The 63138-nt window shown below is 31.8% G+C and overlaps 1 protein-coding gene across 1 annotated transcript; it reads left to right on the top strand.

The window, feature by feature from the left end:
* Positions 1–23883: 23883 nt before the first annotated feature.
* Positions 23884–43211, top strand: LOC127721943 (uncharacterized). The gene is made up of 5 exons (XM_052228790.1): positions 23884–24389; positions 25267–25366; positions 34575–34754; positions 36014–36193; positions 42971–43211. Exons 1-5 carry the CDS (start codon positions 24033–24035, stop codon positions 43177–43179), a joined length of 1026 nt encoding a protein of 341 aa, XP_052084750.1. The 5' UTR covers positions 23884–24032; the 3' UTR covers positions 43180–43211.
* Positions 43212–63138: the final 19927 nt, after the last annotated feature.

The raw sequence follows: 63138 nt of genomic DNA, 5'->3' as shown, positions 1-63138 counted from the left end.
GCCTTAATCGATATTTAGAAAATATCATTTCACGCATATAATTGGCAATCTATTAAAGTATTAAGTGGTTTTAATATATCATTTGAAACATACTAATGTCTTTTGATTATTAAAATGTACATTAGCATCTAAATTTTTTAAACTGTTGCATGTTTGTTTTGTGTCGATTGACAATGCCTTTTCAAAGTCAACGCTTATAGAAATAACAAATATATTCGATCATTGGAAACATATACATTGGCATAGATATTCGAAAACTTTGATATTTGTTTCAGTCGTTGGCTGGAAAATGTGCAGACTACAAATGTGTAAAAGGAAAAAAGTGTCAATTAAATGTCAAAGACAGCGAATTACAATGTGTTGATGCATGTAAGTTTTATTCTCATAATTAATGTGACATCAATATCTTCTGTAGATATGAATAAAAGTATACACAAGTAATACAGTCAATTAAGACAGCAAACTAAATAAGACTAAGAAGATCTATTATGATTGCCAATGAGACAAATTTCTACCAGAGACGAAATTACCTACATCATGTGGAAGTAACTTTACAATGCACGAATACGAGTTATGAGTTTTGCATGATGTCTACAAAGTAAAATTTCCGATAGAGCAAACAATATATGATACTTTCTTCAAATACCCAATTCGTGATTTTGGTATGATGCATTACCAATGTTTAAAGTCTTGCAGTGAAACACCACCGTTCGTAAGTCAAGTGCTACTAAAATTAACCACTGGTTTTCTGGAAATCTTGAATAAGTATACTTTTCAGCGCATAAATCCTCATGTTTTAATACAAAGTCTATGACAAGTAAATATTGGCTTAAAATGGTCATTTATATATTTCTCTTTCACCAAAAGTTTCATTTCTGCAAATTGTTTGTCACTTTGAGTAAACAATGACATCAACAAACAATATTTTTTGTCAGGGAAGGGCTACTGTTAGATATGTTCTAAATTGAAGTGGGTGAATTGGTAGCTCTACACCTGTATCTTTATACATAATTTCTCCTTGATATTTACTACTTCATAATTCTGTAGTTAAAATTCTTAATTAGAGTTCTTTCAAATTCTCTAATTTCAAAACCTACACTGATTTTTTTAAAGATTGATTGATTGATTGTTGGTCTTTAACGCCACTTTCAACACTATTACACTATTTCGTGGCGGCCAGTGTTCATTGGTTGAGGAAGCCAGAGTGCCCGGAGAGAACCACAGACTTTCGGTAGGATAACTGATATTCCTAGTCAATAAAGATTGGAGTCGTGCCCACCAACCACGTGTGAGATTCGAACTCACAACCTCAGTGTTGACAGTCTAGTGATACATTAGTTCGCCTACTTAGACCACTCCTCCACCGGGTCCCCGTTATTTTTGTAGAAGAATAAGTCCTTTTCAAAATATTTTTAAGTTCTTTAACTCTTTAAGATACCCTAGATTCGTCTTACATTATCGTGTATTTTACAGAAAAAGTGCTTTTAGTGTCGGTGACCTGATTGAAATTGATATTTTGTCGAAGCTGCACGCTTTAGTTTCGACAAATTTAAATTTAAAAGAAAGAGCAGCAATTATCAATTAAATTATATCTGTTTCAACATTCAATCACGTCTGATATGTATTAGAACGTTCAATCAATAGCAAATTTTCGTAGAATGCCCCGCAGCACTTAGGATTACAGTAAATAGGCTATGTCACAGATTTTGATTAAATTTTGCCACACAACTTTGGCTTGTTGAACTAAAACTGTAAAATGGAATTAAATAATGCATTTATTTCTTTTATTAGTTGAAATATTACTGATTGAACCATTCAAAATAGATGACCATTTGTATAGAAAGCACATACAATCGGCCAAAAATGTGTTTAAATTTGTCTTAAAATCATCAAATCTCAATTTTTTGTTATTGAAAGCACCGTTTTGTAGTTAATTATGTTGTACAATAATGAACGACCGCTTGTTTTGTGTTCGTAATTCTTACAAATGTGCTGAGATCAATTTGTTACCATCACAATGAACCATATAATTCTTAATAAAAATGTAATGTACATATTATAAAAAATATTTTCGCAACTTTCCCTAGACCGAAGCGCGTTGACGGCTATAACAAAACCCAAATGAAATCAACAAGAGAGCAATTACACAAAAATAAAATAGACGTTAAGAAATAGATTTTGTGTTTCAAATAAAGCATTTGAAGTAGTCAAAGTTTGTCCTGATAATATTGCTAACAAATTGTACCAATGACGGATACATTTATTATGTTAAAAAACCTCATCAACGTTAACAGGCTTATAATTTTGTACGTGAATTTCGTCAACACAAGACAAGTACCGCTCGAATTCAGAAAAGTTAGAAGATCAAAGAGAGAACGAAATTGAATAGCATTCTATTTCATGGGGTTTCATATCAGGCATAATAGATGTGTTTATGTTTGTAAAGTTGATATTTGTACATGTTGTTAAGAGATTGGGTCAGTTCCCCCGGAATTCATGTCATACCAAGGCATTTTTTAAGTAATAGATGTATATAAAACATAATTATAAAGATATGCATACGTATATGCCCATTGTCAGGATAAATCTGTTCAAATTCAGCAAAATTTAACACAATGAAGCATAATACACTATCGGATCAAAAGAAACATACATTTAAACCAAAACATTATTATAGAAAATTTTAACTAAAATTGATCATTAAATTAAAAGGGTAAGTATCAAAGTCCGAAATATAAAAGTCCATATATTTGAAATGCTTATCGTCATGAGCATATATATCTCTTCTTCACATGGCCATATATAAACACCGATGTAAAATGACAGATCATAAAACATTACCCTAAATTAATCTTCGATAATGTTTGTCTGATTTTGCTTGTTTTTTTTTTCTTTTTTTCTTTATTGTATTTCTGCAAATATTCATTGCTTTTTTTCTGAGATACAATAAAGTTGATTTGTTTTTATTGAAAAAGTGGCATACAGGTATCTGTTTACTCATTACTCAGTTTCCCACTGGTTATAATCTATTTGCATGTTACTTTCATCATTTATTTTTAAGCTTTTGCTAAATCTAAATATGTAACGTGTAAAAACGTAAAACTACTAGAGTATTTAACGTTAACGACATTAATGTCTCATGTGAGTTCGCATTGTCTCCTTTATTGTTAATTGATATTAAAATTTTCAATTAAACACAGAGCATGTATAAAGTGAAATCAGAAAAACTGGAAGAACAAATCATTTTATTTTTAACTTCCAACGCATTAACAATCTGTACCGTAAAACCCCATCAGCAAGTTGCGGTTTCTTAATTTCGCTGTCAGTCCATTGTTTGGCTCTTCAATAAATTATTATTTCCATAACAATTATAATATTTCAGTTTTGTTCAACTGATTTCAATCTAGTATTACATCACTTGAGATTTGTCTTATATATTATTCATATATATCTGTTTAACTTCTATTTCGTTTTTAAATTGGAAATGTATAGGATATTTTGAGTGACAATACCAATTTTATCTAGACAACATCACATATGTCTCTAAACTAAAAATCGGTAGGTACAGTTTCAACATGATGTGACAACTAACTTAAACAACAACAACAAAAAAACCAAGCATATAATGCAAATAATATTTGCAATGGAACGATAAGTGTCAATCAATCCTCATAACTTTCATCCCGTTCCTGTACTACTACATACATCAAATTAAATAAATTAGTTATAAAATGTACCTGTTCTTGGAGTAAATAAAAAGATAAACACATATGGCAGGTAAATTCTAACCCATCAATGAAAGAAGGCATAACAATTCCAACCAGATTACTATGCCGTAGTTAAATGTCCCCCACCGCTGTGTAAATGAGGAATAAAAATGTGTGTACAGTATTGAGTTGTACAACAGGAACATTAAATATATTAAACAGCTATTTACTTATTTCGAGCTTGGGTATTTGTTCCTTTTATCCAATAGAAAGAAGATGAGTCATTTTGTACCAAAAATAGAAAATATGGTGAAGTCTTATTTGTTCCATTAAATGGTAGAATCATAATGACTATACAATATGGTCAAAAACACATGAAAGGAAACAATTTTACTTATCATTATAGCTTTCTGTAAAACGGTCTCTTAGGAGTTGCGTTCAAAGGTGTCATTATTAAATACTAAGAAATATCCAAAATCCTATTACGCGTATAAAACGGATCAACACTAAATGACAGCAATTATGATCAAACGAATATAATGACAAATAATCCTACTAAGCAAGCTTTCTGTTGAACAGTCTCCGAGTATTGATTTGTTTCGGATGGGAGAACTGATAGACAGACGAAAAAAAGACCATTTCCATTAATCTAGCGGCTCGAGCGCGGCGACATTAACGGTAAATCAATGCATTGAAAGAATAAAAGACAAAGATAAATAGATATACGTATATTCACATATGATAAAATGAAGAAAAAAGACAAATTATAATCAACAGGGAATGATAAATTGAAGACGAAGCAAAGTTGCTCTATCGATATTTGTAAAAATGGTTCAGTAGATAAGGATGCTGACAGAAGAGGTATGATAAGAAACATAATTTTGTCCCTATAATAAAAAAAAACTGTCTAATTATTCAAACTTTCAAAACTATACTAATTGGGTTGAAAAATAAAAGTAGGGTAATATAATCTAGACACTTTAGTGAAGAAATGTCCCTTTGATTTCATAAAAATGAAGAAATTGACGTAATTTGTTTTTACTTCACAATGTTTTTAACAACAACAACGTCTTCTATTTACAAAATGTTTAATAAGGCATATCATAGCAAAATATCTTTTTAACTAAGGTCTTGGCTCAAATTTAGATATTAATAACATGCTCTGAAAGTCACGCTACCTTGGTAGATTCCGTAATCAAACATTAAATATAAGAGTGATGTCCTAATGAGAAACAAGTTAGACAGATTTTAAGGTGAACAATTTTATATATTACAGACTTATGTCAAATCTTCTCCTCCAAGGTGTTTTTCGATAGATTTATATCAATTTTTTATTACAATTTCCCATTGAGTGGGAATATCATACTTTCACAGATTTAAAAGACGTCTCTTTTTTTTGTGGTTCGTTTGTTTCAATTTTCGGGTCAAAAGTGTTTTTTTGTCTGAATATATTACATTAATAATCAATGTTATCATTCCCTAATATCTGGAAACACATGGAAAATTTTCAATTAGCTTAGGATGAAATGTAGCTGCGGAACAATTGACTTTTGGTCATGAGCTGATTTCTAATTTTGATGGACCCTACATCCATGGACAACCGTGAATATGGATTAAATAAATGATCTGCACTTTAAAAAGAATATCGAAAAAAGCATAAGAGCTACGGTTCCGCTGTTAAATCATATATGACCTCTCATTTGTTAGACGTTGACGTATACATTTATCTTTACTCATTATTGCAGATTGTAAAGATTTACCACCTACGTCGAACGCCGCAATTGATGAACCATTCGGACTGCGACGGAATTTAGATACTGGAAATAAATATAAATGTAACAATGATTACAAGATGGAGGGCAAACCGTTTGCCGTGTGTAATAGTCCTGGTCATTGGAAAGTATTGTTTACATGCACCAAAGGTAAAATATAGTTTAAAAATGAAAACAACACGTTATAAGTTTAATGCGTCCGAAGCGTTTCTGGATTTACCTTCACTAGGATCGCTCAAAGATGAATATTTGAAAGTCAATGATGTATAAGAACCGAAACAGTTGAAGAGCTATATTATCAAGAAAGGGCATAAAAATAGCCAAATCCATCTAAGGTCAACTTTGCCTGAGGGAGTTGAAACCTCAGTTTCAATATTATTTCAAAATTTCTGTAAACGGATAATTTTAGAAAGGTTTGTTATAAATCATGTCAATACCGCAGTTCTGACTACTGAGCTTATGATACCCTCGGGTACTGATACTCTACACGCAGACGTTGACCCAGTGCTGTAAAAATGGCAAACACGTTATTAATTTCATGCGTCTGATAAGACGTCAATACTCTTTCCGAATGGATTAAGGCTGTGAGGTCATTCATATAATTTTGGGTCTATGAATACACATGCTATAGCAATCTTTAAAGAACAAAATGTTGCAAAGCACCTGTCCTACCTTCATAACAAATATGTTGTTTTCTTCGCAGATAAAGCCCCAAACAATATCGTTTTTGTGTGTAAATCATGTTACATAATCTGTTTTATAAATGAGTTAGGTATTGATAATTCGCCTAGAACTCAACATACAGCCCAACGACACTTACCAAGGAGGAAATCCCGGATAATCATAGGTCTGTTCTATGTTGTTTTGGACCAAAGATGAAGAACTGGATTTTTTTTCACTGTATTGGAAAAACTTGATTACATAAGTGTCCTTACAAACAACGTTATATTGCTTGGTCTTTCAAGTGCTAAAAACCGCCTCGGTGGTTTCGTGATAGCGTGTTCGTTTAGAGTGCGGGAGGTCGTTGGTTCGAACCCCTGCCAGGTCAAACCAAAGACTCTAAAATTGGTATTTGCTGCTTCTCAGCTACGCTCGCGGCATTAGGAGTAAGAGCAAAGACTGGTTGACCATTGTCGACTCGGTGTCAGAATAATGTGTTTGGGTAAGGTGACATGTCTTCCTGCGTGTTACCTTGTGAACTAGCACGTTAAAAATCCGGCTCAGCGTGTCGGTCAAGAACAAAGTAGGGTTTGTATTCATATGAAATAAATATGTTCTCGTCCTGAATATGCATATTAATTTGCCGCTTGACGTTAAGCAGCCATCCATCATCATCATCCAAGTGCGAAACGAAACCTATTTCTAAACTATTAACATCATTTTGATCAGCAATCAAAGCCGGGCTTCAAATTTATGGTAAACTACCTATTCTAGATGTGACGTAAATGAAATGTAGATACTAAAAAATTTCAAGATCTGTTAAAGTACATACAATCTAAGACTCTTTCATCTTGCAAAAGTACTAAAACATTTGACTTTTCTACACTTTACACACGTGTTCCCTATTATAAACTTAAAGACAAATTGAAAGATTTGGTCCTGCTTTGTTTAAAAAAAAAGAATGACCAACGTAGATACAAGTATCTTGTCTTAGGGAGGGATAAGTCCTACTTTGTAAAAATCACTATGATTCAAACAAATATTTCTCTGAAACTGACATTATCAAGATGATTGATTACTTGATTTACAACATATTTGTTACGTTTGGAAGAACTAACTGTGCTCCTCTTCTTGTCGACTTGTTCCTTTATTCCAGGGATGGCAACGAGTATTTTAGTACTCGGATACTCGTTTGCCTTTTAAAAATCTTGAGAAATTTCGCCTCACATTTCCCCTCACTCTAGTTCCATTTGAAATATCCCCTTCGTAATACTAATTAATATATATTAACAACGTAATTACAGTTTACCTCAAATCTGACGTCTTACATTTAAATTCAGTACGATAAAAATGCCTCCACCGAAATCAGCAGTATGGACTACAGAGACTTGGTTAGCAGATTTAAAATGTTTTTTTTTTAATATATTAGTTATTTCCTGTCTATTTGTATTAGTTTATTAACGTATTTAACGTTACCATCAATATTTCTTTGTTTTCTAGCAATATGCAGTTTACTATCCATATCCGTATACTGAAAACCCTAAAAGGATCTAGGTTACCATTTTGAATTGCACAACATTCTTAAAAAAACAAATATTGAAATTATTTCTATCATATTATAAACCTTACAAAGACACCAATGTTCATCCTAAATGATTTTTCTATCGGATTCATGTATAAGTTTGATACAGATTGTCTATCAAGTTGGACTTAACATATTGATGGTTTTATTGGCATATTTGTGATTTGTTACATGAACTAACAAACAATAATTGCTATCATGATAAGTTATTTTTAGAAACGGTGGTCAGTTATTCATTGTTCAATTGACACAAAAAAAGTAGGAGCGATACACATAACCAAAGATCAAGTTATATTTTGTAGTCATACAGTTTGGGTTCTGTAATAAAACTTATGTCTTTCGTTAAGATGTCAAGCGATGTCATCATATAATAATTTGGTTTATGAAAGGTAATAACGAAAATATCGCATCCCAACAAAAATCAATACTTTTCACCAGACATTTATCCGAGTACTCAAGTATCATGACCGAATACTCGAGTATCAAAATTTCAAATCTCTCGACATCCCTACTTTATTCATATGAGGCTGACTTCACACAGGAGCTTCTAAAAAAGAATGAGAAGAAGCTAACATTATCCTTTAACGTCACTTTCCGCTATATAGATTATACTCTCTCACTAAATAAAAGTCAAAAATGACTATGTTGAACGCATCTGTCTCATCGAACTTGAAATAAAGGATACAACAGATACAGTTAAGTTTGCCTCATATCTTGAATTATCTAGAAATTGACAATGAAGGTTTGTTGAGAACAAACCTTTACGACAAAAGAGATTATTTCAGCTTTACAATAGTGAAGTTTCCGTTTCTAAGTAGCAACATTCTAGCAGCCCCTGTATATGGAGTATATATCTTCCAGTTGATACGATATTCCAGGGATTGCCTTTCCTATCATGATTTCCTTGATTGAGGGTTGCTGCTCACAAGGAAGCTATTAAACCAAGAGTCCCAAGTGGTGAAGTTGAAGTCATCCCTTCGAAAAATTCACGGATGGCGTCACGATTTGGTTGACCGTTATGAAATCTCTGTAGATAACGACGGATATGTTCTAATCTTCATAAACAAACCCGTTCTCCTCTTCCCCGAATATGACCTACCTAATTATCACCACGTTTGTACTTACATGAGCAACACGACGGTTGCTACAGGTGTAGCAGGATCAGTTTACCCTTCTGGATCACCCCCAGGTTTTGGTGGGATTAGTGTTGCTCAGTCTTTACTTTTCTATGTTGTGTTTTGAGTGTTTTGTCTTTTTGTCTTTTTACTTTTTTGCCATGGCGTTGTCAGTTTATTTTCGACTTATGAGTTTGAAAGTCCCATTGGCATCTTTTGTCTTTGTGTTGAATGTTGTTATCACACACCTTAGGTGAAATATTGTTTACAAGCACTCCAAGAAAAATATTGTATTAAAAGAGGGACGAAATATACCAGAGGGACAGTCAAACTCATAGATCAAAAACAAACTGACAACGCCATGGCCAAAAATAAAAAGACAAACAGACAAATAATGTACACAGTTAAAATTAACTTGCTTGCACCACTGGTAAAACATTGTTTACATTCCCGAAGTTAGCATATGGTTATCACACAATAACGGTAAACTATTATTTCCATGCATAAAGTTAAGATATTATTTGTATACACCCCGGTAAAATATTGTTTACATGCGCAAAGTTTAAATATTTTTTGCATGCACGAGTAAAATATGCAAAGATGCTTTGACGTATCTCCTTGACAATACCGGTACCACATTTACTATTTAAAAGCGATTGTTGAAAATAACCCCCAAAACAAAACAAAAACAAAATAGCTTCGCTACTCAGGCTCATTTGGTCTCAGTTTATTGCCAAGCTGTCTAGAATTTGCGTCCTTTAGACCTTATTTGACGTCATGGGCGCTTGTTTATTTAACTTGAACGTGTGGTCATCTTCGGGTCTTGATTAATTTGTGTTTTTTTGGGAGCTGTTTGTTTTGTGTTACCCGTACATCTCATTTTATCAATATACATTAAAGCTATAGGTCACTAACCATTTTACATAACATGTATTATATTCCTAAGTTGTGTGCAGTGCTCATGGATATACATATGATGAGGCGACAAATACCTGCATAAAACTTGTGAAAACTGATGGATCTACTTGGATGAATGCAAGGTCAACTTGTAAAAAGGAAGGTGGAGACCTAGTGAGCATAACTACAATGAAGAAATGGAGTTTCATCATAAGATATCTGGGAGGTAACATCAAATAACTATTTACATTTCAATCGTTATTTTATTTTCATTATAAATTTTTATGCGAAAGGAATTTGTTTTCATTTTCATATATTTTATGATGTGTTCCTAGTAAGAGATAGCGCCATCTCCTATGAATTTGTACAACTTTCAGAGTCAGTATCGAACAGCTATTAATTATTAGATAAGTACTTCATTATAAGAGACCGAAAACAAATATTATTCTTAAAAAGTATTTGTTTAACAATTTTACAAATGCCCTTAATATTAAGATGCCGAACAGTCCAACAAATTTCTGTATACAAATATTGTAAATTTTACACATCATTATCCTCACCCAAAAATTGTTATATTGTGTTTGAAAGAAAAACAGTTAATAAAATGATATTTCTGTTTTAAAAAGGCCTATATAGTTTTGATTTATATATTTAACAAATATAGATATGCATAAAACTTGACAAGGACTTCAAACTATAATTCATGATTTGATCTTAACTATCAAATTGTCAACTTCCATTTATCAGCAGTAACATACCCTATGTCAGCCCTATGTCAGATATTTTTACCAATACATTTTTAGAAGTTCGTTTGGGTGAATATAGAACAATTTGTATTCTGAACCATAATTTATGGTTATAAATAGGGGGAATGAATTGTCAAGGACTAAAAGACAAGTTATTGTAACGTGTAAACCAATAAAATGATCAAATAGATATAAGAAGATGTGGTATGAGTGCCAATGAGACAACTCTCCATCCAAGTCAAAATTTATAAAAGTAAACCATTTTAGGTCACAGTACGGTCTTCAACACGGAGCCTTGGCTCACACCGAACAGTAAGCTACATATGTAGTAGCATCAAGCTGCATAGCAGAGGTATAAAATCAGTTTTACTAATATATAAACAGCGTTAACACAGGTTTCATTCCTGGTAGATTTATAAGTAAAAACACTCGTCTCATATATGCTATTTTTTATTGCACTTTTCTTTGCTGATATAACAAGTTACCTGACCTACAACTGTTAACATAATAGCCCTGTGAACTAGTCACTGGATAACGAGGAAAATGACCCAATTAATTCATATAAGTATATGTAGTTATATACCTTTTAAAGCCGTTATTAAGGTATTCCAGGGAATGTGTATTGTAAACAATTAAAATTGTATCTATTTGAGAGGTGAGTCTTGGAATCTTTATAAATTTGTAAACAAATTTTGATTGAGTTATATCTTTTAAAGATTTGTTGTTTTTAGCTTTAATCAATTTGACAATTTTATATGTGGTCAATAATTCATTTCTGATAACGACATATTAAGCATTTTTACCTCTCTGTTTATAGTTAGATATATGGGTACATCTATAAACATAACAGATCATGATGGTGTAGAAACTAATCATGATATATAGGACCATGCACTTTATAGCCTCTTACTAATCTTTTTATTTCAAATATATGTGACCTTGTCTTGGTTTTGTTAACAATCAAATATACTTTAATTTGTTCGTTCCAAAATTCATAAGTATAATGTATTACATGTATTAGAAAACAATAGGTCTAAACTTTTAATTGGAAAACAAACGTGAACAGTATGTCTTTGTACATCACAAAAAGTTCAAAACTTCATTTGTTTCGGTATGAAATAATACACAGATTCTTGTATACTTAAAGATAAAGATAAAACAAAGCGACAAATGTATTTTCTGCAGTGAATCTATTGAAGATATTGAGCACTTGTTTTGGACAATTTTTTTTTTAGATCTGTGGATAAAATTCAGCGATTTCATTTATGACCATTCACATGGCCAATATCTGCTGAGACCCTTGGCTTCCAATACTGGATTATTTTGTATGCTATATATAGTTTAGCACCTGAAATCACCGCCGTTTTTTAAAATTTTGTAAATTTCCAACATTTTCCGTGACTTTGGCTATGTGTTTTCATGCTGAAATAACCTCCAAACACAACAGAACCAAAATAATTATTAGGTTGCTGTCTCAGTGATGTATATGTTGTGTACAAGTTATCATTTTGTACAAATAAATTGTACAAATTACAATTTGTACAAAATTTGACAAAAAATCACTTATAACTTGTAAAATAATTTATAGTATGGATTTTGTTATATAAAAAGCATTGAAACACACTATAGAATTTTTATTCAATGACCACACAAACCTTATTTACATAATACAAAAAAGGTTCTGTACCATTTGTTTGAAAATGTGAGTGAATTATGGCATCGGGAATTGCACAACATCTTTTGCTTTTTACATTTACATTTAGAAGTGCTGCATCCCTTTTGCATTTACATGAAAGAAACCCTCGACCACAATTCTGTGAAAGCTTTGTAACTGCTTCACGTAGCGAAAGTTGAAGGACAAATATCCTGTTAAAATTCCTACAACCATTCCAATGCGATACCCAAATTCTCCACATTAGATAATTATACCTAAGATATTTCGAGGATCAGTTGGGGCACGACCATACTGAGGAATTGGTATAATGTCATTATCCCCCACAGCAAGTTCTGATAATTTCGGTTTGTTTTTTTTGGTTAAATTTTCGGCTTGGATCTGTTGGCCAAACAGCGCACGCTTTCTGACACGTATGATTGTTGTTTCAACGTCAGTGTCACCCTGATTGTCACTGGGGCCAATTTCTATTATACTATCAGAATTGTCTCCGGGGCCAATTTCTATTATACTATCAGAATTGTCACTGGGGCCAATTTCTATTATTCTATCGGAACTGGAACACGGGCCAATTTCTATTGTACTATCAGAATTAACTTGCATGCATGTATCAATTACATTTCCTGTCTCCATCTGGGTATTTTTGTATTTTGTGAATAAGGTTTATTGTGTAGTCATTGAATAAAAATTGTAGAGTGTATAAATGCTTTTTTATAACAAAATCGATACTATGAATTATTGTACAAGTTATAAGTGAATTTAAGTCAAATTTTGTACAAGTACTTTTTGTACAAATTACAATTTGTACAAGTCAAAGTACAAATTATAATTTGTACAAAATGATAACTTGTACACAACATATACAGTGCATTTCCATTTTTTCTCATAGATTTATGTTTATCTTGCAGAGAAAAGGAAAAATGTTTGGATAGGACTTAAAAATAAAAAAATGGATGACTGGTGAAGATATCAATGGTGTTTTTGACATTATATCAAAACTAAATAACTTCGACTCAGATTATCAGAATGAGACTGATAATACGTGTGGTGTAATCTATCATTCACTAAAACGGCTGCAAGATGCAAACTGTAATATTCGGAAGTATAAATGGTTTCTGTGCGAACGTCTTATTCCATAAAATTTACATATTGCTGTATTTCGAGAAATTTGGATGCTAGAGATATCTCATCTGTACTTTCTGACCTTTTGGTTAGATCAGCTCTTGGACGTTTGTATTAGGTATTTTATTTTCACCTAGTTTGTCCTTGAGTATCACTGTATTTATTGTTGTAATGCGCATCTGGTGCAGAAAAGTTGGTACTGTTAATCTTATTATAATTATTACAATAAATAGTGTTTGCTCACTTAATAGTAAAGTAATTTAATTTTTTTTTGGATTTTTTCATTCATTTTCATATTGTCCAAAACGTTATTTATATCCTCATATAGTCCATTTTTGGTATATACTTTTGGCGTGGTTAGGTATTTATACATCCCGCCAATGTGTTATTGTGCCATGGTCATTTTTGTATTCTTGTCTTTCATTTTTGCTTATGTACTTTGTCTATAGAGTGTCTATATGGAATTTTGTTTTCTTTGTTGAAATAGTTATTTGTTTTTATAGTGATTAAGATGATAACACAATGTTGACTGCTGTACCCCAATTTTTGACATTTTACTTATTATGTCTGTTTGCTATGATCACACATTGTTGTCAATATAATGGAATTCTAATTGAATGTCAACAAGTGAGAAGTTTTGCTAGCTATAAAACCAGGGAAAATCCACCATTTTCTACATAAGGACATGCCTATACCAAGTCAGAAATATGACAGTTGTTTTCCATTCGTTTGATGTGTTTGCCATTTGATAAGGGACTTTCCGTTTTTAATAATCCTTGGAGGTTTTTTTTCGTTATTTTACTTGTTCTACAGCTAAGCATTTAATACTTGATGATATTTACATGTTGCGTCTATTTAAATGCCATGGTTGACAATTGTTTTTACATAGGCATACATTCAATTAAGTTCCTCTTCATAACACATACTTTCCATCTGAACAAGCTATAAATATCACTGATGAAACTACAAGTTTAAATTACCTGTATCTGTTGAATATGACGTTTTATGAAATAAATGTGCAAACATATTGTCTTGCTTTACTTTTCCTTCAGAAAAATAAATTGAAAATATTTAAGTTTTTATTTGATGTTAATGTTTGCTGTTCATATAAAAAAGAATATGGTAACTATTTGCAGAGAATATTATTTTCTTTTGAAGATAGATTTTCAGATTGCTTTTGGTAGTCCTCAGATGGATACATTCCCCGAAATATATTTATGTTTAATTTTTGCACTACTTGCAACCTTAAGCGTTTCTGATCTGATCGGTAAATTATCGAAATTGAAATAAAACTTTGTACCAATATTCCAATCAAATAGAAACGAATAAGAAGAGATAGATCAAGATAACAAACAAAAACAGGGGGAGTCGCATGAACTCCGAAAGGATCAAGTTCAGGTGCATTGACAGTGTGAGTGTCTCGTAATATGTATACGTCATTGATTTAAAAGCAATCTGAAGCCTCTTTGCTTTCGTGCCAGATAATTAAGCAGTCGTCTAGATGTTTCAATTCTTTTCTTATGTATTTTTAAAATGGATGATCAAAATTGGTACCTAGAGGTTCATACATTTGTTATTTTATAAATCCCATTAAAAGTTATAGAAGAGAGCCAAAGATACCAAGTGACATTTAAACTCGAAAACAAACTGAAAGGGCCATGGCATACAACGAAAATTTTCGTTAGCTCACTTTTGTGCTCATCGTGTCTCCTGAAATTTGCAAGTGCGTTTTCCCATTTAAGTTTAAAGATATGTATTCTATAGTTATCTTATTTTTCCCATCAGGAAATGTTGCTCAATCGACTTCAATAATATAACCATGTTCGTTTCAACCACAGTGTTACGTCATCACATCATGTGACACATATGAAGAGTATGCTTCTATTGACCCAATCCTTCATAGTTTTTGAAGGTTTTACTCACGAATAAGTCAATATTTCTTTTAGGTTCGATGAATACTATGAGCAACCATTGGGGTGATGGTTTGATACTAGCTCATTCATCGCTCGTGTATGTAACAACGTATTTGATTTTAACAAACGAAATCTGTTTTAATGAAAAATTATTACACTAGGCCTAGGGTTTTCGATATCAGAAACTTGTCAAAACATTTACTAAATTTGATCATCGGTACAAGGACGTTATTCGTAAATATAAATCAACGTGCAGACATCTTATACGCTCAGTTATTTCACATCCAATCTTTTATGGTAATATTCTATACAAAGTATAAAAATGTCGTCATTTATATCAAAAGCTTACCAAACCTTTAAATAGATTTCTTAAGAAGGAATATAATTACGATACTGTTGTCAGGTCATTAAAGATGGCATTTTTTGGAATTAATATTGATTCACTCATAGGGTGTGTGCATCGGAAATAAATACATTTATTCTTAAACTAGTTGTTGGCATGGTACATGTTATGTTCTTCTCGTATAGTTTAAAGAGGAATGATACTTAACCCCAAACGGGAGGGATTGTGTTTGATTTTCATATGATGAAGACATAATCTTTGAATCAGTTTAATTGAGGCCTGGAGCTAGCATGTCAGTAACTGCTAGTAATCCTTTGTTTAATTGTGTTGATCATTGTCATTTTGTTTAGTTTCTTCTGTTACATATTCTAACATCGGACTCGGACTTCTTTTAAACTGATTTTTACTGTGCGTATTGCTGTGTGTTGGTTTATTCCACATTGGCTAGAGGTATAGGGGGAGGGTTGAGATCTCACAAAACATGTTTAACCACGCCGCATTTGTGCGCCTGTCCCAAGTCAGGAAACTCTAGCCTTTGTTAGTCTCGTTTATTTTTTCTAAATTTTGGCTCATATATATGTTTCAGAGTTTAGTGTGACGTCCATTTTCGGTGAACTAGTATACATTATTGTTTAGAGGCCAGGTGAAGCCTGTATCCGGGTGCGGGATTTTTTCGCTGTATTGAAGACACAATGGTCGCCTTGGGCTGTTTTCTGCTTTTCGGTCGGGTTGTTGTCTCTTTGACACATTCCCGTTTCCATTCTCAATTTTATGAATTCTTTGAAATCGCAAATGATCAGCAATCTTTATCAAAGTTAACCTATGAAATTATAAACACAGAAATAGTTTTACTGGATACAGTCATACATAAAGAAGAAAGATTCAGGAGCACTGGTATTTTTAATATAAAGAGCTACACCAAACCTACTAATACACATCAGTATGTAGATAAGACGTCTATAGATAATAACGCAGTCTTTTCTGGATTTGTAAAAGCGGAAGCTATTTGCCACCAGAGAAATAACAGTGAAACACAGAATCTAAAAGATACAATTCTAAATTCCAAAATCATCTCAAACAAAATGGGATATAAGGATCATGCAATATATAGTCATTGTGAAGCTGCTCTCAAAATCGTAGTTACTCCGCTTTGAACAAGAATCTAATAAGCAGTTACCAAATACCCTTTTCTTCAGGAAATATTGATGAAGCGTAAATATTATACAAAAAACTACTTATAAAAAACAGCGTAAAAATATACTAGCTAGCTTACTAGTCAAACCTCAGAAAACTATGAAGCCAATGAAGAAGCACCCAACATTTTTTGAACAACGATATCTAATACAGTTTGTCCTATTATGCACTGCAGAAACACGATGTGTTGGTTGTTGGGAAAAAAACATACGTGGCTGATAGGTACTTTATGACTTTATGACCTTCATCATAAAATCTAGCAAATAATTTGTTAAATGATCGCGTTGTCTCCCTATATCAATAAAACACACACACATATATACGACTTCTGTTTTTTTATAAATCACACTGAAAGTTGATCAAAATTACTATTTGAAGACATATCGGTTGTCATAGTGTACAAACTTGAAAAGCCAAATTGAAGAAATTTCTTTTTTATTGCTGTTATTCATCTTGATCAGCAATTAGTACTTAAAACTTTTGTCATACATAACACCTTATATTAATCTTGGAACAACGTATATACGTAGGGGACCAATATATCTGAGTTTCAAAAACAAACTAATTTGTATTTCCTGAAGCAACCAAATTGAAATGTCAATGATAAAAAAAGACGGGTTTTCAAGCATAGATCATCTTCGTCATACATTGTACAAAAAATGTCTTGGACTTATATTGTTGCATGGCGTAGAAAAATGTATCAAATATGTTCCATATCCATTAGGATGAAGAAACATCAACAAAAATTGAGAGCTGATTTATACAGGAAAATTACCTTGTTTCAATAACAATTAGTCATCCGTACCTCGCTTGAGTATAAAAGAGACTTTAACGAATCTTGGATCTCACTTTTATGTTTTAAGTAAAAACATAAAGTAAGTATTACACATGTTATAGCTTAACGCATTATTTAGCCGTTTCAAAACTTTAAGACATGAGGCGAAGATGTCCATCTAACAAGTTTCATATAACCTTCTCCTCAAAGTTCAAGATTTAGTTGTTGTGATAACGTCCGTTTCTCAGATACTGAAAGTAATAAGTCAACTATATCTGGTGAATATCTTAACCTTTTTGTCCTGCGCTTTGCTGATGACAATTAAATCGGAAATGAGCCTCGGACGTTTGAAATTTATTTTCTATTTACCTGGACTCGGTCGATATCACAGATGGTGGGCTGTTAGTTCGCGAGAGTATCACCAGATAAGTAGTCAGTACCTTATGATTTACACACCTTTCCCCATTAATAAATATAGGAAATAATTAGAAATCTAGTCAAAACTGCCTCAGGCAATGTTGAACTTAAATGAAATAAACTATACCTTTTATGTGCCTTTTGATCATATAGCTGTTAACGTGTTTATTCAATCACACATTCCTTGCTTTCAAATGTTTAGGTTGAAGCGTTTGGACGCACGAAATTTACAAAGTGTTGTTTTCGTTTTATGTCTCATGGATACTGTTAAATTCGTAGTTACTTGTGACAAGATTTTGAATTTAAAGCCTTCCAACACAAAATTCAGTTATAATAAAAAAAGCCGTCGAGATATTTCATCATTTGCTCTCAGATTTTTATAGTCCGTATCACAAGAACATAGCCTCCCGGTGTTGCCTGTGTTTGTAATTATTTTTATTTCTTTTTATTGGGGACATCTAGGTCTGCGATATATGTACGATTTCGGAATTGTTAGCATGTAATGTACCTTCATTCATAGTTTATAGTTTCCAAAATAAGTCAAATAACATTATCAGTACCAATATTATTGCACCAAATGCGCATTTCAACAATTAATGTCTCTTCAATGATGCATGTTCGATTAAAAAATATCATAAAAAATTCAAAACTTAATACAAGCGCTAAAGAGCTGAAAAAGAGAAAGAAGATACAAAGAGGCAAAATAAACAGACAAATTAATGAGAAAAAAGACGAAAAGACAAACAACAGGAAAATGGTATTCCAATGGATATCAAAGTAAGTTAAAGCCTCGCCAATCCTGCACCTCACATTAATAATTACAGTAGATCCATTAATAATCGTTATGCTAGTTATAATCTAATATAATAATTGACCGTTTCAGGACCTAAGGACTCTGAAAAAAGTTCATAGATCGAAGGAAAATAATTTCGGTTCATTTGTTGTATTTGGACTGTTTTGGAAGTTGTAAAGAGACAATAGTGAATCATTGATTCTCATTAGTCCATTAACAAAATTGAAAATGGAAACAGGGAATGTGTCAAAGAGACCACAATCCGACCAAAGAACAGAAAACAGCCCCAACCCACCAATAGGTCTTTAACACAGCGAGAAAATCCCGCACCCATCGGCTGGATCCTAAACAATAATGTGTACTAGTTCAGCGAAATGGACGTCACACTAAACTCCGAAACTTAAAATTGAACCAAAATTTTTAAAAACATACAAGAGTAACAAAGGCCAGAGGTTACTGACTTGGGACAGGCGCAAAAATGTAGCGGGTTAAACATGTTATGCATGTTTTGTGAGATATCAACCCTCCCCCATACCTCTAGTGAAAAATATTCAAATGTAGATAAGACAAAAACTGAGGGAATCTCGTGAACTCCAAACGGGACGAGATCTGATGTATCGGGAACGAAAAAGCAATCACAACGATTTAATGTATACTACTAGTATTTATAATTTTCCTAGAATTATTTACATTCTGAAACTACGAATCGCTTGTTTCTGTCAATTACGGTATGCCTGACAAATCGAAGATAATAGTAGCATTAGAAACTATAGCGAATGTTGTGCATCACTTTAATTCCTCAAGACAAATGCATAATGCATTATTCTAAATCATAAACTAACCGACATAAAACAGTCTAATTTAACTAGTGGTCAATTATGACAAGAGTTTCATCGGGATTGACTGCTCGCAAGGTACCAAACTGTTGAAAGACGTTTATTTTTTAGTCTTTGTTGGATTTGTACAAAGCTTTCTTAAGGTACATTTATTATAGACACGACGCAATTTCTAAGGACCTTTTGATGACATTGAAATATCCATTTTAGAGGTTCAGAGTGTTGTTAGATATCCTTTGTATTGCTGCATACCCACATTTTCTTTTATTGCATATATTTAAAAAGTATGTATGGACTGACACATGGTTATTCACTCCTATAGATGAATGTTGACTCCACCAACAAAGAAGGAGTTATGATAAGAGACAATATTTGATACCTAAAATTGGAAAACAAAAATAAAAGAACTCAAGCCTTACAAAATGATCATAAAATGAGTCAAAATTTGCGGTCCTTCATCCAAGTTGGCACACCTTACAGAACCTATATCTACCTATTGTGTTAATTGTTACCTCCCGTCCTAAATAGAAAAAAAAACCAATAATTGCAACTGGACGTTGAGGATGCAAAATCAAAACATATGCGGATAGAAACTCGTATCAAATTATAATTTCAGAGTAAAATTCAGCATTGATTGCACGTTGTATGGTGATATGGTTATGAGAGATTTTGATATTGCGAACGTGTGATCCTGCTTATGAACCAAAGTTGATGGAAGTGCGTCGATCACGTTTAAATACTGGCGTAAAAAAATGCAAGGTATTATCAATGAATTAGAGGTGATTTGGACTTTTGTTGCTTTTTTATGAGTAAAGGAGGAAGACTTTTCATAAAATTGTGTACAATTTTCAATTAATTCCATGTAAATGTGGGTTGATTTTTCATTTATTTTTTATTCACATTTTAGAAAAACTGCCAATCCCAATGCTTTTCCACAATACCAAAACCTATTATTTGGTAAGTCGGTAGTAAAATGGACTTGAAGCCTACGTACATATATATTCAAGATGAATCATAATATAAAATCCATATTATACGTTTTGTAAAGCAGAAAAAAAGGAGAGTTTTTTTTATACACGTATAGTCTAAAGAACACGAAATAAACGTCTGTCTTCTAGTCTAAGCCATTTTAGCGTAAACAAAAAGAGCAAAGTAAAATTTCTACGTTAGTGCAAGATGCCAAAAGATTTAAATAAAAATGGAATTTCGTATAGAAAAAAAAAATTTTTTATAATGAAACAACTATTTGTGTCTAAATTAAAATAGCATCTATGAAATACTATATAGCCTTAATCGTTATCTGAATAAAAATAGAAATAAAAAGAAAATATAGTAAAACAAAAATACTTACTTTTACATAATAAAAAAGTAAAATAGCAAAAATACCGAGCTCCAAGGAAAATTCAAAACGGAAAGTCCTTTATCAAATGGCAAAATCAAAAGCTAAAACACATCAAATGATGGAAAACAACTGATATATTCCTGAATAGATACAGGCATTTCCTTATGTAGAAAATGGAGGATTAAACCTAGTTTTATAGTCTCATAGATCTCATTTAAGCCTGGAAGTTTCGACGAAATTTGAAGGCACCTTTGAGTAAAATGCAGACTTTATATGTCATATCGAAACATTTGATCATTAAATATGCGCTTGAGTCATACATATAATTCTGTAGATACTATAACAATTCACAGAGACCGAGTTGTAGATAATTTCATTTATTTAAAACTGATAGTAAACGAAATGAAAGTGTTTGAGGTTTGAAATATGCCCCAATGCTTGGCGTTGCAAATATTATAAAATGACTACCGGCATGTGGTTTCTGAGTTCAGATTAGCAATTGGCTACTGTTTTATGCAGATTAGTATTATCTTTTCTTTATTCTGTTATGAAAGTAGATATGGATTTTTTTATTTTTTCAGAATAATGTGTGAGTTTTCAAAAAAGGTGACGTGAGTCGAATACCGTCTCCAAAAAATAACGTTATAATTTCCAAACTTATTTCTTTTGTTTTTTATCTGTAAAACAGCATACAAATAACTCACATAAAAAGTTGAAATAGCAGACGCACATGTACAAGTCCATGTCCAACATCAAGAAAAACCAGTGTACGTTTCCTGGAATTCCGTCGATTCGTTTTCAAGGCGTCGTGTTAATCTGCAATCATAAGCGAATGTAGAGGGTTCAGTTGTTGATAGATGCATAGTCTATTGCGTGTTAGCGAAACTATGATTTTGAAACAAATAGATGGATACAAAAACGTTGTATGCATAAGCAAAAAGAGAACAACTAAGTAACAAATTACTTTTCTGAAAATGTTTATGCTGATTCAGCGGACAGAAGATCGCAAAACCTTTAAATAAACGTGCTGGACATGAGCTTTATTGTATTTGCCCTGCTATTCCGGCTTCATTCTGTTTGTCACAAATTCCTATAAATTCCAACATCTTCACTATCTTTTAGTTGATTTACAAAATGAATTAAAATTACAATGAATTAAACATACAGTTAAGGGTTATAAACCGTTTTTAAACTGGTTACAAACATTGTTTTCATACTTTACAGTTCGACTTTAGCCAGGAAAGGGTATCTCAATACTAAAACAGCACCTCAGATTTGAACATCCATTGGTTGTTTTAATTTTGCATGATGTAATGTTATATTCCGAATGTGATATTTTATAACAAGAATTGTGGCCCACATTTAACAGCAGCTACATTAAGAATCCACGTCAGTTTGCTCCATCTTATATATAAAAAAATGAGGTAAAATCATGCATCTTAATATATCAGTTATCTAATCTTTCAGATCAAACAGCCGATTGCATTATTTTTTATCTAAGAAAGCAACTGGTTTTTGTTCATTGTTTTCACAACATGTTTTAAGAACCTGATTTGTGTCATTTTCGAAACCTAGATAGCAACTTTTTGTTTGGTAAACTACAAATCATATCCCATTTTCATGCCCAAATTACGTTTATCTTGAATTGTGTAGATTATATTGAAAAGTTAAAGGTTTCTAAATTTCAAATCGATGACGAACAAGATAATGGGTTGCACCTCGTTAATTATTTACTTTTTATTCGTTTTTTCTGTTTGAATTCATTCTGAATATTTTCTTTCTGTTTTTGCGAGTTATTATACACTTATTTAAAAAAAAAACAAATATAGATAAGTTCATTAGATTTTGTAGTTTTTTATATAAGAATTCCTTTTGTTTTAACATTTAAAAGACGCAAGCACTACACATGGAACATTTGTACTGATGAAAAAACATACACAATGAAATATTCCTACTGGTATGAATGCTATATCATAGTAATAATTTTTATATTATTTGAATTTGTTTTCCCATTTTGATTAGAACGTATCAATATTAACAAAGACATAATGACAAATAAATAATATATTGTGATACATTTTGTTTATCTAGCATATTAGTGTATATATTTGTTTACCTAGCATATTATTGTATATACCCCAATAGTATACCTCATACAAGTGGGAGGTTTAACTAACTATAAAACCAAACTTAACCCACTATCTTATTTGGAAGATGCCTGTTCCAAGTCAGGAATATTACAGATTTTTTCGATTGTTCCTTTGCTTGAGAACGTTTCATTTTGTCAGGTTTTATGGCTTTCCCCTATTGATGTTACATTGGAGTTCGGTATTTTTATATACTTTTTTGCTAAAGAATTTATGTTACCTTCAAAATAATTATAGAATAACTAATCGAAGAATTCAAATAGAGAAAAATATTCAAAGAGTGACCGAACAACACATTAATTCACGAATGCGCGTAGCGCATGAGTTAATTATCAGTGTTGTTCGGTCACGAGTTGAATATTTTTCGATATTTGAATTCTTTGATTAGTTATTCTTTTTATTACATTGGCAAATGCTTTTTTTTATGAAATTAAAGTAGAAAATGTAAGGAACTATATCTTTTTCTACGCATTCACAATTTGTTTTGATCCGACGTTATCGACGTCTTGACAACGCCTATTGTTGTATGACGTCAGAGGAGTGAAATAACCACGTTTATTTCACATGTGAAATTATCGGTTTTTATTTCACTGGGAAATCAATGTAATTCATTGCAACCAATGTAATAAATGTATTTAGCATCAATATTATCTAATATTGCTTATTTCATAACACTTCGTTTACGCATCAAATAATTATCGAAATTATAAATATAATATAAGAGATGATTGGCATTAGCATTGAGATATTACCTGGAACGTAATTAAACGTTTCCAGTGTTGCTATGGTCGGCGTCATTGAAACCATTGAAAACTTTAAACATGATAAATATTTAACATTAATAATATTTCCAATAAGTGATTTGAAGATTTGAAACGAAAGCAAGTCATCCGTTTTCTGGTAAACTTTAGACGAATATATAGTTTCTGTTATCAAAAGGTAATGCATACAAAAAAATAATTTCTTTCGTTTGACGGAAAAGTTAAGAAGAGTTGATAAATGAGGATGCATTTAAAACATTCAGTATTATTTATTTTCATCCAGTTCACAGAAATAATTTACTGTTTGACTATAAATGACGTTTGCTCGGCTGATGATGACACGTGCAAAAAACCAAATCTTCCTGGAGTCGGTAAGATCGAAAAGGGTAAATGTTCCTTGACAGGAGTACTTCTTAGATTTCGCCAGCTATCACTGCTTGAATGTGCTAAGGAATGTTTCATTACGTCAAACTGCACGTCTATTAATTACAGACAAAATTGGAAATTATGTGACCTTGTGATGTCCAATGCCATTGGAAACGAAATTGCCGACGACTCGACCTGTATCAAAAGTAATATAACAACATGGGAAAAGGTATTTCACACGTTATCTTTATCATATCTTATAGAAACTCCTAATTATATCATATAATCTTTAAGTTATTGTCTCTTTTCTATTGCATTTGATACCAACATAAACGGTACCAACTTTGTTCCACCATAGGCGCATTCGTTTACAAGTTTACAAGAATTATCATTGACATGATCATAATTATAAATTAACTGTTAACAAAACTGTGAATTGTTTTTAAAACAATAAAGGATTTTCTATCACAGGAATAGATTATCTTAGCTGTATTTGGCAAAAACTTTTGGAATTCTAGTTCCTCAATGCTCTTCAACTTTGTTTTTTATTTGACCTTTTAAGCTTTTTTGATTCGAGCGTCACTGATGAGTCTTTTGTAGACGAAACGCGCGTCTGACGTATATTTGCTTCGGATATCTTTATTTTCGACAATGTTTGTCTCTTCAGTGACGATCGAATACAAAATATTTGAGATTTAAGATTTAATACATGCAAGTTTTGCTTGATGTTGAAACACGAAGTAATTTTATTCAAGCAACTATGCTTAATATATCTTTATATTACTTTATATAATTATCATTTTTCTTTTAAAAACTTTCAGTGTTTTTTTTATCAGATGTAAATACAACTTTATTATAATAAAAAATATTATTTACCTCAAATTTCGCATTTACCATGAACAATAAAATTTGTGAATTGCAAGTATAACTAGGAGACGTTTGTGTTGGACTGATAATTTTCTATTGCGGTGTTTGTTTCATTAACGTTGATTGTGCCTTTACAAATTGTAACTTTTTAAGGCAATTTTATTTATTTTCTTTATTCCAACAATGCAAAAATGTATGATGCCAATGCTGCATTAATATGATGATTTATTTGTAATCAGTTTCAGTCATTGGCAGGAAAATGTGCATACCACAACTGCGAAGAAGGGCAAAAGTGCAAAATCAATGCCAATAACAATAGATTTAAATGCGTTGAAGCATGTAAGTTTTATTCTTATTATTTATTTGCAATCAGTATTTTACTGGTAATATTGATAAAAGTAAAGTGGGAACTGCATAAATAGGACAGCAACCAGACGGTACTTGAATACGTCTTATCCGTTGGAAATGATATATTTACAATGCAAAGTCTTCAGCCGCTTGATAAAGGACATTTCGTTTCGAATTTTCCTTAGAGCTCGGTATTTTTGTTATTTTACTTTTTTCAGGATAATAACTTTAATGATTTAACAGAGATCATTTCTGACAAGTGCTTTCATTTAATAAGCTGATATCTTATTTTGTAATGGATTGTTTTGAACAATGTAAAAACAAATCATTGTTTTTAAAGATCTTCAAAAGATATCAACTTTTTTTTTATTTCTGTGTAAACGGAAATTATATAGAAAATATTCTTTTATTTTAAGTGACGGGAAAAGAACTGCGCTTAATTATTTGTTAAACATTGTTTGAGCTTATTTAAGTTTCGACAAAATAAAGGAACTATACTGTACTTTCAACATTTGATCTGTAATAGAACGTTAATCGATAGCAATATTGTAAAAATGTCATACTCTCAATGAACCATGCCAACAACTTTTCAGAATGGTCCATATGTAAACTGTTATAATGCAGAATTTTAATTTCTTCTACTTTTTCTAATTTGTCAGTGGAAATAAGCCCTTCCAAAGGTCCATCGAGTTTTCAGATTCCACTAGCGTATACATATTGTATACTTATTCCCGTTTAGAATATACATAAAAAAATTGGTCACACCATAAAGTTACGCGCGTTTTACACAGTTACGGGCATCTCTACATTTTCTACAAGAAGTTACCAATACTATCACAATATTTCAGTTTCCTTTCTCTGGTCTTTTTATTTTTATTATATAACTGCACGTGCATCTTAATTATATATTTGATGATGAAATAAGATGATGAAATTGAAATATTCACTTCAGTTCATGGATAACTTCTATCAAATGAGAACATGTTTCATGGGAACTGAAAATTAAGACATACGTGCTAAAACACCCAAAACTCGAAAAATGGATAGTCGAAAACAGCACACAAAGGAGTCTCTTTTTTTATTACCTCTGATCCCAAATAACTATAAGCATGATTAAGTTGACTTACATCTTTTGGCTTATCAGAGTGTTCTAGAGGTCCTAGCATATCTTCGTCAGGTTGTAAAGACTCAACAATCTATTTCGGCAGTGAATAAAAAGATAATCATATCTTTTCATTACAACCTATGCAAACACTGCCTTGTATCATGATCTATTAATACCTGTGAAATTTTTCAAAATATTTTCCCTTCTCAGGGCTGACTGGGTTATATAAATATAGAATAAACCGCTAGTAAAGCGAATGCTTCAGAGGAGAATTCGTTTACTCTACGGAATGTATACATTCCACACACTCTGAACATTAAGAACTCTTTAACGGGTTTGTAGGTAGCCTGTTGAAAGGCACATTTCTGTTCTTAAACAAACAAACCCGCATTTCTAGCCATAGACGAAATTCTCGTCCTTCATCCACGTCAATTCATAATTGCAAAACTTACATATTGTCTTTATTATCAGTTTGTTCTCATCATGAATATGCATGATATAATTGCCACTAAACATCCAACAATCAGTCAATCAAACTATTTTCATATTTTTCTCTGCTCTATATCACAAACTTCTGTATTGTTTGTAGATTTTCTTTTTTGTTTGTAAATTTTTGTTCTATTGTAAAAAAAACTTTTTTCCTGCTGCGATCATTAAAAGAACATCATAAAATGACGCTCTGAAATAAGGAGTGAGTACATACATGACGTAGTTTCACTGTAAAGTTCTAATTATAGTAAGAAAAACTTTCCCTTCGGGTTTTTAAACAATGAACTTAATTTTAATGAACCATTAATATTATTTCTTTGCACGATATTGCTTTTGTGTTCATGTATCTGATTAATAATTTTTCTGCAAATGACCGGAAACTAAAAAGGCAATTTGTTGAATTGTGTTAACAATTATTTTACAAAAAGACTAGGTATTTTTTGTCATTTCATTTAATGCCTTTCAAGGTTAAGCATTTGATAAATTGCCTGAAAATTCATGCATTTTTCAAAACGCCTAAATGTAGAATATTCTTGTAACACATGTAAAACTCATCAAATATATCAATAGGTAAGAGTAACAACAAATCTCTGCACTCTGTTCGATGTTTCCTTTTGATATGTCTTTTTTTCTGCCTTTGTTTTTTTGTTTTTTGTTTTATATCATTGGACAATTTCATACCATATTTGGGACCCCAGTAGGGTACCCCTTACTTAAGTCACGTTAAAACAATTGCCCTAGGATACCAGGTCACTTCTTACCAAACTATACAGTTCTGAACTGATATGATACTCGACGATGACCATTTCTAAAGGTCACAAGTCCTTTTAATAGAAACGTCAGATTGCAAGGTTGCCCGCCAAAACCACAAGGCGGTATTCTTTCTGTAAGATGTGATTTAAAAAAAACCACTTGATTAGAAAATGTGGCATAGGTGTTGGATAGTAGTCGCAGTTTTGTAGTCGTTGCTATCATCATTTAATTTAAATATAAACATAAGAAAATGCGGAGTGGAATTTATCAACTATGATATTCCAATGAGCAAACCCTATACCACAAGGCAAAAGGTAAAATCACAAAAATACTGAACTCCGAGGAAAATTCAAAAAGGAAAGTCCCCAATCGAATGGCAAAACCAAAAGTTCAAACACATCAAACGAATAGATAACAACTGTCATATTCCTGACTTGGTACAGGCATTTTCTTATGTAGAAAATGGTGGATTGAACCTGGTTTTAAAGCTAGCTAAACCTCTCACTTGTATGACAGTCGCATCAAATTCCATTATATTGACAACGATGTGTGAACAAAACAAACAAAAACAATAGGTAAAAATGTCACAAATAGGGGTAAATAGTCTAATTCGGTAGGTCAGATTCGTGAAAAAGGAACGGGATTGTAGTTAAGACATAAGAAATATATCCGATAGCATCTGTGAAACGGATATTCCATAACGGTCAACCAACTCGTGATGGCGTCCGTAAAATTTACAAAGTGATGATTTCAACTTCACCATTTGGAACTCTTGGTTTAAAAATGAAAATTCACACAATTGGTAATCTGAAATCATCTCTTTTGTCGTAAAGTTTTGTTTTCAACCGACCCTCATAATCAATTTCTAGATATAAGTCATAATCAAATGGCAAAATCAAGAGCTCAAACACATCAAACGAATGGATAACAACTGTCATATTCCTGACTTGGTACAGGCATTTTCTTATGTAGAAAATGGTGGATTAAACCTGGTTTTATAGCTAGCTAAACCTCTCACTCGTATGACAGTTGCATCAAATTCCATTATATTGACAACGATGCGTGAACAAAACAAACAGACACAAAAGGTAAAAATGTCAAAAAAAAGGGTTACAGCAGTCAACATTGTGTTATCATCTTAATCACTATAAAAACAAACAAATGTAACGAAGAAGCACAAAAAGGCATTCATCAAATTTAACATCCTCATTTAGCTTATATTATACGATTTTATTTATCTATGTAAAATCCACCCATAAAGGATGGAAGGTTTTAAGTACTGGCGTAAAATCGCGCGTTTGAAATTCGCACAGGTAGACATAAAATAATTTTGTCGTTCAAAGTATGAAGAGATACATAAATACAGGGTCACGTCAAATGTATATCACAAAAAACAGACTTAACAATAAAAGTAATATTAATAAATAAAATAATTTTGTCGTTCAAAGTATGACGGGATACATAAGCACAGAGTCACGTCAAATGGATATCTCAAAAAACAGACTTAACAGTAAAAGTAAAATTAAAAAAGACAAATAAAAGAATACTATAACACGTTATTAAGATGATAAACAACGTCAGTACGCAAAATCTATACTTCAAGACCATCGTGTATTATTTGTGAAGTTGATACAGAATATTTATCAACAAGTTCTTGGTACCTTCCTATTAACTTTTTTTAGAAAAAGGACAAGACGTTCTTTGACATACCCCTGGTTCATCAACTTTCTGCTCAGACACTGATGACGTTTTACAAAGTCTGAGTAGGAGCTGCAAGCTCTTGAATACCGAATAAGTTGGGAAATGTATATCCCATATGCAGGTGAAGTTGGTATATTGCTACTAAGGTGGGGAAAATTGATAATTTCAAAATTAAAATCGTCTCGTTTGTCATCGATTCTGGTACTGAGATGACTGTGTATGTCAAATTCGAGGTATAAGTCTAAAAATGAGGCGGGGGAAGCCGTGTCTGTTGTTTCTTTAATTTCTAGTTCTCTGGTGGATATATTAATGGAACCCAATCAGAAAAGTTCGGATTGTTAATGGAAAGAACATCATCAATATATCTGAAAGTGAATAACACAAGCTATAACATTTGAAAAGCCTTTTCAAAATACAATTTGAAGACCTATCGCTGCAACCATGCAAAGTAAAGTAAGCTTAACCGACCAAAGTACAACTACGGGAATGTTTAACGACCCAGACTTTCAATAAGTTTATCTTCTTTTTCATTATTAATATTTTCAAAGTAGTCATTTAAACACACATATTTGTAACATCCGCGATTAATACCGTGGAGGTTTTTTTTTCGTTATCGTAATTGGAAATGAGATACGCAAGTCAGCCCATTGAACTTCGCCTACGAATCAGGAATATCATTGCGCTTTTTAATAAATTATTCAGCCTGATATAATATATATCATTTAAATTTTGTGCAAGTAAATGATTTTGATCTTATATTAAACCAATGGAGATTATCCTATCTATCATTTGCATCATATCCGTATAACTTCGATTTAAAATTGCAAATTAATTTAATTCGTATGACTGATTGTTCTAAAATGTCAATGATGAATAGGTTAAAACTGATGCAAGCGCGTCATTCGGTTTATCGATTACTCAGTCCGTTAATCGGTGTTTACATTAAGTAACATGGGAGAACCGTCCATTGATCGAGAAGACTACGGTCTGTTGAGAGAATTTAGAATTTGACTGATTTCTTGAAGAATAAAACAGGAACAAAAACAAAGAATACCGTTAGGTCATAAATGATCAATAAAATATAAAAAAAACTTTCTTTAGAGCGTCCTCAAAATTTTACCTTCCATATGAGTTTTGCGAGTTTTCATGCGCATGAGTAGATAGTGCACATATAATTCAAATATAATTAATATTAGATTAATCTACTTTATAAAAACTGACAAACGATAAGTAGTAGGGATTGCAATATGTTATAACTATTTTCAAGGTATTATTCCACTTGCAAGAAACTGCGTTATATAGATGATTACTCCAAGCTCTTTGCGCTCCAACCCTTCTACCGCTTTTGTTCATCAAATAAGTATGGGAAAATTAATAGTAAAGATAGTTAAATATCAATATATGTTCAAAACAATATTCATTAATATAGTGTTAGTAACATATTCTAATTATTCTATTAAAGTAAGGAAATCACCGTGAAGTAGGTACGTAAATTTATATTTGAGCTTGTCTACGCAGTCACGATGCATTTTTGTAAATAGTTATAAAATTTCTGATTTCTATTCTAAGTACTTTATCTATGCTAATTTCAATTCATTTTATCTATCAAATATAAAGGAGCTTGGAAGAATAAACCAAACATTTTACCCATTCTTTCTCTTTATTCAATAAACTATTTTCATTTTACCGACTTGTCTGATGTAGTGGGAATGTGTGAAACATTTGTTACTAAAAACACTACAGATAATGGATTAGAAATACCTGGTTATTTATCTGAAAGAAAAGACAGAACTTCCCAGGGTGGGAGTGGTTTGATTGTTTATTTTTCTGAAAAAATTAAATTTTCAAGACAAAACAACATTGAAATAGGAGGTCTTGAAACAATGTGGTTTGAAGTAAAACCAGATTATAAAAAATCATTTTACTATGTTTTGTGTACAGACCTCCAAAGTCAACAATAGACTGGATTGATGATTTTGAAAAAGAACTAGGAATGGCAGTGACCATTAATTCAGATATAATATTATTGGGTGATTTTAATATGAATTTTTAAGCACCAAGCAAACCTCCTCAAAAATGGCTGAGTGCTTTAGAATCATTCAATCTTCAACAATTGATTGTAGATGCTACAAGGGTCACAAAGGATTCTAGTACATTTATTGATCATATCTATGTCTGTTATTTAGATAAGGTACATGAATCACATGTCTGTAAATATGCAATTAGTGACCATTATCCTATTTGTTTAACAAGGAAAGAAGGTAACAAAGACAAAAAGAATACACACAGTACAATCACATAAAGGAATTTCCAAAAATTTGACCAAAATGAATTTCTATTAGACATACATAGTACACCTTTTTATAAAATTGAATTTGAAGACAATCCTTTTATCTGTCTCCATTTATTTTATGATATGTTGAACAAAGTTTTAGATAAACATGCTCCTGTTGTTGAAAAGAGAGTTAAAAAGGATAGGCAACCTGATTGGTATAATAGTGAAATTATGTATGCTAGGAACATGAGGGATAAATATAATGCACTTGGATTGTGGAGTGAATATAGATTTTGGAGAAATAAAACTAAACAAATAATAGAAAACTCAAGAAAGAATTATTATTAAAACATGGTAAAAGACTCTCCTGACGCAAAATCTTTATGGAAATGCCTTCATAGTCTGAACCCTAAGGTAAAACAATCCTCACATGAGTTAATTACAGATGAGAACAATACAACAACAAATAATAAAAAAATATTGCAGATGCCTTTAATAACTTTTTTACTTCCTGTGCTGGAAAACTAAGAGAGCAAAGAGACATTACATCTGTTGACAAGGCAGATTTCAATAATCTTAGCACATTCATTAAAAATCAATTAAATCAACAAAAACATGAGAAATTTACCATACCACCAATAAAGATAAATGAGCTATCTGATGAGTTAACCAAACTTGATGTAAATAAATCACAGGGAACTGATAATATTGGACCCCAAATCCTTAAAATAAGTGCCCCATATATTGCATCTCCTCTCACATATATATTCAACAGAATGATACATACTGGTATATATCCTTCCTACTGAAAAACGCTAACGTAACACCAATTTACAAAGATGGTGACAAGGTTTTAGCAACAAATTACAGACCCATATCTGTTCTTCCATCTCTATCAAAAGTATTAGAAAGGCGTGTCTCAAATAACATGTAGAAGTACTTGTCTAAATTTAAACTTTTACATCAGGTTTCAGGCCACATCATTATTGTCAAACTGCATTTATTGATATCATAGACAAATGGCTGCAAGAAATGAATGATGGTAATTTAAACCTAGCAATACTGTTGGACTTCAAAAAAGCATTTGATCTTGTAGGTCATGACATTCTTTGCTTAAATCTTGCTATTTATGGATTCAGTGAGTCTGCAGTAGGTTTTTCAGGTCATACCTAAGTAATAGAACACAGCAAGTAAACATTTGCAATATTAATTCTGATAAAAAAAGATGTGAAATTTGGTGTTCCCCAAGGATCTATACTAGGTCCTCTATTATTTGTCTTATTTATAAATGACCTTCCCCTTTGCATTAAAAATTGTAAAACAGACTTGTATGCAGATGATACTAGTCTTCATAAATCCGGGAAAAACATAGAAAATTTACATGATGATGTACAAGAGAATTTATGCAGAGTTGAAGAATGGTGCAAAATGAATAATATGTTCATCAATACTAAAAATAAAAAAACAAAATGTTTAGTTACTGGAACAAGTCAGAAGTTATCAACTCAATCGTTTCAACCAACTTTACAAATAAATTCAGAAACACTACAAAATTCATCATGTGCAAAATTATTATGTATTAAAATTGACAGCACACTTAGCTGGACAAATCAAATTGATCAAATTTGTGCTAACATTTCATCAAGAATATACCTTCTTTCTAAATTAAAGAAACTTTTAGATATTAATGCCAGGATAGCATATTATAATGGGTATATTCTGCCGCTCATCGATTACTGCTGTATTGTTTTGGGAGAATGTAAAAATGAAGGGATAATAAGAATATTAAAACTTCAAAAAAGAGCAGCAAGATTAATTCTTGATGCAGACCCTTTATCCCCATCTACCCCCTTATTTAAAGAACTTGGATGGATGACAGTAGAAAACAGAATCAAATACTATAAATATTTACTGCTTTATAAATGTATGCGGAAAGAAGCACCACAGTACCTACTTCAACTTATATCTGTTAATAATCCTTATGCTTTTTAAAGTGGTGTTACTCAAGGTAATTTGATAATTCCTTAGCCAAAAACTGAACTGTTTATAAAAAATCTTTTGCTTATTTTGGATCAGTTTTATGGAACGGACTACCATATGAAATGCGTAAAGTGCAAAACACTTTTTCTTTTAAACAAATTATAAAACGATACTTGAGGCAGTCTCAATATTCAGTCTTGAAATGATTGCAACTATTACTTTTTTAGAATGTATGATTTTGATTTGTATATAATATCTATTTACTACATGCAATCTGTAACTGTTTTATATGTTCTAATGGTACATGTACATTGAACTATCATGACTATACGATTGTGTTAATATGTTGTATGTTTGTTTGTTTGTGTTTTTTTTCTTTTATTATTTTTTTACTTGTATTGTATATGATGGCCTCAGGGAAGATTAGTAATTGTAACTAACTGTGTTTATCCTCTTTAAATAAAGAATTTATTATTATTATTATTATTATTATTATTATTATTATTATTATTATTATTATTATTATTATTACTTTTGACTCCAGAGGTTATCATTTTTCAATAGGTAATCCATCCCTGACCGTATCAAACCAAATACTTTTGCTGCTCCGCTTAGCACGCGGAATTAAGGAATAAGATCAAAGACTTATCGATTCGGAGTCAGAGTAGTATGTCCGGGTAGGGTGATTTGTCTTCTGTGAAAAAAATAGGCTCAGGGAGTCGGTATTGTACAAGTAATAGTTCATATTCATATCTCTTTAATATTTTTTTGTATGCATTAAATTTGCCGCTTGACGTAAAACAACCATCCACCATCATCATGTTCTTTGTGGTGTTTGTTTGCAGTCAAATTGATGTATACATCACACCTCCTTTTATCTATATTCAATACTGCAGATTGTAAAGGTTTACCCAATACACCACATGCTGAACTCCAAGAGCCGTTCGGACTGCGACGGAATCTAGATACTGGAAACAAATATAAATGTAACAATGGATATAACATGGAGGGAAAACCGTTCGCCGTCTGCAAAAGTCCTGGGCATTGGAAAGTATTGTTTAATTGCACCACGAAAGGTAAATTATTATTAACATAGGCCAAAGGTAAAATGGTGTAAATATGCAACAAACATAAAATGATACCCAGTAATGGCGGATAAATAGCAATAAGGTGTATTGGATAAAATATTCTATTACCCCATCAAAAAGGGTGTATTCTTATGATGAACTTAATACTTTGACAGAGCCTAGAGGTTTATACCAACTACAAACAGTATAGGTTTGAAATTATCATCAATAGAATTTACCATACATCAGTCGTTCTTACTGTCACGGTTCTAACGGTCATGGTTCTATTCACGGTTCAAACGGTCATGGTTCTATTCACGGTTCTTACGGTCACGGTTCTAACGATCATGGTTCTATTCACGGTTCTAAAGATCATGGTTCTAACGGTCACGGTTCTAACGGTCATGGTTCTAACGGTCACGGTTCTAACGGTCACGGTTCTAACGGTCATGGTTCTATTCACAGTTCTAACGGGCACGGTTCTAACGGTCATGGTTCCATTCACGCTTCAACGGGCACGGTTCTAACGGTCATGGTTCTATTCACGGATCTAACGGTCATGGTTCTATTCACAGTTCTAACGGTCACGGCTCTATTCACGGTTCTAAAGGTCATTGTAATAACGATGAGATTTAACGAGTTTCATTCGTTCGTAATTGCTCAACATGTACACCTCATAATATCGTAGTAAAAAGAACATTCGTTAAATAACTACACAGTATATAATTTGTATAATCGTTCCTTTCGAAATGACGAAACGTACACCAATACTAAATGATCTCTGGTTAAGTACAGTGTATCCACCAAACACATTCTTTTATTGGGACATATAAAACAAAACGGTTCTATTGATTAGCGAAACTTTTGAGCAAACCTTAATTGCAGAAATGACTCATCAATGACAATTATAAAAATGAAATATTGACTTCAAAGGATTGGGATTCTTTGTACAGGTGTTTCATAACTGCATTATAAGTTGCAGATGTCGTTTTTGTAAATTTGTTTTGTTGTATACCGGTTGCCATTTTTATTTCTTTAAATTGACATGTTGCTAAAAATTTCACATATAAATGAAGAAAAATTTGCGAAACTGAAATGAGACAGAAACCCAACGACATATATAAACAAAAAAGCCTATAGACTCTTGAAGTTAACATACTTCTTCAACAATAGACCAGCATCTATACAATACGTTTAAATCGCATAGAACAAGGAATAGTTGTGAATATATCAAACAGAGAATATATACAATTTTTATTATTCAATAGCTGCGTGCAGTGCAGAGGGATATAAGTATGACATGAACACGACCACATGTATAAAACTTGTAAAAGCTGATAAATCTTATTGGGATAATGCAAAGGAAACTTGTCAACAACAACCAGGCGGGGATTTAGTTAGCATAACAACAAAGGAAAAATGGTATTATGTCATAGAATATCTAAAAGGTAACTCAACAAATATATTAATATACTAGTTTATTATCTGAACTGTGCTGTTTAGTAAGTCATTGACGTGGTTACTCTTAAGTCATTGACATCAAAGTATTTTATTATAATTCAACATAACATTTTCATATGAACAATATCAAACCTCACGCAAGTACGCTGTCCCTTGCATAAAATTAATCAGATAGGCAGACAATGGAAGAGTACTTTCTTTGACAACCACTGAAAAAACTTTATGATGTTTATAATTAAAAACAATAGATCCAGCAATTTTTATATGCACTGTTTTCTTACTTTTATCTTGCAGTATGAAAACCACAGACAGTTAGGTATTCAAAAGTCAATAAATTGTTCAATTCCTAAATGAAATGCATTGTTAAGACTTATGAGTTTAACAGTGGTATAGTGATATACTCCGTCTTTCTAAACCTTGGTAAAGCAAAAGTTTTAATTCCCTACAAAAACTCATTAATCACCATAGACGTTTATAAGAGGGCAAATATATATGTGAATCTCTAAAAACAAAGTATGGTCGTTGTAAAACGTTAATGTTTCAATATATTCACTTATTCATATAATAGTCTAATATACTAGAGCTAAATCTTTTAATCATCAGCAAAATATTAGAACAATAATTCTCTTACTATTTGTGCAATAAACCATGATGCAAAGACAACTCGTGAACTACAACCAAGCGGGGATTTGATTAACAACAAAGAATCGTTGGATATTATAACATGTATCATAACTGCATTATAAGATACAGATGTGTTTTTGTAAACTTATTTTGTTGTACACCGGTTCCGATTTTTATTTCTCTACATTGACACATCTGTGCAAAGTATATCAATCCTTTGAACTAAATAAATGCATTTAAATAATTGTAATACATGAGTCGTTTATGCATTTTATGTTTGCTCAGAAGTTTCGCTAATCGATAGATTTTCTATATGTTCTATTCAAACCATGTGTTTGATAGATACACAACTAGTATCGAGAATGCGACATGTCAATGTAGAGAAATAAAAATGGGAACCGGTGTACAACAATATAAGTTTACAAAAAGACATCTGCATCTTATAAAGCAGTTATGACACATCTGTGCAAAGTATATCAATCCTTTGAACTAAATAAATTCATTTAAATAATTGTCACAAATGAGTTGTATGTGTATGCATTTTATGTTTGCACAGAAGTTTCGCTAATCGCTTGATTTTTTTTATATGTTCTATTGTAAGTAAGTACACAACTAGTATCGTGATAGAATAAAATTGTAATGATATTATGGATATTATATGGTGGATATTATTGTGTGATTTTCCGCTAAATATATCCAGAATACTTGGAAATGCTGTATTCAAATATATGTGAATCCAACTTTATCCTTTTATATTGATATTTACAATTCTAAATTTTGAAAGGTTAACTATCTCTAGTTAAAAACATATCTGTCGCAACAGAATATTGTAGTAGAATCCAAATAGTTAAATCAAGCATCAATAAACAAGAGACCATTATATATACGACTTTATTTGTGTAGTTTGAAATTAGCACTTAATAATGATGATGCGTCTGAAATATGTCTTTATTTACTTCTACAAGGAACGGTCAAAACTAAAATTTGAAACCCATGATTGTATAAATACACGATGAGCTAGACTTTAAAAATTATTCCTTATTCGTTTTTTGCACGTTGCTCCTTTCTCATGATTTTGGTTTTTTTTTCCATTTCGAGTCTGTGGTATTAGTCCCGGGTTCGTAGAATTGAATTAACCCTGGGAGCGCATATATACCAGTTTCTGCGCTCGACTCATACCCTGTTACTTATTCGCTCCTTATTCACTTTTTATATATTGCTCAACTTTAATGATTCTTTTTATTTTATTTTCTTGTCTCTGATGTAAGTCATTGGTTGGTGGAGGTAAAATTACCCTATTAGTGCGTATGTACTCGTTTCCGCGCTAGATTGATTATTTACTTATTCGTTACTTATTCGCTTTTGATACGTTGACACCTTTTAATGTCTTTAAAGACAATAAGATAGAAAAAATCATTAAAGATGGGCAAAATATAAATAGTGAATAAAGAACAAATAATTAGCGAATAAGTAACCGGGTAGGACTCGGGCGCAGAAATTGGTATATATGCGCTAACAGGGTTATTTCAATTTCACGAACCCCGGACTAACAGCACAGACTCAAAATGAAAAGAAAGCATAAAAAAATAGCAACGTATAAAAAGCGAAAAAGGAACGAATAGGTAGCGAACACGTAACAGGGTATCAGGCGAGCGACGGGGACATAGGCGCCAACAGAATATTTCTACTCTACGAACCCATAGCTAACACCAAAGACAAGAAAATGACAGAAAAAAACCCATTAAAAACTGGAAACGTATATAAAGCGAAGGAACCAATAAGTAGCAAATAAGTTACAGGGTATCAGTCGAGTGCAGAAACTTGTACATATGCGCTTATAGGGTTGTGTCAACTATTCGAGCACAGAACAATCAGCCGAGATATGAAAAGAAAAAACAAAGAAATCACTTAAAATGGGCAACGTGAAAAACACGATTAAGGAACGAATAAGAAACAGGGTACCAGTTTAGCGCGGAGATGGGGACATACGCACGAACAGGATAGTTTTACCTCTACGAACCCATAACTAACACAAGGGACAAGAAATTAACAGAAAATGAATCATTAAAAGTGGCAAAGTTTAAAAAACGAACTAGGAACGAATAAGTAGATAATAAGTAACAGGATATCAGGCGAGCGCGGAGACGGGGATATACGCGCCAACAGGATAATTTTACCTTTACGAACCCATAACTAACACCAGAGACAAGAAAATAACAGAAAATAAATCATTAAAAAGAAGCAACGTATAAGTAGCGAATAAGTATCAGGGTATCAGTCGAGCGCGGAAACGGGTACATACGCGGTAACAGGTTTAGTTAAAGTTAAAACATATTTTATTTGCGAAGTAGCAAAATGGATTGGACACAAGTTATAAAAACATTAGTGAAGTCCTCTCCCTATACAAATATAAACACAAAATACATAAGATAATGATGAAAAACATAGTAGGAATGCATGTAATACAAACCAAAAAAACAATATAATATGGAATGTTATATAAAACTGGACTGGAGTGAAGTGTGAGAAAGTAGGAATTCAGAATTTTAATTGAATGTTCTAAATCTTTGTGTAATTCTGATATCAGATTGTACAGACTCAAAAATTTCTTTGTTTTGCTGAAATGAAAGGTCACCGTCACCAGCCAACAGAATGTCCATTGATATAGCATATCTTTCTTATATTTAAAAAAAAACAATATTTCTCATGCTTCGTTGTGAAAAGGGCACTCGACAAAATAGTGATTACTATCTTCAACAGGATGGCCACAGCTGCAGGCGGGATTGAGTTTAATATTAACACGGTGCAGATCTGCATTTAAAGAATTGCACATATTTCTCAAACGTGTATGAATAATATTAAGTTTTCTATCAACACAACTAAAGTATGAGGGTGGCTGTATTAATTTAGATTTCATCTTTCGTTTGAATATATTTATATTTCAAGAAGTACGTATGTCGGGGTGTAGGCTTTTCCATTCAATAGTAGTAGATGGAAAAAAGGATTGCATGTCTGCTGATATCTAGTCCCTAACGGGGTACTACATGATTATTACTGTTTCGCAAATCATAATTTGATATTTGACCAACAAGTGGGGGCATTAAATCGCAGATATAATCAAGGGCAGTCCCATTATGTAAAGAATAGAACATATTGAGCTTTCTGGACTTTTTCTGTCCACTAGCAATTGCCAGCCTGTTTCAAAATATATAGCTTCCCGACTAGCAAACACGGGCAACCCAGCTACTATTCTTCCTGCTTCCAACTGAACATGTTCTATATTGTCAGAATCGTGTTGATTACAACCATCCCATAACTAACATGCATATTCCATAATTGGTCTTATAAATGTTAATTATATACGAACAAGATAATTTCTATTCAATACATATTTCATTTTTTTAAGAATGATTAATCTTGTGCTGCACAATTTATTATAATATTGAGAATGGAAATGGGGAATATGTCAAAGAGACAACAACCCGACCAAAGAGCAGATGTTTTCTATATGTGTATGGAATTTATCATTGGTATCAAAATTAATTTCTAAGTGTTTATGACAGAAGACAAATTCTACAGCCTGATTTTGAAATTCTATTCAATATTATCTGAGGAGGTATTACAGGAGAATATCATAGCCTTTGTCTGATTAAAATCAATTAACCAATCTTAAGACAATGTTGAGATTTGTTCTAAATCGCTGTTTAGACGTCCTCTATTGTGTAAGGGCTATTACAGGAATAAAAAAGGGATGTGTCATCAGCAAACAATTGAGTTAGACTTACAAAATTATCAGCTATGTCATTTACATAAATCAGGAATAGTAGGGGACCTAATAGAGAGCCTTGTGGAACTCCTGGATCAGTATTCTCTAAAGGCGAATATGAACTTGAAACAAAAACGCTTTGTTTTCTATTTTAAATATAACTTTCAAACCATTTGTACAGTTTTGTACATATCCTATAGTAAATTTCTATTAGCTGGTGAACGGTAGAATGACCTTGAATAACATATGACTGGAATTTGTATATTAAATTGTTTGCTATTAAGTGATTAAATACATTTTTAAATACAATTCTTTCAAATACTTTGCCCACTGCTGATAATAAAGAGATTGGTCTATAATTGGTAATCATTGATTTGTGTCCGGTTTTGAAAAGCGGCATGACAATAGCTGTTTTCCACTGATTAGGAAACTCTGCTTTTTCGAATGACAAATTATATAACAATGATAAAGGTACACTGACAGTATGACTTTTTTTTAACATTTGATGACTAATAGCTTCATTACCTGAACTGTTTTCCAATTCTAAAGTCTACAAAATATCAAGTACTTGATCTGAGGTTATATGAAAAATATTATTGTTGAATTTGATCTAGCCAGAAATTCTGGAGGTCTACTATTATTATTACACACAGCAGCTATGGAACAAAATAATTATTTAAAAGGCATGATTAATCGTAATTTTAAGTGACCAATTCGTCATTTTCATTGAGTAATATGAGTAGAATTACCCGATGTCTTTACCATTTTTTTTTTATTACGGACCAATACGATTTAGAATTTCCACAAACGAACTCATCCAACAAATTATTTGCGTTTAAGTAGAATTGGTCTTTTGTATATCGTTTTAAATTATTCCCATGATTTCTTTGCTTTTTATACCTTTTTAAATCAGGAATACTATTGGATCTACGAGCTTGTTTGTGTAGTCTATCACGTTTTCGTATTGCTCTTCGTAGGTTAGAATTAAACCAGATTTTATCATTTGGTCGTATTGTTACTTCTTTTTGTGCGATACAGTCATTAATATATTCAAGAAATTTATTTGTTAAATTTTTACAATTTTGATCCATAATATCTCCTTATTGTTATATTTTCAGCATACATTACCTATTCCCAATCAAAAGTAGCAATGAGCTCGTTCCATTTGTCAAAATCGGCATTTCGATAGTCCCAAATCATTCTTTTATAAGTAGTAGTATTTTTTGGCCTAGTGAGATTATTCAAGAATATGATAGTTTTATCATGATCACTTTACGTACGATTTATTTGTATTACATGGGAATCATAGACATCACATGAATCTGATACTAAAATAGAATATAACAAGGACTGTCGTGTGGCACAAAATCTGGTAACAGGTTAATTTCACCTCCACGAACCAATAACTAACACCAGAGACAAGAACATAACAGAAAAAACAATTTCTAAAAGATGCAACGATTAAAAAACAAATAAGGAACGAATAAGTAGCGAACAAGTAACAGGGTATCTGTCGTGCGCAGAGAATGCTACATACGCGCCGAATTAGTTATTTCACCTCCACGAACCAATAACTAATATACTAGGGGACTACGTATAAAAAGGGACAACGTATACAAAGCTAAAAATGAACCTATCAGTAGCGAATAAGGAACCAATAGGTAGCGAATAAGTAACAGGGTACCATTCGGACGCAGAAAATTCGCTCTTTATACGTTGTTAATTTTAATGATATTTTTCTTTTCATGTCTCTGATGTAATTTATGGGTTCGTTGAGTTGAAATAACCATGTTAGCTCATTTGTCAGGGAATGTGACAGTTGTTGAACTTTCGTTTGATGTGTTTGAGCTTTTAGTTTTGCCATTTGCTTAGGGACTTTCTGTTTGGAATTTTTTTCGGGAGTTTGGTATTTTTGTTATTTTACTTTTTGTTACAGCCTCTGCGCAAAGGAAGTTGAACACTTAGTTTCTAAATAATTTTCTGAGGTTATCAACGAAATATTAAAGAAATACTCGATATAGAATTTGACGGAGACGATGCACTGACAACTTGGATAAAGATACCCTATCTTTATATTGAAATAAAGCGGATGACAGGCTCATGGTTCTCAGATGTTTTGGCTATCTCATTTCATAGTACTTTATTTGTTGATTTCATATGCCACTTCGAAACTGATTTATCAATTTTCTAAATTTATCATATTTCTGTCTTTCACAAACGTGACAGTTGAGCCATTTTTTTTTCTCTCGTTCCAACTAGCTGTGTTAATAGTGTCCATAATTATCTAGATAAAGCTATAAATGTACATTAAATTAATATATATGTGATGAATTCGATTGGAAAGAAGTTTTTATTATTTATTATTTGTTTTCAGCGGCTGACATTGGATCGGAAAAAGTATGGATAGGTCTCAAAGATAAACATTGGATGAATGGCGTTGATTTTACAAAATTAGACGGCATTTTTGGTAGCCTCAGTAGCGCTAATGCTAATAAACCATGTGGTATGATAAAACAAAGTGAGCTGGATTATCACAAATGTCAACATAACAACATGTTCCTATGTGAAATACTTATAGCATAAAGTATATCAGCTGCTTTATTCTTAATGATTAAAACAATATTCTGTCTTTGTCATAAGATCGACAAATTATTATAATGTCAATGTTGTGTTTTAAGCCTAAATCTATCGTCGAAGTCATTTTTTGTAGGTATATGGGAAATGTTTTATCCGGAATAAGACATGCTCTTTAATGCCTTTTATTTGAATTATTGTTCAATTATGTTATAGTTAACCTTTCCGGAGTTTATTGGTGTGTATATATACCCAGCCTTTTAATTACATTTTGTACGTGTGTTTTTTGGTAAGGTTGTTGTTCATGTTTTGATGAGGTAATTTTTCCAATTTTTCCCTTATTTGCAAGAAGTGTGAAGACCTATCGAAATAATCAAAAGACAAAATTCAAATAAATTTTTACTGAAATCTGACAGAAGCATATTTTGTGAACATTTGAAGGATGCTATTTGAAACAGTTATTTCCATTTGGAAGGCTTTATCAATGTTTAAACGCAGCCTATCACTCAAACACTTAACATGAAGTTCTTTGGACTTATTGTGAGTGAGCTGGCGGAGTTTAAACACAGACATAAACTCGTTCAAAATTATCTTTATTTCTCTAACTTTTTCTTTATATCTTAAAATGAATAACAACCTTCCCCAATTTTGTTTTGATCAAATTATCTCATTCAAAGGCTTAAATGTGCAAATACTGTATCTGTTTTGGAAAGGCTATTGCTAAATGACCAGACTGTATTATAATATTCAATTTATAAGATGCGTTAACAGTTCACCGTAACAGTTTGACATGATAGAAAAATAGAAAAAAGAGGGCAAAAATATCATACGACATTCAAGTCATGAGTCGAAGGAACTAGGCAATACCAAATGTTAAGAAAAACAATCACACAGACTTTCAAAAGATCGTATGATTTTACATAATTTTAGAAATTCAAGGGGCCAAATACTGTTTCCTATAGTGTGTATATTGTTCAACACTGGAAAACATGAAATATTGTGTGCACAATTTCTTTGCTGGTAAAAATATTCTTTTGAAAAGTACATCAACAGTGTATCGTTGGGTTCATTGATGCTCATTGTTTTTAGTTTTATGTATATATTTTTTAATAAATACGTTTGTTTTTCCTATCTTTTGTCCTTACCAGTGTTTATATGTCTTTTTATTTTGACTTTTGATTGATTCTTTGATATCTTTTCTTGCGTACACCGATATTTGTAAATATAAAAATGTAAAAATTAATTGAACTCTAGAAAAAAAAAGATGAGCATATATATCGAAATGTCTATTAATGAAGACCGTTTGATGATTTCTAGAACTATATGGTTTTTTTTTTGGTTTCGAGTTTAGTTTTCGATCTTATTAATGTATAGTTGACCGCAAATCTTCTTCTGTGTACATTTACTTTACTTCACAATGGATGACTGTGTTTACATTGACACAATTCAAATTAACCATGCGGTTTTGATTGTACTGATTATGCATTATTGAACATTTGTCTAGGCCTGACATCTTTTTTGCTGTCTACAATTAAGCTTTTGTTGTATCCAACTTATGCAATATTACACTGTATTACTGCCGCAATATTGAAAACCTTCATAATACTGATACAATATACAATAAATATACCACAATTTTTGTCAGTTTTTTCATCTCTCTTATTATTTGTTTTTATTCTTTAGCCAGGGCTAGCTTCATAGTAGTTAAATTTCTGTAAAATAAAAGAGAGAAGATACCACGGGGCTAACAACAACAAGTCACAAGACAAACTAAACCTTGACCGAAAGAAACATACACGACCGTAGAGTTTACTTTTTTGTCGGATTTTAAAATATACTATTTCATAGCATTTTCTTCCAAAGTGTTCGTCTGCTGCATCATTATTAACTACAACTTAATATTTTGGCTCGTAAGAGTAAGGAATACGAGCAAAGTCTGCTCCTCTCGGAGTGAAAATAATGTGTCCGAATTCAGTGACATGTCATTCTGGGAATTTATTCTTTGTTGATTAGCACAAAACAGACTCCATATCCATATCACATTTACTGTCTGATATCCAAAAATATCAAACACTAGATATTAAACATATGATATATCTAAAATGTGTAAAAAAAAAAAAAAACAACCAAAAAGTCTAAAGTATAACCAAAATAAGTAAAGTCGTCCGTATACACTACGCAATTCAACAACGATTGTAAGTATTGGTAATATTAATTTCAATAAAAACCAAGAATGCTTCAAAAGTAGGTGTACGTTCGTAGAAGAAAAGAAGGATATACAGCTATGGACTTTGTGCTCCTAGGCTTTAAATTACATTTTCATGATTCCCCCGCTTTCTAGTATTCCTATTTAGAATGTCTATGGTCAATGGTGCATATTTGTCATGCAAATGTTCCAGATCACATGATTATTTGGATTATTTACGTTTTGTTATGACCATATGCGTATACACTTGTATGGTCCGACCGTACGCGTATGGTCCAGGTAATTAACACGATGAAGGTTGTAACGTTTAGTCTTTAATACTGTACATTTTATTTATATGGTAACTCTTCCAGTTGACATGTGAAAATTTATCATATACCATGATATTGTAATCATTTTTACGCAACTAAAAAGTATTAACAAAAATACCCAACTCCAAGTTACATTAAAAAAGGAGGAAATCATAAAACAAGAGAAAATCAACCAACGGAACGCAATGGAAAACGGCTATCATATTCCAGACTTAATACAGGCATTTCTGAAGGAAATGATGGGTTAAACCTGGTTTTATAGCCAGCTAAACCTCTCACTTGTATAAAAAATCATTTATAGTTTCGTTATATTCAAATAGACATTGTTAAACTTCTGTTAAACAAAAGATCAATTGTTTTACAAATGTACCAACGGACAAAGACGTTGACAGGATAAAGACGCTTTTAATTGATACTACAATGACTAGCGAATGCAAGAAAATAGATACACTTGTATTGTTTTGGGTTTCGAGAACGAGCTGTATGCTCCTGCTAAAATTATCTACAGTTTATTTTTCGCTGATTTTTTTAACCTAAAAACCAAGTGCAGTTTTCGGAAATAAATCTTTTTCCAAAACATGTTTGTTTTGTTTTTTACTTGCTGCCGTTGCATATTATATCCTTTTAAGCTATATTTTTAACTTTTATTTTATGAACATTCGTGCTAAACATATAGAACACAAGTAGGAGACACGAGGATAGATTGGTAAGCGTTTCCTATACATATTCGAAAAATACTTATATGATGAAAACTCTAATATGATCCGGCCCGTAAATAACCGCACGAGTATTGTGTCAGACCAACAACACACAACTCCTATACAATCAACCAATTTTTTCAAATTTAACAGCATTCTAAATATTTTACCTTAAGTTTAACTTCGTAAAAACCAGGTTTTAATCCACCATTTTCTACTTAATGAAATGCCTGTACCAAGTCAGGAATATGACATTTGTTTTTCATTCATTTGAAGTGGTTAAGCTTTTGATTTTGCTGTTTGATAAGAGACTTTTCGCTTCAAATTTTCCTTGGAGTTCGATATTTTTGTTATTCTGCTTTTTTCATGAATTGTACATGTGTCACCTTTCTATATGCCAATTTTCAACCAATATTTAAAGTCTTGTAGTGAAACACGACCGTTCGGATGTCAATGGCTACTAAAATTAATCCCTGGTTTTCTGGAAATCTTAAATAGGTATACTATGGAGCGCATTAATCCTCAACTTTAACGCAAATCACGGACAAGTAAATTTTGGCTTTTTTTTCTCTTTCACCAAAAGTTTCATTTCTGCTAATTTGTTTGTAAGTTTAAGTAAACTAGTTAGTTTAAGTAAACAATGACACCAAAAGCACTATTTTTTGTCAAGGAAGGGATACTTTTACGTAAGTTCTAAATTGGAGTAGGTGAATTGGTAGTCTGACACCTATATACTCATATGGTCCGAATATATATACTGTAAATTGAGAAATTATTGCGTGCATATATTATTGTGATATTTGAAGAATGGACCAAAAAACGATGTTAATTATTGCGATTTTAGGAAAATATGCATACAAATATATGTATCAGATATCAGAATGCTAGTTCTTATCACTGCGATACTCACGCAGTCGCATTATTCGCATTAATAAAAACCTCGCAATAATTTCTGAATTTACAGTACACGATTGGTCCGGAACAGATATGTGGAGATATTGGGTAAACGGAAATAAAACAGTAATCGAAGAAACAAATGTTAAATGATATATAGAGGTCGCCATACTATCATCAACAAAAGCCAACTATCATTAAAAAAATGCTTCAGATTCCAAAATCATAACGAAAAAAAAAACCATTTAGATAACTAAAGACAACGAAGTTCCGGATTATATACAATAATATGAAGTCACTATTGAGAACAAAACATTCAGTTTACACAAAATAAATCTGCTTATAAATGGATCAACTTGCGAGATTAATTATTGACTTTGGTTAAAAAGTTACAAACAAATAAAGCTATATAATTCCTGAATTTACATTATATTATCCGAAGAACACAGATCTATATAAAACAATACCCATTAATACCGTGTCAAAGAATGATGAAAACTAACTCGAAGTATCAACTTGCTAATATAGAAATGACATTCATGCTTCAGTTACAGCTGAGTTATTGTGCTAAATTGTCGTAGCCACAATCCCGTCCACTTGTTCTCGAACGTGACCTACAGAAATAGACTTCTCACCGGGTTTAAACTTTCATGAGCAACACGACGGCAGCTCCATGTAGAGCAGGATTTGATAGCACCTTAGATCACCCCCACTTTTTGGTGGGGTTGGTGTTGCTCAGTCTTTAATTTTCTATGTTGTGTTTTGTATACTGTTAATTGTCTGTTCATCGTTCTTCGTGTTTTGCCATGTCATTGTCAGTTTGTTTTGGAGTTTAAATATCCCTATGATATCGTTTACCTCTTTCTTATTAAATCATGTATTAAATGAAAGCATATGTTGGGTTATAATTCTTTGAGAAAAAAAAAAACAAAAAAAAAACAACGACATTTAGTTGGCAACCATTAAAAAAAAAAGTTATGTTTAATAAAGTATTGATCCATATTCACATTCAGAAAAATAAGGCAACACAAACTTATGTTTAAACGTGTTGGCGTTGACTTTAGTGTTCCCATACCATTATTCAAACGATATAAAGAAGATAAATAAGGACCAAGTGAATCACTGTTTCACGCTACAATACAAAACCCTATCATAATCACTTAACATGGAAGAAAAGCGAAAGAGGTTGTCCAAGATAAATTTAACGGTACATATATGACATTTATTATATGTATAAAACAGTATGAAATGTTTCCAATGGTTTCAATGAGAAATTGATACAGTTGAATTTACAATACTAGTCATTCATGTACATATTACATAAAGGTTATAACAATTCCGATTCGTTTACAAATAGTAAAAAAAGGTAAAGGGTACCAAAGGGACAATCAAAAATCATAAGTCGAAAAAAAAACGATATTACCATGGCTAAAAAATCCTAAAAATGACGTAAACACAATAACAGTTCTGAAAACACTATATGTAAAACTAAGGACTGAGCACATACTATTGCATATTTATTGATATTTTCAAGCTGCAATTGCCCCTTTTGTACATTAAGCTGTGTAAGGAGATTGCAATTTGTAACAAAAAAAAAAATCATATAAACATCGGCAAACAATTTGTAAAAAGAAAAACTTAGTACGCTGTTGACGCAAACAAGTTTGGAAGAATTGGTTTAACTGTCGGGGGATTAAGTATCTAGATTAAAATCTGGTAATATGACGACAATCGCATATATATCCAATAAAGTTGAATGCAGTATAATTTTTTTAACATTGATTATTATTCTGTGATTAAAAACATGCAATGCTGTTCAGATAACACATGTTTGCTCGATCAATAAATCTTCATTAAACAGTATTTTACTTTTCTCTTGATGCTTTTTTGACAATTTTTAAGACCCTCGTGATCTGACAAAGTAACATATTTTGTTTACAAAAATAATACGACAAATCAAACCTGTAAAAACTCTTCTAATACATTGTAATACGTTTTCTAATATTAATTTCCAGCTGTCATTAAGCCTTCCATCAAATAAGTTCTCTCTAGGTATAAATAGTTAGGACAAATAAAATTGAGAATGAAAATGGGGTATATGTCAAAGAGACAACAACCTCACCAAAGAGCAGAAAACAGCCCAAGGCCACCAATGGGTCTTCAACAAAGCGAGAAAATCACGCATCCGGAGGCGGGCTTCAGCTGGTCCCTTAAACAAAAATGTGTACATTTCAGTGAAAATGGACCTCACACTAAACTCCGAAACATATAAATGAACTAAAATTAAAACAAAATCATACAAGACTAACAAAGGCCAGAGGCTCCATTTAACCTATTTTGCCATTTCCTCTATACATAGCTTGAAACATAAGTTTCTTTTCCCAAACATTGCTGTTATTTCTTCTTTTACAAAACATATGCACGTCTTCCAATTGTATGAAGTAATGCTATACCAATTTATTATGTCTCTATTAAACATTTTGATAATAATGTAACATTGATGTTGAACATCTGTAAGACTAAACATAAGTTTCCGTTCTTTGCAAAGAAAAGGAAATTCTTCTGCTGAAAAAGGATGACAACAGAGTATCCATGTAATTTCAGGTCTAGAATCGTATCTTTTGTAACATGTGTAAGCCATCCGTAAAATATATATATGTGCCATTGAAGGACATTTTGTGCTGAGAAAAGCGATTACATTTCACACCATCATACTTTTTATATCTAAAAGCATGATTATTCTTAGGTCTTGAACAGAAATGCAAACTAATGTGTGCCATTAAATCAAACAGAACTATTCGTCCAATTCTATTACTAGTAGCTTGGACAATTTAGTTCTTATTGAAGTAATATCATTCAGGCCATTGGTTATATGTCCATGTTATACCATCCACTACGAGATGCAGATTAACGTGTATCTAATTCTCTAACAACTTACAACGACACCTGGTATTGTCAGCTTTTGCTATTTCTGTGTAGACAAGTAAAATTTCGTCACATAGCATGTTATCAACGTCAGATGGCTAATCTGTCAATTTAAATATATGTTAAAATTATTTCACATTGTTTAATTTTCACGACAGATCAAAAGTCTGTCCAAAACATTACTGATGATTCTTATTATTACTGGTGCAGCAATTTATTAGATGCAATCTAATTTTAAGGCAGGAATACACGACAAAAGCTTTATAATTAAGACATGTTTTCATAATATTTCTTGTAATGTACTGAAGAGAGCAAATCAAGTTTACAAACAAACAAACTGAGGGAATAGCATGAATTCTAAAAGGAGCTAGACCGGGTGTGTCGATAGAGAAGGCATCTCCTGCTATACATGCATATCACGCATTGCACATCAACACTCAGTAAAAATGTCACAAACGGGAATAGGACACAGTTAGTAAAATAACAAGTTTCACTATTACAGATTACAATTCGATGGATTCTGTAGAGATATTAGGGCATGATTACTTATTTAGGTTACCTAATATTACTCATGGTTAATATTTTCTCAGCTTTGTTGGTGTTATGGTTTTATATGTCCTTGTTATTAACTGAATTTGAGTTTAAAGGTCTTGTTGCTATTATAGGAAAAAAGACTTTGAACATTGATACACTACTACTGTAATATGTTTGTCTTGTGGATTTTCAAATCAATGCTTTACCTATTGTAGTATGTTAACATATTATTTCCGGGAAAACGATATGCATATAGTGTTTAATAATCCATGGCATTGTTCGCTGTCCAATATTTTGAATATTGCATGAAATTTTGGAAATCATTAGGAGGGAAATATGATGTTCTTGTCATTTTAAATGTTTTGCTATGTAGCCAAAAGATAGTTGCGGAAATTGGTTAAAAACCTAGAATATCGTAATATATTAATTGCAATCTCGAATATAATTACATCATTTCAGGACAATACCCGTGCAAAATATTATTATATGAGAGTCATTTGAATGAAATTAATTTGATTAACTCAGACCTTAGATCTAGGTTTGTTTAACAAGTCTTCAAATATATATTTTCATTAAGGAAAGCCGAGTGACGTAAAAAGAAGAAACCTTGTCTGTTAGGCTTCTACCAAATAAACAAGTATACTAACAAGCCTTGTTGAAGGATGAGATCAGGTTACAAATAACATATTTGCATCCAATCATTATACAATAATTTATTGACCAGACAAAACAAGTCAGAAAAAATCTTGAAAAAAAACCTTGATACATTTTAAGGCAGATACATGTACATCGAAAAAGGAATAAATATTTCAGCAAGGCTTTTGATTTGTGATAGAGAGGCAAAAGATACCAAAGGGACATTCAAACTTACAAGTCGAAACAACTGACAATGCCATGGCAAAAAACGAAAAACGCAACACAGAAAACTAAATACTGAGCAACACGAACCCCTCTAAAATCCGGGAGGTGATCTCAGGTGCTCTGTAAGGGTAAGCAGATCCTGCTCCACATATGGAGACAACCGTCGTGTTGTTCATGTAAATATAAACACGGCGATAAGTATAATTATATAGGTCACATTCGAGGAAAGAGGACGGGATTGTGGTTATTTATTGTCTAAATTAGTAGCCTAATCCCTTATCTAACTACAACGTTATATTGATGGGGAAATGCATGACAATATCACTACACAATTTTCGTTTTTTTTTGTCTTTTTTTTTTTTTTTTTTTCTCAGGAATATGGCAGTTTTTATCAAATAGTCCGTTTCTATGTATGTTTGTTTTCGTAGCAGTTCAGTGTTTCTGTTGTTCAGTTGTTTTCCTCTTATAGTTGATGTGTTTCCCTCGGTTTTGGTTTGTGACCCGGATTTGTTATCGCTCCATTGATTTATGACTATTGAACAACAGTATACTACTGTTGCCTTTATCTATTTGATTTTTTAAATCATTTTGTTATTATTTCATGATTTTCAGATGCAGATATTTTTTGAGAAATGTTTAATTAGTAAACGATATAAATTCACAGGATTTGCTTTTCAAGTCGTATTCTTGTAAATATTAATTTATTTGCGAAAAATCATTATATTCATTTAGATACATGGTTATCTCAATAAACAATAAGGATAATCTCCCTATATTAATCATGTGAAGATTATTAAATATGTTTTTCAGATAAAAATTTGTATTTATCGATATAACGGAATAGTTGTATAAAGATGCATGCATTATGGAGTGCAAATCGTTACGTTATAAACGGTGTCTTCATTGTACCTAACTCTTGTTTATAATATTCCACTGATGTCGAAATCAGTAAACAAGCTATAAAAAAGGTATACAGCCGTAGTTATGATAAGACGAATAAGTCTATTAATTTTTATTTATGTATTTAACGAAAACTCTTTGAATGTGTACTGTAACTGCCATGGGAAGTCGGTAGCGTGTCCGTTTCAGAAGCAGGGTCCGAGGTTCGTTCCCATGTTGGGTAAAACTATGCTCTTTAAATTTTTATTGACTGCTTCTATAAGAATAGCTTAGAATCAAGCTAATGTGATTGAATAGGGTGATACGTACATAAGAATACATACAAAATGCAAATAATTTAAAATAAACAGTTAATTTATGAAAAAAGAATATAACATGCAGCATGCAAAACCTTCCTTGTTATTACGAAATTATATGATAATAAAGTCAGTTTACTGCACGATAGGTGCATTTCGAAAATCCATCAGTCGAGCTCTACTTTCAGAAATCTATAAATCAAGAAAATCCTATCAGTCGAGCGAGAAATTAAAAAGATTAACTGTATCAAAAGCTTAAAAACAATTCACTAAAAATAACACCATAAAAATACAAACCCGCAAAAAGTGATACATGCACAACAACGATACTTACCTTGTCGACGGATTAGGACGCACTCCATCCGAATATGACATAATTTAAGACTACCTAAATATCTTTCATTTCCGTCATATATGTCAAGGGAATATGTAAGCCAAACGGCTAATGTTTTACCAGTAACCAATATATATATATATATATGCTTCTACATTTTCGTTTGTTGAAAAAAAAAATATTTCTTACTCTTTATTTGCTATTGATTTCTTGACACTCACGGCCCTGTTTACATCTATTCTTATAACAACAACATCAAAGGAAATCAATCAGTAAATTATGAAAGAGTGAAGAACTTCAAGATCCAGCCAAATAGCAAGACTTACAACGTTGGTCATTTAAATACTCTCGCTACTTAGCTAACATGATCGACTTTATAAATAAACTTTTTGTTTTCGATCGTTAAAATATTTAGGAAAAAACTAAAAGAAATGCAGAAACAAATCCACGTAGAAAGTAAAAAAAGGAAGAAAAAGAACGGCATGTCCAATCAGATTTCAATTGGTTAACTATATTAAGATACATTTAATTAATGACAGCTGAAGCATATTTTTACTTCGAATTTCAAATATGTCAAAATGTTCGGATTATTTTATTTTATTTCTGTAATCAGGTGTTGAGTGCATGGATTACTGTTAACAATGCACTAAGCGTTTCGTTTAATAAACCGTCATACAGTTTAATACTCTAAAGAAATTTTAAGGAATTATATAATGCTCACGTGTTTGTGATTTCTGTGCTGGGATCGTACAGATTCTAGATTTTATTGTAGCAACTGTTTCAGAAATACGGTCCAATTGTCATTCTTCAAGTACTAAAAACCGACTATGAGACCCTCACAGATAATTAAGGTCGTTAAATACTCATATTCTCGGTATATTCGAGACCAACGTTCAAACATTCAAATGAATTTAACATATGAGCACCAAAAATTAAAAGTAAGATATAGTCCAATAATCAGTATTGTGATTCATTTATAACAATAAGTTAAACTAAATAATTATAATAAGCCAATTTATTATTTCATTTTAACAAAATGAATTTTGAGCTGTTCATGTGTCCCGTTCATTCGTATATAACTATACATTATTTAAAAAAGTATAATTTATAATAGAAGATTGGTTATGGCCTTTCCAGAGAACTTTTCATCATCATTGTAGACTTTTTCAAAGAGTACAATTCTGACGGCCACCAATTCCAAAACATCGCTGTTGTATTTTTTACAGGTCCTTTCATGTAAGGTCCGTTTAAATTAACGCTGCCACAAGTACTATACCACCATCCACCATGTCGATATTTGTCGGAACAATTATCGCCATGATAATCGTTATCCTGGTCTTTGGTACTAAACATATATGTATTGTGATGGTCTGATAAATAATCATCTGAAAATTAAACTGGTAGTATAAACATGCTGCACAATGAAATTAAGCATAAACAAAATAATATTTTACTTATTGAGTATAACCGATTGTTGTTTTTGTAAAACTCCGATTAAAACATTATTCATGCATTTTCATGATGAATACAAATAAACGATTGATCAAAATGGTAAGTTTGGCTACATTGGTTGATTACGATGAGAGTTATAATTTCAAATCCCCAGGAAACAAGAGCATATTGAATAGGAACAAAACTTCTTCTTGCAACAGATCTCGTATGCACACTGACATGTATTTATATACGCTCGTCGAAGAATAATGTTCGTCCGTTTGTCCGTTCATCCACCCGTCGGTTTGTCCGTCAACACTTCGAACGATAACTCAAAATCCCTTAAACCAATTCTCATGTAATTTAAAGACAACATTATGTTTTGACGGAAGAAAGCTTCCTTTTGGTTTTTTTTGCAGTGATGGTTCAGTGTTACAAGACTTTATTAAAAAAAAAAGATGTGGTATGATTGCCAATGAGACAACTCTTCACTACAGACCAAATGTCACAGAAATGAACATCTAAAGATCACCGTACGGCCTTCAACAATGAGCAAAGCCCATACCGCATAGTCAGCTATAAAAGGCCCCGAAATGACAAATGTAAAACAATTCAATTGAGAAAACTAACGGCCTAATTTATGTACCAAAACAAATGAACGAAAAACAAATATGTAACACATCAACAAACGACAACCACTGAATTACAGGCTCCTGACTTGGGACAGGCACATACATACAGAATGTGGCAGGGTTAAACATGTTAGCGGGATCACAACTCTCCCCCTAACCTGTGACAGTGGTGTAACGGTACAACATAAAAACGAACTATAAAAATCAGTTGAAAAAGGCTTAACTCAACGGATGGATACAAACAGAAATACATCTAACAAAAACACAGAGTGGACGTGGCCGGGTACTTGTACATCCCAACAACAAAAAGACACTAAGTACAGATCTGATAGTACTCGCAATTACTGACAGCTAGTTCAAAGCCAATAACAACTAATGAAGAATATCATGCATCTAAAACTAAATTATCAATCATTACACATCCAACATCCAATTGATTTAGTGTAAAGACGTCATAAACAGTCAGAGAAAAACATGACCTTGTGCAATGCCAAGATACAGGTACCGACAGATTGTAGATCCATAAATGGGCATATGTATATCATGTATATAACAATAATATTTAGTTTGCTTTTAATTTACTTGTAACAAAATTAATATTAATACCAATAAAAACAATATTTAACCGTTTGATGAAAGGCAATTTTTCATATTTTACACACTAACTCCTGTATGCCTGAATTGATTTCTTAGATACTTTTTTGGTTAGGATTGATAAAAGGTAGGTACTTTTCAATTTGTATATGAACGACTTATATCTGAATAGGCTTGCAGTGGGGACCTGCAGTCCACTAGCAGAGGTATCCACCCGATGGTCATATTTGAAAATAACAGTTGAAATCATGCACCCGACCCGCTTTGTCTGGATTTACCTTCATCAAGACCGCTTAGACCCTCAAATTTGAAAACCAGGAGCAACATAACCAACAAAGACAGAAAAAGAATAGCTAAATCCATATCAAAACAACTTTGCATATGAAATTGCAACTTAATTTTCTTAATAAATACTTAATTTATCAACGGAAAATATAATAAAGGAATGTTAAAAATCATGTCAGTTTCGAAACACTGACCACTGAACAGATGATAACCTTAACCTGTGAAAAGTAGTATTGACCCAGTGCTAGTGTAAGTGTTTTATGTAGACGTTTAAGTATTCGGATCATTTAGGTCTTAGTACTTTTCTGTTTTCGTTCCTGTGAGTAAAACAATAACAGAAAAAAACCGGCTTTTACCCCTCGTCTACCATAAGTATATCAATTATCAATAATTGTGACAAAAGATCCAATCGAAAACGGATCCTTTATTAAAGAGAACAATTGCAGCATTTTTTCTGGTTTAATTGTATCGTTTTGTTGCTGTCTAAATAGAGTATATCCCAAATATTCAACTACGCACTTCAACACTTGTGTTAAAATAAATTTTGTATTACTTATGTGTTTTTGTGAATAAAAACCCTAATAAAGAAATATATTACTCTTTATGTTCACATTCGGAAAATTTTGTAGAATTTTTGTTGATCTCATTAGTACATACTTAAACCATTTGTTCCTGAAAATCCACAAACTCCTAATTGATACTTTCTGTGTTCCTCACTAACATTTAAAATCGAATAATTGGCATATGCAAAGTGTCCATTGAAGTCTTCTATATAAATAGATAAACGATGACTAGTAGATGTGGATATTTGATGGATATTGTCGTTACCTGAAATGAAAAACAATTAGCACATTCATATATGTGTATGATTGATTGATGGTTGGTGATTTACAACCAAGCAGCAAAAAGAATGTATCAAGGCGATGTTATACAATGAACTTGTGTCTTATTTCTATATCCCTTGCCCACATTCGGGGTCACAATTGTCTCTTTCTCTTAGTATGACAAAAGAGATGATCTCAAGATTCAAAAACTGACATATTAAACATTAAAAATGAAGAATTAAATTTTGAAGTCTTTATTTTGGTGTGTCTTACCGAGCCAATATTCTCCACTGATTGAACCAAATCCACTGTTATACTCATTCCAATTACGATAAAAATCGACATGACCATTAAATCTTCTCTGTATCACCTACAAATTTGTGAAATAATAACTAATTTTGTCATTCTGTCTGTGCTTTAAGTTTTATGTTAAACAGTCCAACAGAAAATGATACTGCAGTGGTAAAAACAAATGTCATCTTGATGTTTTGCAAATACTATTTGTTTTGTTGATAAAGAATGTCCATATTATGTTTTATCGAGAACGCTTATATTAAAATTTGTGTATTCACCATGGTATAATTGGCACATCCAAAATATCCTACCATTTTTTCTTAAGTTTGTTTTCACCCAAACAGTACATGTAATGCAAAACGCAAATTCATCAAGACTTCAGAAACAATGGTACGTCTTTCACAAAATGAACCGTTTAAAACAGAGTCAATATAAGTTTCAGTACAATTGAGTTATTTATAATTCCCAATGTACTTGATGATTGAATGCCTCGTTTATAATTTTAATCTAAACAAAATGTGATTCGTTCAACCGCTTTTACATCCCTTCACAAATAAAAAAATCTAAGGATTCGATTATTATTATTTCATTAGAATGCTCAAAAAGAAAGTTAAAAGTTTAGGCAAACTATGAAAAAAAAGAACACATAATTGTTTTATATATACCCATAAATACCTCTAAACAAATAAATGCACATACAATTAAAAAAAATATCAAGAATATCAAGGAAATATTAAAATCTGAAATATCTTACATTATATCATTTTCTTATTTACAAGTCCATAGAAATTGAAAATATTGTGATTGGGACAAAACATTACTTTATAACACCAGATTATTGTTTTACTGCCATAAAAATATATTAACATACAGCCCTTGGATAGTGTAAACTTCCCAAAAAAAAACCGTGTATGGTGTAAAAGTGTATGGCATATGGTGCAATGGTAAAAGGTGTATGGTGCTATGATTTATGGTGTAATGGTGTAACGTGTGATCGGGAATTGTGTGAATGAATGGTGTATGACATTTAAAACTATGCAAAATATTGATAAGAACTGATTTTTAATTTTATTTATTAATTTACAATATTGTGATCAAAATTCGTTTTTTAAAATAAATAAATAATTTTATAGTCGCACGCTTTCTTTGAAATTAGATTGCATTATGGTGTAATGTGTAAGGTGTATGGTGCAAAGGTGTAACGTGTATGGTGTAATGTCACAGGGTGTATGGTGTAATGGTGTATGGTGAATGGTGTAATGGTGTATGGTGTTAGTGGGAAGTTTACACCATCCAAAGACTGTACATTCACAGGATAGAATTCTTATAAATCATGTATGTAATGCTATTATAATACATCTCAGTCTATAATCAGTGTATAGGGTATAATTTCAATTCGGATCATGATCTTCACAACAAATTAAATTCAGGTATTTGAAATACAACTTACAGTCCACTTCTCACTGTTGGTCATAATACAATAAACACGAACTGGGTGAATACCATCTGGGTATATAGTATACACACCCGTTGTTGTGTTAGTCAAATCATAACATTCTCTTGGCAGTTTACTCTCTAATATGAAAGTAAATATTCATCTACAAATTTCACAGTCACGACAGCGAACGATGGCGAAAAATTTAAATCATTGAGTTACATGCATGTGCAAAAAAAGTAACGAACTATGTAAGAACAAGTACATTCAGTTTAATGGTTAGTACTTTTACATGTATCAATGGGTTTTGAATTTGGTGGTTTTTTTTAGGGTTAGACTTGAGACATTAATTAATTCGCTATTGTAAGATATCTTATCACTTGATATGACTCATCTACATAATTAAAAAAAAGAAAACCACCAAAAACTCGGGGTAATCGTCAGATGAACTGCTAGCTATCATATACTCCTTTTTTTGTCGTTGATAAAATTAAAAAAAAATAAAAAACGTATGCTTTCTTTGACTTCTGTTTTTATGCTCCCTTTTGGTCATATAGCTCTTCTCGTATTCTAGTACAAATACATCCTTAGCTTGCAATGCTTAGGTTTGAGCGTTCATGATGAATTGTAAATTCATAAATGCGCTTCGGATAGAACAAATTAGTGTTATTCTTAATTTTAAGGTCAGGAACAACATTGCTGCTTGTGTGATATATTGTTTATTCTATAGTATTTAACAAGATTTTTCTCTAGAATTATTTCAAGTGCATACTGTCTTCTAGTAAATAAAATTTTACGGAATTATATTATGTCAAATCCGAAGCGCTAAATTATGTAGTAGAGAATTGATAAGAAGTAGTGGATTCGTAAACGATAATCAACGAGCGACTTTAGTCGCAAGTTGATTATCGTTTCCGAATCCACTACTTCTTATCAATTCTCTAGCTTAACCCATTTCTAGTAAAACGACTGTCTGTTTTATGTTTTGACAATGAATCAACGGAATTTCATAAAAATAATTTCGTATTTTGTCTTTTTTATTTTATAATAGCTGGAAATGATTATATCCACACGGTTCACGTCTATATTTAAGTTAACATACGTTTAATATAACTTAAATGGGTTGTTAGCTCCCCTTTTTATTACCAGATTTCATACTTGTATATTTATATTTCATTTAATGCTTTATCATTACAAAGTATTTAAATTATATAGATTTTGGTATTTATGGTTTATTCAAAAAGACATATATAAATATACAGAATTTATTTATCTTTTTTTGAATAGTTAAAAAATTGTAATTACCAAAATTTAGAAACCTTTGAAATTTATATATATAGTAATTAGCAATCTGCTATTGTTGACAGCTGATTACGGATTGTCTACCATTTTAACCGTACTAAGTCAAATACATATATTTAGCGTAGTTGCCATAATACTACAATTTCATGATGCTCCAGTTAATGATGCTTTCCGAAATAAATAAAATAATTGCTTAAGGTCTTTTTTGAACAATTATACATGAATTTTGTTTAAACTGTTAACTTTCATTAAGTTTAGATTATTTTAACGTTATTACATTTGGCATCCATCGTAAACCAGTCAATAAACTAGTATTATCTGTGGTACGCATTCTGAATCTCCAGCAGAATTGCTCTTGCTACAGATGTACAATGTATAATTATGTAAATTTTTAACTTTTACATTCAAGCTGTTCATTGCCGTGATCGTCTAGTCGTTGGTACCGAAAAACATAACTGTGACATTAACAGTGCCAAGTTCAAACCTTGTACCCGAATTGAAATTTTTTCATTGTAATTTTTTTCTCAACAAAAATATTGTTTTAATCATAGAGGTATTATATACTTCATTTTCATTTAAAGGCGATGGTTTTGTTTCTGGTTTTACAATCAAAGAAGTAGTTTTACGGTCGTAGCTTATATATCACACTTTATTCAAGTTAGAGTCCGTTCAATGTTGACGTGATGTATATTTGGACCATTTATAATCAAACAAAGAAAAAAATATTGATAGTACGATATCATTATAAGACTAAAACCATAAGTAAGTATTTGCTATGATAAAAAGGAAAAGTCCTTGTACGTTAAAAGTGACAAGTGTAATGGGCATATGAATGTTTATTTTAACAAGGAATTGCACTAATATATACAATTCCTTGATTCTCTAGTGTTTAGAACTAGTGTGTAATAGCCACAATCGTATAAAGACCCATCGGTTCATTATAACGATGTTGAAAATCGACCAATGTTCAAACCTGACATCGTGAATAAACTCTGTTTTAAGATATTTCCATACTGCTATATAACTATAATCAAGAACGTTCAAATGTAGAACATAATCTTCCTTAAAAAATAACGTCCAAAATAAAACAATTTAAATAAATTTGAAAAGAACATGAACAAATCCAGACATAGTATATATATTTTATTAGATAACAAAAGCGAATTATCTCTGAGACAGACATACAGTTTATTGACATGTATTGACAGTTGTGCGCTTTATGAGTGTTATTTAAATATTGATTAATGTCAGCACTCGTGGTATAGTGGTATCATGCATAGACTGAAGACTCTACTGATTATGAAGAAAATACGCGCGAGTTCGAACCCTTCATATGCCACTCGTTTTTGAGAGGATAAAAAATCGTAAGTTAAAAGTTTAAAGTTATAAAATAAGTTATCTTAAGTTAAGAAGTGGTCAGTGGATTCTTGAAAAATAATCTACTGTAAGAACAATAGACTGACGTCAGAGAAATGGGTTAATTTCCAATAATAAATATAAAGTAGAAAAAAATACCTCTACTACCACAAGATGAATGTTCAGCAAGTTTATTTACACATGGGCTCTTCATGTTACATATATTTGTGGTATTGCAGCACGTTTGACAGACCATATGATGTCCAGTTAGACGTTTTCCAAATATAGCACCAGAATTTCCAGGCAGACATAGCTTGAGTTGAAGAATCATTTTGTTAACTTTAGATTAAATATTAGCTGTAACTTTGAGAGGTTTACATAAGGTATAATACGTAAGTCAAAGTGCATTCCTACTGTTAAAAAAAGAAAAGAATTTGGATTCTGGAAATGTTAAAATCAAAAGTTATTGTAAATGAAACAAGTATCCACTAAAGATCATGGTACAAGAATGTAAACAACAACAGGTTACTGTACGGCCTTCAACAATGAGCAAATCTATAGCTTAAGGTAAACTTTGATAAGGTACAGTATGCCAATATGTGAAACATAATGATAATTTACACCGCTAAATAAAATTAATATTCATGGGTAGAAGAAAATATAAAGAAAAACTTTCATTTAAATAAAAAAAAAAAATGCTTTATTCTAATTGTAATTGATAAATTTTCAAGTGAGGAACAGAAGAGTAATAAGTTATATCCATTTAAAGGTCATAGCATTACTAGTGACATATAAATTGATTATAACAATACATATCATAATATTTATTACCTTTTGATAAGAACATCCAAAATCATACTGTTCTTCCTTAGACGATGTGATGTATTTGTTGGTAGAGCAAACCTGTAAATATATAAAATAATATATAATTTAAAAACTACGGTTCCACCTCCCTCAGGCAAAATTGACCTTAAATGAATTTTGCTAAGATTTATGTCACTTTTGATCAAATATCGCACCACGCGTTAAGGTCTTATACATCCCTAACTTTTAAGTGTTTAGGTTTGAACGTTTCTAATGAGAGTAAACCAGAAAAAAATCCTCAAGACGCATTGAATTAATAAAAAGATGTTTTCATTTCTAGAACTGTGTCGATACCACTGCTGGCGGACTTATAGTTTTTGAGGGTATTATCAACTTATCAAGTCGTCAGTGCTTCTGTACTTACACTGATTAATTTAAAATTATTTTACGCCGCATCAGCACTACAAGGCTAACTCTTTTAATCCTGACTTTCTTCTTTTTATGTTAAATGAATGGCCTTTACAGTACTTATTACGTATATATACCTCATCATCTCGACATGTTTCGACATCATCACAATCTGAAACACTTACTACCCCACTACATGACAGACATATTGTACCACCACCTAGGGAAATACTTTAGTCTTGTTTCATTATCTTTCTCACTATATACACGATTGCTTAATTTTCTATATAAAAAAAGGTCAAAATTCCTAAGATATATAGACATTTTCTATGTTGTGTCATCTGTACTATTATTTGTCTGTTTGACTTTTTATTTTTGGCCATGGCGTTGTCAGTTTGTATTCGATCGATGAGTTTGACTGTCCCTCTGGTATCTTTCGTCCCTCTTTAACAACATCATTGCAAAAAAAACCAAAAAAACAACGAATAAGCAACACAAGTCCAGACAACAATTGATTGTTTTTAGCTGCACTGGAAGGGTCAACAAATCATGCTCCACTATTGGCATCCGTTGTGTTGTTCATTGTGACTACAGATACGGCGATATGTCTTCTTCGGTTATGATACAGTCGACGAAAAAAGGAC

This window comes from Mytilus californianus, unplaced genomic scaffold, assembly GCF_021869535.1.
Source record: "Mytilus californianus isolate M0D057914Y unplaced genomic scaffold, xbMytCali1.0.p SCAF_12, whole genome shotgun sequence".
Lineage (NCBI taxonomy): Eukaryota > Metazoa > Mollusca > Bivalvia > Mytilida > Mytilidae > Mytilus > Mytilus californianus.
Note: the sequence above shows the minus strand (reverse complement) of the source record. Positions and strands in the feature narration are given on the sequence as shown.

What these genes read in the sequence shown, in the direction of transcription:
- LOC127721943 (XM_052228790.1), top strand. Translation starts at nt 24,033, where the DNA reads ATGAGGATGCATTTAAAACATTCAGTATTATTTATTTTCATCCAGTTC. An exon ending in ATTTAAATGCGTTGAAGCAT is followed by an intron (nt 25,367 to 34,574) that starts GTAAGTTTTATT and finishes TCAATACTGCAG; the next exon opens with ATTGTAAAGGTTTACCCAAT. An exon ending in TGTCATAGAATATCTAAAAG is followed by an intron (nt 36,194 to 42,970) that starts GTAACTCAACAA and finishes ATTTGTTTTCAG; the next exon opens with CGGCTGACATTGGATCGGAA.